General features: G+C 41.0%; 2 protein-coding genes across 4 annotated transcripts in view; one reads left to right on the plus strand and one right to left on the minus strand.

Annotated features, from left to right (window-relative positions):
• Positions 1-13,115: 13,115 nt before the first annotated feature.
• CCDC39 (coiled-coil domain 39 molecular ruler complex subunit) lies at positions 13,116-55,016 on the plus strand. Its single transcript, XM_075266701.1, has 20 exons — positions 13,116-13,281; positions 17,973-18,092; positions 19,537-19,683; positions 23,191-23,349; positions 23,598-23,690; positions 25,890-26,018; positions 33,565-33,756; positions 35,082-35,185; positions 36,661-36,793; positions 37,925-38,119; positions 41,836-42,000; positions 42,352-42,489; positions 43,948-44,156; positions 45,527-45,650; positions 46,866-47,025; positions 47,117-47,223; positions 48,467-48,607; positions 50,386-50,565; positions 52,571-52,656; positions 54,782-55,016. The coding sequence occupies exons 1-20, from the start codon at positions 13,192-13,194 to the stop codon at positions 54,936-54,938; spliced, it is 2,829 nt and encodes a 942-aa protein (XP_075122802.1). The 5' UTR covers positions 13,116-13,191; the 3' UTR covers positions 54,939-55,016.
• Positions 55,017-61,281: 6,265 nt separating this feature from the next.
• TTC14 (tetratricopeptide repeat domain 14) overlaps positions 61,282-72,089 on the minus strand; it is a 17,214-nt gene continuing 6,406 nt past the window's right edge. Inside the window, exons 3-12 of one of the 3 annotated variants that reach the window (XM_075268590.1) lie at positions 70,993-71,192; positions 70,812-70,896; positions 70,513-70,642; positions 69,446-69,598; positions 67,985-68,056; positions 67,773-67,892; positions 66,225-66,347; positions 65,232-65,349; positions 64,436-64,545; positions 61,282-62,498 (exon numbers count right to left, since the gene is read on the minus strand). In XM_075268590.1, the coding sequence (XP_075124691.1) occupies positions 61,733-62,498; positions 64,436-64,545; positions 65,232-65,349; positions 66,225-66,347; positions 67,773-67,892; positions 67,985-68,056; positions 69,446-69,598; positions 70,513-70,642; positions 70,812-70,896; positions 70,993-71,192 (1,877 nt within the window). In that variant the 3' untranslated portion in view covers positions 61,282-61,732. Of the gene's footprint in view, positions 62,499-64,435; positions 64,546-64,867; positions 65,350-66,224; positions 66,348-67,772; positions 67,893-67,984; positions 68,057-69,445; positions 69,599-70,512; positions 70,643-70,811; positions 70,897-70,992; positions 71,193-72,089 lie in introns of those variants that run through there. The other 2 variants (XR_012715336.1, XM_075268591.1) reach the window with 2 other exon arrangements.

Below are 72,089 nucleotides of genomic sequence, written 5' to 3' on the forward strand. Positions count from 1 at the left end.
ACCAGACTCATCTCTAGCAGCTCTTGATGTCTTGATGCCTATAGATGAGGAGCTGACAGTTCAAACTATAGATATATTTTTTGTAAAATGTGTTTTTCCATAGAGTAGTTATACAACAAATGCACATGGATGCCCAGTTCATAGACCAAATAGCCAGCTGAATATTTCATCTTCAGATATTTTACATTTCCTTGAGGAAACATATAACTAAGGAAGACATATTTTACTAACCTTTTATATTTCTTCATATTTGCACAGTGTTCTGGCACCATCTGCTGGATATATGTATTTACTTCTTTTGGGATGGTTTTTGCTTATGAATACTGTGATACAAGTATTTCCATCCAGAGCTACTTTAAGTCACCTTGTCTATGTTTTAGCCATCTTGTCCCCAATCTGCTTTGTTTGCACCTATATGTTGTACATAATATTATCACATTTTCAGCAAGTATTTGTTACTTTTAAGACATACAATGTTGAGTTTTCTTGACTACCAGAATCATTCGATTTATTACCCATGTACACTATTATATTCTTATATTCCTCATACCTCCCAACCGTCCCGATTTCCGTGGGACACTCACGATTTCGGTGTCCTGTCCCACGGTCCCGGTCGGCGGAAGGTATGTCCCGTCCTACGGACGCCGATGAGCTGAATACATAGGCGTTTAAAGCAGGAGCTGTCACAGCTCAGCTGCTGCTTTAACGCTGCGCTCCGGCATTTGTAGCCGCGATGTGATGACGTCACATCGCGCCCACAACTATGTGTATGAGTGAGAGCGGCGGGGGAGCGTTGGAAGGTGAGTGTGTTTCGATCGAATATACCCTGCTCATCTCTAGTAAGCAGTGGATACTCCGAGTTCAACGCTACTCTGCACTGCCACTCGCTTTTGTAACATTTAAAACGCTCCAAAAATAGCCTTTTTTTTTAGGGAAAAGGTGGTTTCCTTTAGACACGAATGGTGGTTATATTGCAAAAAAGCAATAGTTTTGTCACTGTGAGCCTAGTTGAAAAGTGATGAAGAATTGGCTTTTCAAAAAAAAAAAACACCAAAAATCATCCCTTTATATTTTGATGCCAACTCTGCGGCATCAACAGTATGGTATAGTGGAATGCGATGGGCCAGTCCACAGTACATGCCTTGGCTTAGTGGTGACTGTGGTGGGGGCTGTGGCAACATGATTGGCAGTACAGCATGGAATAATATTATGGGCCAAGCCACAGGACCTGTCTGGCTGAGTGGTGGTAGCTGTACCATATATGTTATGCATACATATTAGATTTTTATTACTGCATAATAAAATTGATATTTTATCTATATAATTGTGATGATTTTTCTTCTCTTGGCCTGTTCTTTTTCTGTGGTTGACTGTATGTTTGCTGAGGCCATGTTTATAAGAGGTGCTTCTTTTGTGTATCATCATCCTCCAGATACTGTAGTGGCTGTTGATGTTGCTTTTACACTTGTAGCTGTAGCAATGGCAGATGAGATGGAGCATTGGCTGAATAAGATGGACTAGAAGCAAGCAGAGGCCACCTAGGTGGACATGCGACTGGCACTTTCAGTGATCTTCCTAAACACCACAGTAACATTCCAAGTTTTATTCCGTTTCAGGATCCAGAGTATAATTATGGAGGCCCTGGGAAGGTGTAAAACAAAAAAAAAAACAGCCAATTATACTCCCTGACCTCTTCTGTACCTCCTTGTCTCTCTCCAGATCCTCTTCAGCGCTTCTGGTGAAATCACATAATTTATCATTTTTCAATGTACAAAAAAATTCCCACATGGGAGATTATTATGTGTTGTTGTTGTAGTGGAATCACCAGTGCTACCAACCCCACCCTTGAACTTTCCTTAAGTCTGCCCCAGGCAGGTTTTTTTTGGATATTGGGCCTGCGCATTGGCTGAAATCATTACTATCACCACTTCCACCACCTTCATCATCGGATGTCACCTTGGCACTATGACAGGTTCTATCTGCAATATAGTCATCAACAAAATAATCATCTTCCCCACTTTTTTCTGGCTTGTCATTGGAATACTGCACACCCTCTTAATTTCCACCCTTAGATTTCTCCTTAGTTTCCCTACCAAAATGACTACCAGTAATAGTGCAACACCCAATGCCACTACCTCCACCACCAAATGTCATGTTGTCCTCCTCTACTTGCAAATAATGCTTACGGTTCTTATCCAGCTCATCAAAAATAGGGGAAAAATAACTCTGATTAGGAGATTTCTCAGCAGGTGCCACATCATTACCTGGTATCTGGGTCAGTGAAGAAGAAAGTCCAGAAAGGCCCTGTGGAATAATAAGTGTTATGGAGGAGGAGGAGGTGAAACACTCAGAAGCCTACTTCAAAATCACATCGCTCTCAAGTGCAATATCCTCCTGTGACTGAGATGAGCAAGCTAAGAAACCAAAAACTTCATCTTTATTCTCAGGAAGTACAAGAATCCAGGCTTTGGCACCAAAATCAGTAGTGTTGCTGTTGCCACCTACATGCAACCCACTCTTCTTCCTCCTTTTTTTTTCCAACTACACACTGCTTAATTCTAATAGTGATTGGCAGCAGCTATTTCAAGAAAAGTAGCAAAGCACTAAAAGAGTGACCTGCTCAGTACCTATTAGACTAGAACAGTTAGCTTTTAAATGACATATTATTATTATTATTATTATTATTATTATTATTATTATTATTTTGAATAGCGCACACTGTATATATGGGCAGTAGAGATGAGTGAACAGTGAAATGTTCGAAGTTCGATTCGAGTAGCCGTTCAATACTCGACTGTTCGATAGAACTTCAAACCCCATTATAGTCTATGAGGAAAAAATACTCATTTAGGGAGAAACCAATATTCGACTCAGGAGGGTCACCAAGTCCACTATGACACCTCAGCAAATGATGACAACACCTCTGGAATGCAACTGGGACAGCAGGGGAAGCATGTCTGGGGGCATCTAACAAGCCCAAGTCACAGTTTTACCCCAACATCACAGCCTATCAACTACACACTTTCCACACTTAAAAAACCCACTATGAAAGTGGAAAAATACCTGGAAACTTTTTTTTCCTCCCCAGTTGGATGAAACCTAATGAAACCTTAACAAGCACCCATTTAAATCACATTGCCCATGACAACCACAGATGGAATAGGCAATGGGAAATCCAACAGTACACACCCTTAACTGTCATTGTGGATGTGTGTGATGTGGTAAGACCTTCCAAAATTCACTTTTCTGGCCCTTAACGTGAGCCCTTCCAAATTAAGTTAGAGGCCCATAAGCTGAGTTACCAGCAGAGATTTAGGCCCTTTAACTTAGTTGAGCCTTGAATCAGCAGTGTTTTTGGCCATTGGGGTTAGCTGAGCCTTGCACCAGCAGTGTTTTTGGCCCTTGGCATGAGTTGAGCCTCTAACCAGCAGAGTTTGGGGAAATCAGGGTGGATTCAGCCTCTAACCAGCAAAATTTGGGGAAATAAGGGTGGATTCAGCCTCTAACCAGCAGAATTAGGGTGCATTCACACTGAGTAAACGCTAGCTTATTCTGAACGTAAAACACGTTCAGAATAAGCGGCGTCTAAAGCAGCTCCATTCATTTCTATGGGAGCGGGGATACGAGCGCTCCCCATAGAAATGAATGGGCTGCTTCTTTCACTCCGTACAGTCCCATTGAAGTGAATGGGGAATGAGCAGAGCTTGCCGTATACGCCGGCACTCCCCATTCACTTCAATGGGACTGCACGGAGTGAAAGAAGCAGCCCATTCATTTCTATGGGGAGCGCTCGTGTCCCCGCTCCCATAGAAATGAATGGAGCTGCTTTAGACGCCGCTTATTCTGAACGTGTTTTACGTTCAGAATAAGCTAGCGTTTACTCAGTGTGAATTCACCCTTTGGAGAAATCAGGGTGGATTCAGCCTCTAACCAGCAGAGTTTGGGGAAATCAGGGTGGATTCAGCCTCTAACCAGAAGAGTTTGGGGAAATCAGGGTGGATTCAGCCTCTAACCAGCAGAGTTTGGGGAAATCAGGGTGGATTCAGCCTCTAACCAGCAGAGTTTGGGGAAATCAGGGTGGATTCAGCCTCTAACCAGCAGAGTTTGGGGAAATGAGGGTGGTTTGAGCCTCTAACCAGCAGAGTTTGGGGAAATCAGGGTGGTTTGAGCCTCTAACCAGCAGAGTTTGGGGAAATCAGGGTGGATTCAGCCTAGAAGGATCAGAATTGTGCAACGCAGATGGTGGAGGAATATGAGGAGGAATTGTAAAGATTGAGCACAGACATGACAAGTCATGTTGGGGTGCTTGACACTGGTGGGCACGAAAATGATGGGTCTATCCAGTCGCTGTTCATTTTGATGAAAGTCAGCCGGTCGGCACGCTCAGCTGACAGCCGGCTGCGCTTATCCACGATGATACCACCGGCTGCACTGAAAACACAGGTCCAACTTCGACACCCAATACGTGTAGGGTGCAGAGGGATCAGAGAGGACAGGGCTGTGGTCGGACAGGTATTCCCGCAAAATGCACCTATACTTTTCCCGCCTGGTGACACTAGACACATCAGTGGTGGGAGTTTGGCAAGGGGGTGCCATTAACGTGTCCCAGAGCTTAGATAGTGTACCCCTTGTGGGTGTGGACCGGACGACACTTGTTCGCCTCATGGAGGAACTGTCCTCTCTGTCGCCAACGACACTTGATGGAAACATCTCCATCATGTTCTGCACCAATTGCTTGTGGCAGTCATTAATGCGATTGGCCCTCCCCTCTACTGGAATAAAAGACGAGATGTTATTTTTATACTGGGGGTCAAGGATTGCAAATATCCAGTAGTGGTTGCTGTCCATTATTTTGACTACGCGCTTGTCACTTGAAAAGCACCTCAACATGAAGTCAGCCATGTGTGCCAGAGTGTTACTTGGCATGACTTCGCTGCCCCCACTGGAAAGGTCACTCTCCATTTCCTCCTCTTCCACCTCCTCCCTTTCGCCCCATCCACGCTGCAAGAATGGGACACATTGAACTTCCCCGGTAGCCTCCTGTGTCACAATCATATCACATCGTGACAACCTGGATGAAGTGTATATAGCCTGAGAATTAGAATGTATATCCCACTGCTTTTCTGTGGGTACACACCGTGACAACCTGGATGAAGCGTATATAGCCTGAGAATTAGAATGTATATCCCACAGTTTTTTTGTGGGTACACAACGTGACAACCTGGATGAAGCATATATTGTGTATATGGGCTGAGAATTTCAGTGTATACCCCTTAGTTTCGGGGGGGGGGGGACACTGTTGAACCCTGGATTAAGCCTATATAGGGTATATGAGCATACAATTTCAGTGTATCCCACTTAGCTTAATCCCCCCGCAGAAAGCTGGGTTGCACAGATAAAGCCTGGCTTAATTGCTGTGAATCCCACTTTAGCGTTTGTGGGTAGACACTGTGCCAAGCTTGTTTGAGCTTCTCCCTTTAGTGTAGCTCTTAAAAGAGCTGTTGTGGTTCTTCTTCTTTGCTATTCCTGCCTAGCAGAATCTAAAACCTAACTAGCCCTCAGTAGATGTCTCTCTCTAAACTAAGTGCAAGCCGCAAATGAATCGGAGATGATGCCGCCTGTTTGTTTGAATCACAGGTCACATGTCCTCGGCAGCCAATGGCTTTTTCCTAGTTTTTTCATGGCCTCCGTTGTCTTAGTTCCTGTCCCACCTCCCCTGCGCTGTTATTGGTGCAGAAAAAGCGCCAGGGAAGGTGGGAGGGGAATCGAACTTTAAGTGCATTTGCAACGCGGTGTTCGTATCGAATCGAACATTGCGAACAGCGTGATGTCCGATCGAACATGTACTCGATAGAACACTGTTTGCTCATCTCTAATGAGCAACACATTTTTTTGGTTCAGATTAGAACACTCCATCACACTTTGTAGTGGGTGAGCAAAGCAGAAAAAAACCTTAAATGACAGATTGCTATATGCTGAGAGAAGGAGATTCAAATACACAAACAGCTCAGGTGCCTTTTCTGGCTTTGCCTGGAAAAGTATATATGACAAATTGGCAAAGGCCTGTATCCAATTGTTAAGAGATCTAGCCAACTTGGGTTTTTTATCCTCTCCCATATACCTGCTCTTTGTCCACTGTAAGTTGATCCTGAGAGATCAGCGACCATATGTCCATGAATTCCCCTTCTTTTCCCTCACCTCCGCTGGCATGTGTGTGCCCAGCGGTGCCACTCCACAGAAAAATGTAATACTCCATAACCAACTTTCTGGTAGCTGCGCAACCACACCCGTTGCGGACTTAGGAGGGGAGGCTGTCTCCAGTTTCTCTAGCATTGTCCTCATCATCTCTATCACCATGTCCTTATCCTGCTGTGGCGTAGCCTCGCTTGGTGTAAACAGTGCCCTCCCCTCCAGTTTTGACAACATTGCCTTACACATATCCAACACGTCCCCGCCAGTTGAAGCCTGTGTAGACCATGCTTGTGAACAAGTTAACTCACTGGTTGGTATGACGGTTGGCTGTGCACTGTCTGAGGGTGGCTGCAGCAGTGTTAGTCCTGTTGCCGATGGTTCCGGTGTGGCCATGGGCTCTCTTCCCCGACTCTTTGAACCCACAAGGCCATGTGACCTTCTAGCTTTGTTGAATCCCTCAAGGATGAGCCAGAGAAGTGCGATCCTGACCTCTCCCTACTATAGCTGCAATGACGCCTTCTGCTTTGCCTCCGGGACCTAGCACTACGCTGACTTGCGGGGCTCCCAGCAGATGATCCACTGAGGGATCTATACTGGCTACGACAGGGGCTCCTACTGTTATGCGGGGAGGTGCTGGACCTAAGTTATAGGTAAATATAACTGCGTGGCGGGTGGGCTACCTGGGAACTGGTTAGGGGAAGGTGAAGCTATTTGTATCTGACTATCTGTTGGTAGCCGTGTGCTAACCCCTGGGCCTGCTAGGCCCTTGGTCCGCTTGGCCTTTTGGGCCTGTGTCCGTTTGGCTGCAGTGTCCGATGGCGGCGCTGTTTCCACCTAACCACCTTCCCTTTACTGATGTAGGATGCTCCATGCACAGGGGCTTTAACCCTGCTCTGTGTAGGAGGGGGGCTTGGGGATAGTCAGGGTAGTGGCCTGGCCGTCCTCACCGGACGGGCCAAGGACCCTGGACTGAATCCCCGCTCTTCTGGAGCAGCGAGTCCAGCCAGGGCCAGCATTAGGGGGGGCCAAACTGAGCAAATGTCCAGGGCCCCGGACTCCAAAGTGGCCCCAGGATCCGCATCACCACACCTTCGGTTTGTTGCTCCGAATCAGGGGAGCCCTAGTTCCGTGTATCGGCGTGCTATGCACACCAATACTGTGTACATGGAGATCTATTATGGAGCTGGGAGCTTTAGTCCCTGCTCCATAATAGATCACTACATAGAAGACGGAGCAAGGACCTTGTAGTGACATCATCACAGGTCCTTTGCTGGAGGAAACAAGCAGGGAGAGACTTCAGCCTCAGGACACAGCAGGGAGCCTGGGAAGGTGGGTAAAAGTTTTATTATTTTGACAAATTAAAGGGGTTTATTACTTAAAAGGGGGCAGATATTTACCACCAGGGATTAGTTTTAATACTTTCAGGGCAATTTATAAGGGGAGGGGCTATTTATAAAAAGAGGACTTATTGTTGATAACCTAGGGGAGCTATTATATGAGGGGGGGGGGGGGACTTCTCCTAGCTTTATTAACAATAGATCATCCTTATACCCTCCCCCCCTTTTTATACATACCGCCTTATATAATAGTTCCCTCAGTTATTATAAATTGCTTATATATATATATATATATATATATATATATATATATATATATATGAGAGACAGAGAAAAAAGAGACTATATTAATGTAGCGACTACTATTAATAAGACTAGGGTATTATGTATAAGGGTCAGTGCACACAGAGTTTTTTGGTGCTGATTTTGACTCTGAACTCTATTGTGAGGCTGATTTTTTGGCGGATTCAGCGTGATAATCAGCGCCGAAAAACTCTGTGTGCACTGACTCTAAAAAGGAACTATTCATAAATAAATCCGGGAGGTGAAGGGAATTTATATATACAGATATACAGTATATCCTACTAATATTATAAATGTGAAAGTTTGTATGTTTGGATGTTTGTTACTCAATCACACAAAAACAGCTGAACGGATTTGAATGAAATGCGGCACATAGATTGATTGTAACCTCGATTTATGTTCATATACTATATTACACTTCTCTTATCTCAGCTTCTGAGAAAGCCAGGGCTGTTATCTCTCTGTGTAAACACACACTAACCCTCTGTGGTTTGTGTACATGCATTTGCATATGATCTGATCTGCTCCAGGCACTGCAGACAACTTGACATGGGCAAACGCCTTTAATCCAAATTGGCAGTTTGTCAATTTAAAACATGCCTGGAAAAAGAAAATCTAATTTGTCACAAACAACGAGAGCTATGACGGAAGCCAGTAGTCAACAGAGTTCACCTCAACAACACGCTCATTATATGGCTTCCCAGAGAGTTGCTGAGATGCCTCAACAATCACGGGCACAGCGCGAGGAACGAGTTCAGCAGCAGGCCAGTTTGAGAGCTGTCGAAACGCCGGAGCAGGTGGATTATCAACACCAACAACAAGCTCATTATATTGCATCCCAGCGAGCTGCTGAGATGCTGGAACAATCACAGGCACGGTACAAGGAACAAGTTCAGCACAAGGACAGCATGAGAGCTGCCGAAACGCTGGAGCAGGCAAACCATCGACAGCAGCAATTGGCTAAATATAGGTGGATCATCCACTCAAACAACCCGCAGATGAAGTCGCGGGCAGAGGCTAATATATATATATATATATATATATATATATATATATATATACACACATATATTATTATTATTAATATTATTATTAAAGGGGCTATTTATAGGGAGGATCTATTATTCAGAAAGCTAGGGGAACTATTAGCCCCCCTTATTAATAATAGTTCCCCCAGCCTTATTAATAGTTACTCCCGTTTAATATACAGTCCTATGAAAAAGTTTGGGCACCCCTATTAATCTTAATCATTTTTAGTTCTAAATATTTTGGTATTTGCAACAGCCATTTCAGTTTGATATATCTAATAACTGATGGACACAGTAATATTTCAGGATTGAAATGAGGTTTATTGTACTAACAGAAAATGCGCAATATGCATTAAACCAAAATTTGACCGGTGCAAAAGTATGGGCACCTCAACAGAAAAGTGACATTAATATTTAGTACATCCTCCTTTTGCAAAGATAACAGCCTCTAGTCGCTTCCTGTAGCTTTTAATCAGCTCCTGGATCCTGGATAAAGGTATTTTGGACAAACAATTCAAGTTCAGTTAAGTTAGATGGTCGCCGAGCATGGACAGCCCGCTTCAAATCATCCCACAGATGTTCAATGATATTCAGGTCTGGGGACTGGGATGGCCATTCCAGAACATTGTAATTGTTCCTCTGCATGAATGCCTGAGGATTTGGAGCGGTGTTTTGGATCATTGTCTTGCTGAAATATCCATCCCCGGCGTAACTTCAACTTCGTCACTGATTCTTGAACATTATTCTCAAGAATCTGCTGATACTGAGTGGAATCCATGCGACCCTCAACTTTAACAAGATTCCCGATGCCGGCATTGGCCACACAGCCCCAAAGCATGATGGAACCTCCACCAAATTTTACAGTGGGTAGCATGTGTTTTTCTTGGAATGCTGTTTCTTTTTGGACGCCATGCATAACGCCTTTTTTTTATAACCAAACAACTCAATCTTTGTTTCCAAAATGAAGCTGCCTTCTCCAAATGTGCTTTTTCATACCTCAGGCAACTCTATTTGTGGCGTACGTGCAGAAACGGCTTCTTTCTCATCACTCTCCCATACAGCTTCTATTTGTGCAAAGTGCGCTGTATAGTTGACCGATGCACAGTGACACCATCTGCAGCAAGATGATGCTGCAGCTCTTTGGAGGTGGTCTGTGGATTGTCCTTGACTGTTCTCACCATTCTTCTTCTCTGCCTTTCTGATATTTTTCTTGGCCTGCCACTTCTGGGCTTAACAAGAACTGTCCCTGTGGTCTTCCATTTCCTTACTATGTTCCTCACAGTGGAAACTGACAGGTTAAATCTCTGAGACAACGTTTTGTATCCTTCCCCTGAACAACTATGTTGAACAATCTTTGTTTTCAGATCATTTGAGAGCGGGCTGTCCATGTTCGGCGACCATCAAACTTAACTGAACTTGAATTGTTTTGTAGAAAGAAATGGTCCAAAATACCTTCATCCAGGATCCAGGAACTGATTAAAAGCTACAGGAAGCGACTAGAGGCTGTTATCTTTGCAAAAGGAGGATGTACTAAATATTAATGTCACTTTTCTGTTGAGGTGCCCATATTTTTGCACCGGTCAAATTTTGGTTTAATGCATATTGTACATTTTCTGTTAGTACAATAAACCTCATTTCAATCCTGAAATATTACTGTGTCCATCAGTTATTAGATATATCAAACTGAAATGGCTGTTGCAAACACCAAAATATTTAGAACTAAAAATGATTAAGATTAATAGGGGTGCCCAAACTTTTTCATAGGACTGTATATATATATATATATATATATATATATATATATATATATATATATATAACATTTAAATTTATAAGGAGAATCTATTATTAATACAGATATATATTATATAAATATTTTTTGGAGAAACTATTATTAATAAGGGGGTTTTATATTAGTAAGGCTTGTGGAACTATTATTTATTATGGGGAACTATTATTAATAAGGGTGGGGAAATATTAATAAGGGAGCTATATATAAAGGGAGGGACTATTATTGGCAAGGCTAGGGGAACTATTATATATAAGGGGGGGCTATTTATAAGGAGGGACTATTAATAATAAACCCAGCTGGGGAATTATAGTTAATGAGGGATTATTATTAGAGATGAGCGAGTAGTACTCGATCGAGTAGGTATTCGATTGAATACTACGGTATTCGAAATACTCGTACTCAATCGAGTACCACTCGCTGTTCGAATGTAAAAGTTTGATGCAGAATCAGCATTGATTGGCCGAATGCTATACAGTCGGCCAATCAACGCTGGTTCTTCTCCTACCTTTAGAAGTCTTCTCCGTGCAGCTTCCCCGTGGCTTGTAGTGTGGGCATGCGCAGTCGGCTCTGCCCAGGCCCGATGCCTGGCAGAGTGAATGAAGAGCCGGAGGACGCTGCGGGGATGCTGCAAGGAGAAGACTGCTCGGAGGATCCTGCCCGACCCTCACTCGTGGACTTGGTAAGTATAATTTGATCGAACGTTGCCTACCCCTGAAACGAGCATTTTCTCCCCATAGACTATAATAGGGTTCGATATTCGATTTGAGTAGTCGAATATTGAGGGGCTACTCGAAACGAATATCAAACCTCGGACATTTTACTGTTCACTCATCTCTAATTATTATTAATGAGGCTGAGGAAATGATTATTTATAAGGGGGGCTATTTGTAAGAAGGATCTATTACTTATAAGGGGAAACTATTCCTGATAGAGGATGGAAGTATTATTTATAAGAACAAACTATTATTAGTAAGGTGGAACTATTATTTCTAAGCAGGGGCTATTATTTATAAGGAGGCGCTATAATAACTCATAAGCTGATACAAAGGTGATTTCTATTGCATATGGGCAAAAAAGCGTTTTGTTATTACTGGGGACAGAAAAAGGTTTTACTACATCACTATTTTAAAAGGAGTTTTGTAGCCGCAAACTGATTTTTGATACTGATGATCTATCCACAGGACAGGACCTAAGTATGTGATTTTTCAGGGTCTGTCTATTCTAGTGGCCTCCATGTGCTGACAGTTTATAGTGGACAGGATGCAGCACTGTTACTATTCAAGTAATAGGACTAGCACAGCAGCGCCATCCTCTGTATAGTGGTGGTTATGGGTAATTGCAGCACCGCTTCTATTACTTGAATAGTAGTGGTGCAGCATCCTGTCCACAAGCAGTGTCTGGTACCTGGAAGCTGCTAGAACAGCTGACCTGTGTGAGGTTCGGTTGTTGAACCCTGATAGATTATATACTGACATACCAATGACCTTTCCTGTGGATAGATTATATACTGACATACCGATGACCTGTCCTGTGGATAGATTATATACTGACATACCGATGATCTGTCCTGTGGGTAGAATATATACTGACATGTATATGTATACGTGTATATGTGATGTGTTTTGTTTGGTAATTGTATAGTGGTAATAATTCTCCCCAGTATAGTTTTTGCATTCCTGAACTTTTGAGACTATAGCCATGCCGCTGGAAGTGCAGCCCTGACTTCTGAAATGACTGAATATGATGGTGTTGGTATGTCAGATTATGGGGGCCTCACTTTGTCTAAAACTGACCCTGAGTCCAGCCATGCTATCCCTTTCTGACTTCCTTTATGTAGCAGCTGCTCTAAGAGCTGGTGGTGCTGCAGCTCCTGTGATTGCTCCATAGCCTGGGGTTTGGAAGGCGGCAGGGCGAGGGTTAAGCAGGGAGAAAGTGAAAGCAACTTGCTTGGATCCAAGAGGACTTCCCCGCCCAGCCAGTGCTGCACTGGATAAACCTGAATGGGAAACCAGCAGAGGGGAAGGGGGGGAGGGACTCCCATACACATACGGCCGCTCAATATCCAGCTAGTTTATGCAGCCTTTCGGCTTGTAATTTTATTGTGTTGGACAGTGATACAGAGATGTGGCCGACTCCATTGTCCTCCATATGTAGTTATTCTCCCCTGTAGAATATTCCCATACACATGGTGCCTAGCGCAGCCTGTGTCTATGGAGACTGTGTAACTTTATGGCTGAGATTAATAACAGTAATATTTTCGTGCTATAATAGTATCGGTGCTAGGCGTATGTCCCCTGTGGAGATATACTCGGACACGTCCATGTCCCCCACACAGCGGTGTCCTGCTGCCAATGATAGTCTGTTGGTACAAGCCTCCCTCTCTGAGGTAGAAGGTGACAACCTCCAGCTTCCTGGAGACCGGGCTGGTTGCTAGGGGCGCCGAATACAACACACTGTAGCCCGGAGAAGAGGCCTGAGCTCCGGATCACAGGCACGTCCTTGTCTTCTTCTCACCGTGCTGTATAAGCTGCGCCGCAGAATGAGCCGGGAGGTGCTGGCAGAACTGCACTGGGCCGAGGGCTTCGCCATCCCTGTGGCCAATGCTGAGAATAAAGCTCTGGAAGAGGAGGTGAGAACCCCGAGTATACACCATGGTGTTATCTCTCCGCTCCCCATTGTCTGTAATGTAGTGTGTGTCTTGTCAGGGAGTTGTTCACCTGCTGGCAATGCTGAGAGTTGTAGTTCAGCAGCAGGAAATGCAACCAAATCAATTGTCACATTAGTGTAAATAAGATCTGTATTGCTAGAAGCGACCTATCATCTATAGGTATCTATTGAACATGAATCATGCCCATTGACTTAAAGGGGCGCTATCAGCAAAATGATGCTGTATGAGCCCCACATATGCGTGAATAGCCTTTAAAAAGGCTATTCAGGCACTGCTAATCTAATTTTAAACCCCCCGCCCGTTTTAAAATAAAACTATAAAAACATATATGTAAATCATACCTGAACGCTGGGCGGTCGTGCACGATCCAACGTCATCTTCGGTCCCTCCTTCCTCTTCTTTTTTATTTCTAGCGACGTCCTCCTATCCTGGCTCTTCTCCACCTTCTTCTTTTCTTCCAGATATGAAGACGTTCGCGAGCATACTGCGCATGCTGGCGTAGTTCTAAGGATATTTAGAACTACCAACAATAATGGTGGCGGCGCGTGCGCTGTAGCAGGGCATGGTGTGTGCACACCATGCCCTGCGAGTGTCAGCCGTAACATACGGCTGACAATGCCCTGTAACACCCGCGGTCGGAACCGGGTCCAATCGCGGGTGTTAACTCCTGAGATGCCGGCTGTCAAACATGACCGCCGACATTTCAGAGGTTTCGGTATATTATGGTGCCGATCGGCACCCGCCACGACAGTTTTGGTAATGGGCAGCCTGGGGTCTGATCAGTGACCCCGGGTCTGCTCCATGCCACCCCCTCCATGTACCTGGTTGATCCTGCCAAAGGATGACACAGGCTGACAGCTTCCTCTACACTAAAATACACGTGTAACACGTGTATTGCTGCGTACATCTAGTGAAGCAGAGATCAGCAGATCACTGCCTCAATCCCCCATGGGGACAGAAAAAAGTTATAAAAAAAGTAAAAATAAAAAAGTTTAAATAAGTTTAAAATAAATTAGAAATAAATAAAGCCCCAAAAATCCCATTTTCCCATATAAAATGTTTTATTATGTAAAATAAAGAAAAATAGAAAAAAACTTTACATATTTGGTATCGCCGCGTCCGTAATAACCTGAACAATAAAATTAAAACATTATTTAACCCAAACGGCGAACATCATTAAAAAAAAAAACGTAGAAAACTGCATAAAATAATGATTATTCACCACCTTTCCCTTACAAAATGTTCAATAAAAAGTAATCAAAGGGTCAGATGAAAACCAAAATAGACAAATAGCAACTCATTAAAAAGTAATATAAATGAGGTATTGCTTTAATCATACAGACCCGCAGAATAAAGGTAACATGTTACTTATGCTGTACGCTGCACGGGGAAAAAAAATGCTAAAAAGCAATGCCAGAATTGATGTTTCCTTTTACATCCCACCCAGAAAGAGTTAATAAAATGTAGTCAATAAGTTACAGGCACCCCAAAATGGTGGCATTGAAAAGTACATCTAATACCGCAAACACCAAGCCCTCATATGGCCACATTGCCATAAAATAAAAATTAAAATGTAGCTTGTACAATGTGAAGACAAAAACCCCCAAAGTTGCCAAATCATTAGGACGTAAGTACCTGTGACTAGAAGTAAATCTATAAGTTGTGCGAGCGTTTTCAGGGGACACCCCATATTTAGAGCTTATGACAGATAATACAGCAGTGCTGATCCCCCAGAATGCCCCTCTTCCTCATCCGTGTCATAGGAGCTAGTGGGAAAATAGAATGGGATTTAGTGTACCCAATTTACTCCGCACAGCTTACACATTCACTTCTGGGTTACTAATGCTCACTACATCACTTGATAAATTCTTCGAGGGGTGCGGTTTTCAAAATGGAGTCACTTTCTAGAGGTTTCCACTGTTTTGACACCTCAAGGGCTTTGTAAATGCGACATGGTTCCTGAAACTGATCACAGCCAGACCTGCTCTCTAAAAGCTCCTTGGCGCACTTTGCCTTCTGCGTCTCGCTGTGCGTCCATATATTAGTTTACACTCACAAGTGGGGTACTATGGTAGTCCGGAGAACTTGCATAACAGGTTGTGGGATGCGTTTTCTCCTTTAACCCCTTGTGAATGTGCAAATTCTAGGGCTAAACGAAAATATTAGTAAAATAAAATCAAATGTGTAAATTTCACCTCCATTTTGTCTTAATTCCTGTTAAGCACTTATAAGGTTGTTGTTTTGGCTTATTTATGGGATACAGTTTTGAAAATGGGGTGATTTATGGGGGGGGTTAATACAAGGGTCTTTCAAAACCCCTTCATAACTGGATTAGTCCCTTAAAAAATGGGTTTTGGAAATTTCTTGAAAATTTTGAATATTGTTGTTTCACTTGGAAACCTTCTAATGTCCGTAAAAAATAAAAGGGTGACTAAAGTTTGATGCCGACATAAAGCAGAGATCTGGGACATGAGATTTATGATATAATTTTGGCGGCCTGACTATCTGTATGCAATGCACATCATTTCAAACTTTATAAAATGCATATTTCTCAAAATTTCCAGCAAATTTCCTATTTTTTCATAATTAAACACAAAACATATCAACCAAAATTTACTACTAACATGAAGTACAATGTGTTACGAAAAAACAAGTAAGTTAAAACAAGTAAGTTAAAGCATTCCAAAGTTATAGCCACATAAAGTGACACATGTCAGTTTTGAAAAATCGAGCTTGGTCAGGAAGTCAAAAAGTGCCATCGGCGGAAAGGGGTTAAATGGCACCTTTATCAAGTAACAACTTGTGTATGAAATATAAAGTTATGGTTTTTAGAAAGCAGGGAGTGAAAAAAGATGCAAAAACATAAAATGTCTTAGTTATTAGTCTGAATGGGTTAATATGGCCCCCATAAAGACGGATCCCTTTGCCATACATCACTTTTCTTAGCCAGTAAAGGGTTACTATGGCTACCAAGAAGACTCATGAGATCTTTCTGCCTCCCACTTCACCTCGCTTTGTTTTGATGTGCTGAATAGTGCTATAGAGATGTGGCCTGCTCCATTGTCCTCGATATGTAGTTATTCTACAAATGGAGAAAATATCATACAGAAGACACCATGTGCTAATGCCCATGGTCAGTGCCCACACCAATCATGGGCATTAACCCTTCTGGCGCCCCGGTCATAGCTGGCCGAGGCGCCATTTTCCCCACGGCACATGGGCGCCGCTATTTTGTCAGTGATCGCTGGCACTTGGAGCAAGCTCCAGGGCTGACGTTACGTTGGCATGACAGCCAGGAGCCTTGTGAAGGCTCCCCGGCCTGTCTGCAGTGATTTTCTTTTGCAGACTGCTCTATCTAGCCTGCAGAAGAAATGACCCTAGGGGATCTAATAAATTAAAAAAAAAAAGTTAAAGCTAGTAAAAAGAATATAAAAGAAAAAAAAAGTATAAAAAATTCAAATCACCCCCCTTTCCCTAGAACACAAATCTATAAAAATATTTTTCCTATACGGTAAACGCTATAGCAGGAAAAAAAGTCAAACGTGCCAAACCGCCATTTTTTCACTGTTTTGCCTCTGATAAAAATTTGAATAAGAAATGATCAAAGCAATAGCAATTCCCCAAAATGGTATAACTGAAAAGTACACCCGGCCCCATAAAAAAGACGCCCTATGCATCCCCGTACATGGAAGTATAAAAAAGTTACGGGTGTCAGAATATGGTGACTTTTAGAAACAAACTAATTTGGCACAATTTTGGATTTTTGTTAAGGGGTTAAAATTTAAATAAAACCATATAAATTAGGTATCCCCAGAATCGTGCCAAAACATAGAACACAGGTGACTTGTCATTTTGGCTGCACAGTGAATGCTGTAAAAACTAATCCCGTAAGAAAATCGCACAAATGCACTTTTTCCTCAAATCCACCCCATTCTGAATTTTTTTTCCAGCTTCCCAGTACATTGTACAGAATAAATAATGGTGGCATTATGAAGAAAAATTTGTCCTGCAAATACTGTTACACTTACAGAATGACTGAGGTAAACAGAGTACTCTCTGTCTGCATCCTTCTCCATTCACTGCAATCTTAAAAAACAAGATGGACACTTGCTTCCAACAGAAGATAAAGTCATACCTCCGACAGGGCTGCTGTAAAGTGGCAGAAATGATAATAAATATAGTGCATACTCTGGCCCCGCTCACCTTGGAAAAAGTGGCAAGACCAGCACAAGACCATAAGTCTATAAGTGGTGGATCTACCTTCTGCAGGAAGTCTTGTAACTGAATGGGGTTGATTATTTTGATCAAGTTTTTTGCATCTAAAAAATATCCAGGGAGAAATTAGGTAAGGGCTATACGGAGGTTAATATCTCTTATCATTGGAAAAATCCTCTAACAAGGACATATCTGCCCATTGATATTGAGGGCCTTCTTTATTATATCAATATACCTTCTAACAGCTCTGCATTTGAGCTCAAACAATGTACTGGTCTTCAGTAACACACAGCAATATATATTGTACAACAATATTCCCTCCTTATGTTTTCCTTTAAGAGAGGCATGGAGAAATGTTATATATAAGGTGCATACAGTAGTCACAGCTAAGTCCCCCTTTTTCTTCTTTGTTAGTTACAATTATATATTTATTTTAGTTACAAAGAAAACAAAAGGAGAAGATGAATTTGTCAAACCTGATAAAAGAAATGGAAGATCGAATTCAAGCAATGGCTGACCACCTTAGAAATGTCAGACAAGAGCTGAACTATACACAGGTAATGGAGCATGTCATATTCAACAAACAAATAGGGGCCAAACACATGGCAGAAAATTAAGAAGAAATCAAGGCGGACATATGCTTTGGATTCCTCTTCATTTTTTGTCTCCACACATGAAAAGCATGAAAAGGAATGCTAGTGCAGAGAACTGGCATTCCGTCGCCACTGATAGATGAATGGGCCTGATCATTGTGGAGTCCTGAGCCTTGAACTCTGTGGCTAAATCAGGATGCTTATTTTTTTTCAGTGTCCTGCTGCGATCTCTGCCTCCAATCGAATGTTATGGAAGGCAGAATCTATGCAGAATGTGACGCTGATTTGGGGGCAATGTGGAACATAGCTGTTTTGAGTATGGAGCCACCCTCAGTGCTCCAGGCTGCATATTGTGAAACATGTCGACGGCCACACAGTATTATTCCCCATAGTGGCCCCTGCACACATTATGATGCCCCATAGCGTCCCCTGCATGCAGTATTGTGCCCCATTGTGGACCACCTATGAACAATTGTTATACCCTGGTGTCTTTGCTGACCCCAAAGTATAATAATCGGAGGGGAAAATACAAACATAAAAAACACTGTTACTTACCTCTCCCTGGCTCAGGCGCACTCACCGGTGATGTTGGCCATCTTCAATGATAGAAGAGATGTCACTTGAGCTGGGCCTTGTGTCACGACGCATAAGGATGCAGGCCCGGCCCATGTGATGTCTGTGGTGTCACCAACTAGGCTTGAAGCCTTCTGGAGCGCAGGAGAAGTAACAGTGTTCTTTATGTTCCCTCACCTCTCCTAGCCCTCTGATCATTATACTCGGGGGATCTGAAAAGACCCCCCTTCCCCAAGTATAATGATAGTGTTTGTGGGGTTTGCGCGCCTGTGGCCTCACTTACCAGTCCTGGCTACTGCTCACAGCCTCAGCTTAAGAAGAAGTGCTGGCGTACATGAGCAGGAGCCAGAATCAGTAAGTAAATAGGGCCCGTTACCTGCTGGAGTTACTCCAGCAGGTAACAGACTATTACAAAAATAAATAAAACAATCTGCAGTGGCTGCGGCTGCTCCCAGGCCCCCTAATATGCTAGGCCCTGTGCCAGCCGCTACTGCTGCTACCCCAGTATTTATGCCCCTGAGCCAGAATGATCTGTGATACTAGTTAATAAGAGCGGTTTCAAGGTGACATATTATAATAAAATAATTTCTTTATTACAAATACTTTACAGAAAATACAGATTCTATAATTTTCCATACAATTTAATACACTTTCCATATGAATAACTCGTGGACAATTAACCAATCTCCATCATCTCACGGACAGCATTGGCTGTACTACTGAAAAAACATTGACACAAACTCTTCTCTTCTTTCCAGTGTTTTTTTTTTCTTGCAGAATGTTTTGTATGTGTCTAATAACACAAGCGGGGTCTTTAATGTAACTCTTCTTACAGTCTCTTTGTAGGGCCAGAGAGAAAGAAATCGAAAGTGAAGAACACTTTAGGACTCTCGCTGAAAGGGAAATGGGGCGTCTTAAGCAAGAAATACATCGTCTTGAAAATGAGCTGGTGTCCTTGAGAGAAAAGAAAAATAGTCAAGAAGTAAGGCTGATGTGTATTTTTCATTTTTCTTCCCACATACCGTAATTATATATTCAAGGTAAATACAGAGGTAAAGGGGATTTATTTAGACATTCTATTTAGTTTGCATTACTATGTAAAGGACACCATTGTAATAGTAACATAATGTGTATTTGAACTGAATGGTTTCAGAATTTATGGCTTTCAATAACTGAATGATAATATGTGAAGATGAAATTGGAAATTATTTGGAGTTCATAATAATATATATACGCTTCTTATATGAAAATTGACTGAATTTGTTGATGTGTGAAAATGACGTTCCTTTTATCCAAAACAAATCCTAGCATTTCTGCAACATGGTGTCTTAGCCTAAAAGGGTGTTCCCATCACCAGGATTATATTTAAAGTTGCAGCTTTAGGCTGAAGCCCCATGTTGCTAAGTCTCAACTTTTTTCCCACTGTGGAAACGCCACAACAAAAAAAAATGCTTCATTTTATATTACCTGCAAATTGAATGGCTGATCCCATCCACACATTGCAGAAAAAAATCCTCAGCGAAAATATTGTGTTTTAAAAAATGCCTACAATTGACAATTATACGATTATATTATATTTGGAAACACTGGCGTTTTCACTATAGGTATAATATGGGCAGAAAGTCTGTAGAGGGAGACTCGTTGAAAACACACTGAAAAATCCTGCAGAAAAAAATGCATTTTTTTGCTGCATTTCGCTAAATGGGGCCGTAGCCTAAAGAGATTTTCCCATGAACATAACCATATTTAATTTTGTAAACAATTTTGTAAAGAGTTTTAAACATTTTCTCTAACTATCGTCTTATGTCTTGATGATTTGCCAATGGATCTGACCAGGAATATAGTAACTTTCTATGGTCTGGGAGTTGTCAGAAACCCAGCAATGATTGTGCACAGGTTATCAGGCAGGGCTTTTACATGGATGTGAAGACAACTTTCTAATAATGGATTTTCTAACATGTCCTTGTCCATTGAAAGTTCCTGAATTCGTATCCATTTTCAACCAATACAGACAAAACACTGTCACTGGTTAGAGAAAATCTTTAAGACTTTGCAAAACTTTTAATAACTGGCTTTTGCATAAATATTTAACTTTTAATTATCTCCAAATTTGAATATTGTTATGTTGATGGGAAAACCCCTTTAAGCGAACTAAGTACTAAGTGTTCTGCCCAATACATTGCTTTATCTGGCTCTGTTTGTCAGTTACTGCTGAATATTTGTCTTCATTGTTTACATCTTGTTGCCATGGTTTTAGACCACCTCTGATGTCTAGCAGCAGTGGTCAGGCTGGTGATGTCAGTCCTTGTTTCTCTTTACTTTGATTGTAGCCTTTTGTCAGCTCTGCAAAAGTGCTCTCTAAAATATGAAGTCCACACAACTCTTTATTTTTGCTTACTTAACCACCAAAATAGAAAGCAAAAAGTGGCAGTATTGAAGAGGTTATTAGATTAATTGTACCGATGGCGGTAGAAATCGGACACTTCAGTTCTCTAGAAGACTTTTTTTCAATGACAATCTGCCCTAGCAACCTAACAGAGTGGCATCCACATCTTCCCTTCATGTTGACTAGATGGTCATTGAAAAGTGTAGTGAAGTGTATCAAAACATCAGTACCATCTGTACAATGAATCTGCTAACCTCTTCAGTACTGCCACTTTTGCTGTCTGATATGCCACTAATAAAAGATTAATTAAGCAAGAGTAAAGAGTGCTGAGGGCTTTGTGTTACTGGACAATTGGATTACTCTATCCATGAGCACCTTCATGAGAGATCCAGAGGAGTACATGACAATTTTTGTAACTTCAAAGTGCTCTCAACTGCTGAGCCCTGGTAAGAGATAGAACAGTGCTTGATCAGTGCCTATGTTATCTCTGTATGTAAATCCAGAGATAACAGCATCGAGTTTAGTCCAAGGAACATGCTTCTGGTGTGAACGGTCTGCCCATCAAGTTGTCACTGAAATCAGGAAGTGGTGGGGAGATGAGACATTAGAGCTGGTGAAACCTTGAGATAAGAAAATTCCTCTAATTTTTCTACGTACATGTGTACACTAAGCCCTGCTCCCTCTGGCGGTTTCCAGACAAAGATAGCAGATCAGCATGGGATAAACCAGTTTGTTCTCTGCAGCATTTCTACAAGGGAAACTATGTTTACTAGGGTTGAGCTGAGTATACAATAAAGAGTCGACAGACAAGTCCACTTACCGCTGCCGCTCCTCGTCTGTTCTCTTCTCGCCTCTTCTTGGTCCGTGCACGCCCCTAGCTCCCAGGTTATTGTTACAGACCTAGGAAGAAGGCGGGGCTTGTGGCTTAGGAGAGTGTGGGCGGGTACTGTACCCGCCCACACGCTCCTAAGCCACAACAAGCCTCGTCTACTCCCAGCATCAGTAACACTAGCCTGGGAGGTGGGGGCACATACGGTGCTCTGAAGACATGCGCAGTAGAAAGAAGAGGAGTGAGAACAGCGCAGATCGGTAGTGGCAGCTGGTAAGTAGACAACAGGGGGGACTTAGGTAGCCGGGGTATTTTTTAATTACTACACAGCATGGATTCTATCAATTAAAGCTTTCAATTGTTAGATTCCATGCTGTATAGTGAATAGGATCGTTTTTAAAATCCAATCTCCGATTAGTAAAAAAATCCCATTGACTTGCTTTGGGATTGGAATTGGGATCGAGATCGGGTTCGAATGAAAAATGATCGGAAATTGGATTTCAAAATCGATCCTGAAAAGTCAAGATCGGCTCAACCCTAATGTTTACCTGTATAAATACATTTTTAGGTTTAGTGTTCTTTTAGAAACAATGGCACATTTTGTATTAATTTTTCATTTTGGGTTCTCCTTTTTTCTGTGTCTTTACCAGTACAAGTACATGTTCTATAATTTTTTTTTACCAGACATTTAGAGTGTATGATAATCAAGCATCTATCATGTCCTGCGGCATTAAATCAACATATTAAGCCTATAATGACAGCATGCCATGATTTTACAGCAGCCATTAAGTGGCTTTAATTTCTAGAAGAGTGGCTGCATTGATAATCATGGAGCCGCAGGTCAAAGTGTTTGCTGTCTTTGACAGCCAGGCACCCAGTAGGGAAGGCAGAAACATTTTTTTTTTTACTGTTTCTACCTTCATGATTTACATGTGTACATTGCTCAATAGCATTGTTGGCTCCAGCGAACATGAGATTGCTGTAACACGAAAGAGATCCTGGTTCTAACTACATCCAGGAAATCACTGATTGTGATAATTGTTGTCAGGGCTGTACCTGCCATGGTAGCTAAAGTTTCATGTGAAAAGAATAGCAAGAACATGTACAAAATAATAGTCCTATAACGAGTAAAGAGTAAAAACAGGACAGAAAAACAAAAGAACAAGAAGTCGAAAATAAGTCCTAAAATACATTCAGTATCACAGAGTTAGATAGATGTAAGCAAAAGCTTGGTATTGCTAAAAATTGTTCATCCATTTGTTTGTTTTATTCAGAATAACATATTCAAGGCTACACAAAAACTGGAGAACTTGAAGTGCCAATTAAACTGGGACCAGCAAGCTCTAGAAGCATGGCTAGAGGAATCTGCTCGTAAAGATGAAGACACTGTCGCCATTCAGAAGTATGCACAGAAGGATGAAGGAAAAATTAAAGTAAGTTGATTTATATGATTTAAAGGTGTTTTCCCATCTTAGAAACTAATGGCTTATCATTTGTATATGGCATCACGTTATAACTGATGGAGGGCTCAGCAATCAGACCCCTGATCATGGTTTAGAGCTGCAACTCCTTTGTAGTTTTAACCCCACACAGCAGCAGTCCTGGCTTAGTCCCCATTCTCTTTATATTTATAAATTCTCTATATATATATCTATATTGTCATTTGTATTTTTTCCTATAGGATCTGTCACTGCAGATTGAGCGGTTGACTGTGGAGTCCAACCATAAACGCAAACATTTGGACAATGAATTGACAGAGACTATCACTACACAGGTATTTATTTGCACCAGTATCTCCCAATATTTTCGTGTTCCCAATGCGTGTAGACTTACATTGCCATTTGGCCAGGGTATCAAAGTACAACCTATGGTAGCTTACCATAGCTTATACCTGGTTCCTTGGCCAATTGGCATTGGCAAAAATGTATTGTTTGTTTTTGTGACCCTGTGATCACCATGACAATTTGTCTTGGCACTGGATGATTTTTTTTTTATTTTGTCCTATCAAAATGAGATTGAGGAAGAGAGAGAATCCATAACACAGTATACACTCACCGGCCACTTTATTTGGTACACCATGCTAGTAACGGGTTGGACCCCCTTTTGCCTTCAGAACTGCCTCAATTCTTCGTGGCATAGATTCAACAAGGTGCTGGAAGCATTCCTCAGAGATTTTGGTCCATATTGACATGATGGCATCACACAGTTGCCGCAGATTTGTCGGCTGCACATCCATGATGCGAATCTCCCGTTCCACCACATCCCAAAGATGCTCTATTGGATTGAGATCTGGTGACTGTGGAGGCCATTGGAGTACAGTGAACTCATTGTCATGTTCAAGAAACCAGTCTGAGATGATTCCAGCTTTATGACATGGCGCATTATCCTGCTGAAAGTAGCCACCAGATGTTGGGTACATTGTGGTCATAAAGGGATGGACATGGTCAGCAACAATACTCAGGTAGGCTTTGGCGTTGTAACGATGCTCAATTGGTACCAAGGGGCCCAAAGAGTGCCAAGAAAATATTCCCCACACCATGACACCACCACCACCAGCCGGAACCGTTGATACAAGGCAGGATGGATCCATGCTTTCATGTTGTTGACGCCAAATTCTGACCCTACCATCCGAATGTCGCAGAAATCGAGACTCATCAGACCAGGCAACGTTTTTCCAATCTTCAATTGTCCAATTTCGATGAGCTTGTGCAAATTTTAGCCTCAGTTTCCTGTTCTTAGCTGAAAGGAGTGACACCCAGTGTGGTCTTCTGCTGCTGTAGCCCATCTGCCTCAAAGTTTGACGTACTGTGCGTTCAGAGATGCTCTTCTGGCTACCTTGGTTGTAACGGGTGGCTATTTGAGTCACTGTTGCCTTTCTATCAGCTCGAACCAGTCTGGCCATTCTCCTCTGACCTCTGGCATCAACAACGTATTTCCGCCCACAGAACTGCCACTCACTGGATGTTTTTTCTTTTTCGGACCATTCTCTGTAAACCCTAGAGATGGTTGTGTGTGAAAATCCCAGTAGATCAGCAGTTTCTGAAATACTCAGACCAGCCCTTCTGGCACCAACAACCATGCCACGTTCAAAGGCACTCAAATCACCTTTCTTCCCCATACTGATGCTCGGTTTGAACTGCAGGAGATTGTCTTGACCATGTCTACATGCCTAAATGCACTGAGTTGCCGCCATGCGATTGGCTGATTACAAATTAAGTGTTAACGAGCAGTTGGACAGGTGTACCTAATAAAGTGGCCGGTGAGTGTAGACCTACTTAAACTAATTTGTTCATAGCCCCTTCCTTTGTGATTCACTAGTCATGCAGTACTCACTTTTCTGCATGCTCAGTTTGATGGCATAGTACTATCATCTGGTTCCAGATATAACGACAGATCAACAGTAACGGAAAGGAAAACGTAATTTTTTTCTGTAAAATTCCTGGAGCAAGCATGCTTATAAATCTAAAATGGAAGTTGTCCTCTTATATTGCTAAATGTTCATATGTTAGACAGTGTACACATTTGTGGCTCTACTCTCTTGCTCTACTTCTCTTTTCTTGCACAAGAGAAATAAGTGATGCATTGTTGAGGTAAACATAGATTGAAGCAACCACTTTAAAAAAGAATATGTAAAAATGCGAAAATGTGTGTTGTTTTTTTTTTCTGCCCAATTATCATTATGCAAGACCTACAAATAAAAAGATATTCACTCCAATTTGGGAAACATATTTGGCTATACTGAGAAAGAAAACTACGATCCTCTTTTTTTAAAATACAAGATTTTCCTCTTCTCCACCGTGCTACCAATGGATATCACTGATAAGCTGAGCTTATCCACAGCCATGAAAGTCTAATGATAGTTTCATAGACCAAATATCAGACTACATATTCCATTTACATATGGCATTTACTGACGTGTGCACTTCTTATAGCATTAGAAATGATTTTATGTCTGTAACAATTTGTCATTCAGATCGAACTAGACAAAGCAGCTGACGATTTCCGCAAAGCCCACTCAGAGAGACAACAGCTAATCCAACAGTGGGAAAACACTATTGATCAGATGCAAAAAAGGGATAGAGAAATTGATCAGTATACATTGGTAAGTAGAGAGACTTCTCTTCAGTAGTAACACTTGCTCTCTCAATTAGAATGACTGTGAAATTGACAATATTGAATTATATGAAGGATATGGTGTAAAATTATAGAGTGAGCATTACTTACCTATTGAGTCCCTGCCACTGCAGCTTGGTCTCTTCACTACTCCCTGCTGGACTGTAGCGGTGACATATCACACTTGTTATGTCAGTCCAGGTAGCTGCAACGGGGCTAAGGGATAGCAGTAGGGAATCTCGCCCTGCACTACTCTCACTAGCTATCCCGGTCCCTGCCTCACGGGTGTGGGTCGGCTGTACTCAGGCTAAGCCTGACCCCGACAGCTCCTCTCTCACTGATTCCGTAGGCCTAGAGGGAAGTGGGAGAAGGAATGCCCTATAAGACCTCTAGGGACTGGAGACTAAAGGGGGTCACCCCTAACGAACAAGTGAAGCTGCTACTGACAGGGACTGACAAGGGTGTGTGCTGACTAACAACATAAGCAGCACACAGGAAAAATGTGGGAAAGGATTCCCCCAAACCAATATGGGAAGGAACCTTACACTAGGAAACAAACACAGGGAAACTGAGTAGAAATCAAAGGATAAGGCAATTCACTCACACAGTCAATTATACACTGAGGGAGGATTGGTGAACACAGAAGGGAAAACACACAAACCAACTCGTTCACCCAAACCTCCCAAAAATCAACCACGGAACTTCCTCTATCCCAGATAACCACCTACTCCTCCTGCTAAGGCCTAGCTCTGTAAAAGCGACACTCAGCACAGAACCATGGGAGGCATGGGTTTAAATACAGAGTAGAGACCACTCCTCCCAGGTGCAAATGGGAGGACAGACTAATCAACCAGGAGATAAAGCTGCCTACCATCAGTGCGCACGTGCAAGTCAGAAGGTGTGCACCAATACTCACGACAGGACAACCCCGCAGCGCCAGGATGCCACCCCAGACACTGCGCAGCCAAAAACTCCCCAGGTAAGAAAAATAGAAAGTAAAGAACCTAAATACTCCTAACAGGATCCTCCCCTCAAGGAGAAGACTCCGGATTCTCTAGGAGCATCCTTCTTCGGGAACTCCTTGTGGAATCTCTCCACGAGTCTGGGAGCTGACACATCCGACTCCAGGACCCAAGAATTATCCTCAGGACCGTATCCCTTCCATGCCACCAGATACCGTAGCTTCCCCCGAACATATTTGCTATCCAGAACTCGGGATATCTCATACTCCCCGGACTCAGAAACTGGTGGAACCTTAACTGGAGACGTTCCCTTCTTGGCCTTCTTTAACAAGGAGACATGGAAGACCCGGTTTATCTTCCACCTTTTAGGTAGTTGCAGCTGCGCCGCCACTTCATTTACCATCTTGATGATCTTAAAAGGACCCACAAACCTGGGACCCAGCTTCTTGCTAGGAACCTTCAACCTGATATTCTTGGTGGACAACCAAACCATCTCACCAGGGAAGAACTGCAACTCTCCTCTCTTCCGATCCGCCTGGACCTTAGCCTGGTGCGACGCCCGCACCAGATTCTCTCGGATACGGGACCATACCCCTTGCAGCTTTTTAGAAAATAGCTCCTCCTCCGGAACTGGGGAAGAAATGGAAGAAAATACTCCGAAAACAGGATGTCTACCACCGGAGCAAAAAAAAGGTGTGGTACCTGTGGCATTGGAATCATGGTTGTTTAGGGAAAATTCTGCCAGGGGGAGAAAGGCAGCCCAATTATTCTGGTTCTCTCGAACAAAACATCTCAAAAACTGTTCCACATCCTGATTCTTCCTCTCTGTTTGTCCGTTAGACTCTGGGTGAAACCCGGAGGAAAACGACAGTGTAACTCCCAACCTGCTGCAAAAAGCCCGCCAGAATTTAGCCACAAATTGCGGTCCCCTGTCCGAAACGATCTCCTCAGGAAGACCATGCAACCTTACAATTTCTTTAATAAACGCCTCAGATAGTGTCTTGGCACATGGCAGCCTGGAAAACGGTATCAAATGGCACATTTTCGTGAAGCGGTCAACGACTACCCAAATGACCGTGAAACCCTTAGACACCGGAAGGCCTGTGATGAAATCCATAGACAGATGAGTCCAAGGTGCCTTAGGAGGTTCCAATGGATGTAGAAGACCGTGGGGACGGGTATGCGACGCCTTGGCTCTTGCACAGACCGAACAATTTTGAACAAACTGCAAGACCTCCTTACTCCACCCTGGCCACCAAAAATTCCTAGACACCAATCTCATGGTCTCTGAAACACCCGGGTGACCGGCAAGAACCGACTCGTGACACTCCCTCAGGAGACTTTGTCGGAGAGTAGTTGGGACAAAAAGCTTGTTTCTAGGTATCTTGGAAGGTGCAGCGTGTTGCGCTTCGATCAAGGCCTTCTCCAATTTCGCGCCCAATACTGCTACCACCACTCCATCGCCAAGAATAGTGGCAGGCGCCTCTCGTTCCTCCTCAGTCGACATATACCGGGATAAAGCATCAGCCTTAACATTCTTTGAACCCGGCACATAAGTCACGTTAAAATGGAACCGCGCAAAAAATAGAGCCCATCTGGCCTGCCGTGCATTTAATCTCTTCGCCCTCCCAAGATAAATCAAATTCTTGTGGTCAGTAAATACCTGGACTGGCCTTCTGGCCCCCTCCAGGAAATGACGCCAATGTTCGAACGCTAGTTTTATTGCTAGTAGTTCCCTATCTCCGATGTCATAATTCCGTTCAGAGGCAGAGAATTTCTTAGAAAAGAAGGCACAGGGATGCATACCCTCCTCGAACTCCTGAGAAAGTACTGCTCCCACCCCCACCGAGGAGGCATCCACCTCCACTCGGAAGGCCAACCTCTCATCCGGCTGTCTCAAAATGGGAGCGGACGAGAATCGCTTCTTCAGTTCTTCAAACGCAGCTAGCGCCTCTGGCGACCACTTAGCACAGTCAGCCCCCTTCTTAGTCAAGTCCGAGATAGGTTTCACAACCTCAGAAAATCCCTTGATAAACTGGCGATAATAGTTGGAGAACCCCAAGAACCGTTGGACCGCCTTTAGGTTCTCGGGTCGCGGCCACTCCAAGACTGCCCTGACCTTCTCAGGGTCCATCTCGAACCCCTTGTCCGATAGGATATAGCCAAGGAAACATAATTTATTGACCGCGAACACACATTTCTCCAGCTTAGCACTTAATTGGTTAACCCTCAGGAGATCTAAAACCTCTCTCACTCTCTCCCAATGAGTCTCCAAATCCGGGGTGTAAATGAGTATATCGTCCAGATAGACCACAACCCCCCTCCCTATGACGGCACTTAGTACATCATTAATAAAATTCTGAAAAAACGCAGGCGCATTGGTTAGACCGAAAGGCATCACAAGATTCTCAAAGTGTCCTAGGGGTGTGTTAAACGCTGTTTTCCACTCATCCCCCTTCTTGATTCTCAGCAAGTTATACGCCCCACGTAAATCTATTTTACTAAACCAGCGGGCTCCCGTAATCTGGCTGAATAGATCCGAGATCAACGGAATGGGATAGGGGTTCCGCACCGTGATTTTGTTAATCTCCCTAAAATCCAAACAAGGGCGCAACCCTCCATCTTTCTTCTTTACAAAGAAAAACCCCACTGCTACTGGGGACTTAGATGGGCGAATATGCCCCACCTCTAGACTCCCCTCAATATACTCTTTGAGCGCCTCCCTCTCCGGAATAGTGAGATTGTACAACCTTGTCTTGGGTAACACTGCATTAGGTATAAATTTAATCGAGAAATCATAGGTGCGATGTGGTGGTAATGTCTTGGCTGCCCTTTCCTCAAAGACCTCCCTGAACTCACATATTTCTTGAGGCAAATTGTCTATAGACAAAGACATAACGGATATGGGCAGACATCGACCATTACACCCCTGCCCCCAAGAAACTACTGACTCGGTCTCCCAGTTGATAATAGGGTTATGCTGCTTCAGCCAGGGCCACCCCAAATCTACTTGTGCTGGTAACTTAGACAACAAGAACAAGTCAATCTCTTCCCTGTGGCCACCCACAATAAACTCCAAACCCTCCACCTGTTTGGAGATGACAGCTTGCTGTAGAGGGGTCTTATCAATAGCCCACACCGGTATCTGAGACTCCAAGACCAAAGGACTCACCCTTAATTGCTCACAAAACTCTGAGTCAATAAGGTTGACTGCCGAACCACAATCAACCAAAATCCGGCACTTCTGCCCATTTACCCATCCTTCAAGGGTCAACCCGGCAGTCTGAGTACAGGAAATATGCACACCTCCCTCCTTAGTAGGTTTTCTCCCTTTACCCTCAATAGACCTGGGGTTATTACTCTCCTTGGCGAACCATTCTCTGGAGGGGCATACCCTTGCTACATGTCCCATCCCTCCACACACAAAACAGCGTACTGTGCGGGACCCTTCACTCTTGGGTCTTGCACTTCGCACAGTGGCCCCAATCTGCATGGGTTGGTCCCCCGGGTCCTCTCTAAAAACAGAGAATTGAGGAGGGCTAAGCCCCCCAGGACTCTTGTCTCCACGCTCCCGGAGGCGCCGTCCAACTCTAATTGCCAGCTGCATGGCCTCATCTAGATCTCCCGGAACAGGGTGAGAAACTAGATGGTCTTTAACCTGGTCCGAGAGCCCTGTCTCAAACTGACTAAGTAGAGCGGGGTCATTCCAGTGTACTTCTGCTGCCCACCTACGAAACTCTGTGCAATATTTCTCTATAGCGTGATCCCCTTGCACCAAAAGTCGTAGGTTATACTCAGCCGTGCGTACCCTGTCTGGGTCGTCATACAGTAACCCCATTGTGGAGAAAAACGCCTCTACAGTTAGTAAGCAAGCTGAGTCGGCTGGTAACGAATGTGCCCAGATGAGGGGATCATCTCTCAATAAAGTAATAATAATCCCAACTCTCTGTACCTCAGAACCGGAGGAAAACGGCCGTAGCCGGAAATACAAAAGACAGTCCTTTTGAAATCGGAAAAAATCTGACCTCTTACCTCGGAAGGGTTCAGGTAAGCTGACTTTTGGCTCCAGAGGCCGACCCACAGGGGCGCTACTCACCTGCCTCTGTATGCCCTCCACCTGAGAGGCTGTGTGCTGAGCCAACTGCTGTACTTGAGATACGCCAGAAGCTTGGATGGCATCCATTCGTAGCTTGATCCCCTCCATCTCAGTGGAAATCTGCTGCACCGCCTGGTACAACTGTTTCAGGTCCGTCATAATGCAAACGAACTTTTTTTTTTTTTTTTTTTTTACCGGCTGAGTGTACTGTTATGTCAGTCCAGGTAGCTGCAACGGGGCTAAGGGATAGCAGTAGGGAATCTCGCCCTGCACTACTCCCACTAGCTATCCCGGTCCCTGCCTCACGGGTGTGGGTCGGCTGTACTCAGGCTAAGCCTGACCCCGACAGCTCCTCTCTCACTGATTCCGTAGGCCTAGAGGGAAGTGGGAGAAGGAATGCCCTATAAGACCTCTAGGGACTGGAGACTAAAGGGGGTCACCCCTAACGAACAAGTGAAGCTGCTACTGACAGGGACTGACAAGGGTGTGCGCTGACTAACAACATAAGCAGCACACAGGAAAAATGTGGGAAAGGATTCCCCCAAACCAATATGGGAAGGAACCTTACACTAGGAAACAAACACAGGGAAACTGAGTAGAAATCAAAGGATAAGGCAATTCACTCACACAGTCAATTATACACTGAGGGAGGATTGGTGAACACAGAAGGGAAAACACACAAACCAACTCGTTCACCCAAACCTCCCAAAAATCAACCACGGAACTTCCTCTATCCCAGATAACCACCTACTCCTCCTGCTAAGGCCTAGCTCTGTAAAAGCGACACTCAGCACAGAACCATGGGAGGCATGGGTTTAAATACAGAGTAGAGACCACTCCTCCCAGGTGCAAATGGGAGGACAGACTAATCAACCAGGAGATAAAGCTGCCTACCATCAGTGCGCACGTGCAAGTCAGAAGGTGTGCACCAATACCCACGACAGGACAGCCCCGCAGCGCCAGGATGCCACCCCAGACACTGCGCAGCCAAAAACTCCCCAGGTAAGAAAAATAGAAAGTAAAGAACCTAAATACTCCTAACAACACTGACAACACATTACCTCCGCAACCTTTCACTTTTCAGGGTCATTTTAAGGGGTTTGCTTACAAAAGAAACTTATCTCCTATTCTCACGGGCTAACCCTTTTAACTACCTAATATACATCATATGGGTTCAGCTTCAGATAATGCAATACATATAAAATAGTCCCACTTTACTATATTCTCTGTGGAGGTACAGATAAAATTACTTATTTGACTGAGAGGGTAATCTTCTGCATTGGATTTAACAAGATTTAGAATTGGACACATTGTATTCATTGTGTAAGAATGAAAAGGCTTTTCTGTACAATATTTATGATTGCTCAGTTTTACATGTCTTGTGCATTTTCCATAAAACATATTTTGCTAGAAGTCCTGGAATATGCCATCTATTTTTGAATTACTGCAAAGTAACACAGGAATGGTATCCTTGAAACTCTTACATGTCTGAGAGTTGCTAATTTTTGGCTTCTAACACTAAAATTATTTATAATTCACAATTGACTAACATCTGGACCTGGTGTTTTTCAGCAGAAAGTCTGCAACCAACCTAATGGATGCTTTAATTGACTTTCCTTTCTATTTTTCTTGTTTTACTTTACTAATGTATACGAAACTTTAACAAGTTTTTATGTATGCAACGCAGATTTTGAACAAAAAATAAAAATGAATGAGAAGTATAGATTAGACTTTGTCCTCTGGGGGTTTGCAATGATGTTGAGAAACGGGTAATTGTGGCTGCAGAATAATGGGAATCTTGCAATTTAGCTTTACACATATCTTTCTCTAAAAGACAGTTTGATTTTCTATTAATTGACTAAAAGGAGAAAGATCCACATCACTCAACGTATTTAAGCGCAGTTATAAATCTTCATTCTAGAATTTCCATTTCATTTCATTCAGGTATCAAGTACAGGGATTGCCATACAGGCAATTGTATCCCATAAGTGTACCTGTGGTAAGTTGCTACTTTGTCATTTGTAATGCACTTTACTCATTAAGATTCAAATCACAGGGAGCATAGTGGAGTTAGTGGCTGCCATACAGACGCTCATCCTAAACACCCGCGAGGGTTGGTCAGATTCAACCCCAAGATCTCAGCTCTGCAAGGCAGCAGTGCTAACCACTGAGCCACTGTGATGCTTTTAGATAAGGTTGGTGTTGAGGATCTTTCTACGTTTTTTGAGCACTTACACTGTGTTTCTGTTAGCGCTGAGCACCAAATGACTGAGCAGCAGCCACTGAAGCCAGTAGTTTGGAGCCTCCATGTACTGGATTGTTATATGTAGTGCCAAACCTTTTATCTTGGCTTTGAATGTATTATTTTCTGTTTAAACTTTGTCTTCACTCATGAAGACCAGTATTATTGTTACTCAAGGATTACATATTACACAACGTTCAGTATGATACATGAGACCTTCTGTTTTGTATATTAGCAACTGGCCCAAGTGAAACAGGAATTACGAGACAGAGAAAATATTATAAAAGAGAAAATCCAATTTTTGAACAGCGAAATAGAGAATAACAAAGAATATGAAAAGAAGATTTCCATAGTAGAAAGAAAGGCTGCCAAACTGAGGCAGGACTATCAGGAGCAGGAGAATGTTCGAAGCCAACTACAAGATGAGGTAAGATCGAAAAGAAATATTCTCATTACTAAGTGTTTTGAAACTCATCACAAGTGCGATCCTATGAAATGCATACATTTTAATGGTAGAAAACAAGTGTGCAAAAACAAATGGAATTGTGTTCACGCTGGTCCAGCCACTAACTCGTTTCAGAACAGGGAACAAAAATCTCCCATTGTCCCACTGATCGGTGGTTTTTTGAGAAGTCAAGCCTCTAGCAATCTGCAAATACACATTTGAAATACACCAATTGGCCCCAATATCAAATAATGTTGTCTTAAAACAATGACACTATGACACCTGTCAAGACATGAGATATGTTAGTGCCTAACAAAAAGAATTCAAGGAAGGACAGCTAATGAACTGGTAACAGGAGGGCACCCAAAGTTCATTGATACACATGAGGAGTAGTCCAATCTGATCCAGGCTCACAGAATAACTACTGTAGCAACAATTTCCTAGAAAGTTAATGGTGGTTAGAACACAGATATTTCTGCATATATCTTGATAGTACCCAATAGGCAGGTGATTTTAAAGGGATTCTACTATTAAAATCACAAACAGCTCAAACAGCACTGGGGGCGTCCCCAATGCTTCGAGAGAAATCTCCAGTGCCGCCTCCATCTTCTTCTGGAGCTGGGTTCAAACTTCTCGGCCTCAGGCAGAACCGACTGCGCATGCCCGCAGCCACAAGAAAAATGGACGTTTACACAGTAAGTAATCGGCCATTTTCTTGTGGCCTGTGGGCATGCGCAGTTTGAACCCAGCTCCGGAAGAAGACGTGCAAAGAGGCCGTTCCTGAAGAAGATGGAGGTGGCGCTGGAGATTTCTCTCACAGCATTGTGGACACCCAATACAGATGAAAACCAGGATTTCTACCGAATGGCGACGTGGAGAAGACATCTAAAGGTAGGAGAAGAATAGCCTTACGTGTGCTGGCTACCTCCATTCATTTCTGCGTGATATTCGAAATGGCTGTTTCAAATAGTGTTCGCTCATCTCTAGTAGAATCCCTTTAAAGGGATTTAAATGTGTGTTTACATAGAGAAATAACAGACCAAGCTTTATCAGCAAACTGCTATTAGTTGAGCTGATTGTTCTGCTGGCTGACGTTACTTGTTCTATATCACAGGTGTGTGGTTATGGAAACGTATTCAATTTACATAAGCTACCAATATAGATAGGATCCTTGAGATGAGAATACCCCTTTAAGGCTTTGGACAAGGAGATTATATTGCAGTTTGTTATATTAGTCTACTTCGCCTTATGATTACTGTATTTTTCACATAACACATTATGTTTATGATGTTTATCTTTATACTTAGCTGGATACACTTAAAGGAACTGTTGATAGGACGGCTACTGAATTAGAAGTTATGCGGGTACAAGTTAACAACCTTAAGAAGGAGGTCCGAAAAAAGGATGAAAGGTATTGTGTACATGAGTTCTTTTAGAGAAGCAAACAGTGTATAATAAGAATATTTTTTTAATATCTTTATGTAGCGCCATCAAATTTCACTGTATAGGTCAGAGTGTATATGTATAGACAAAATGAGACATTACAGGGTAATAAATATTTAAAGGGATCCTATCATTGGATGCCCTTTTTTTCTCCCTAACATGTAGGAATAGCCTTAAGAAAGGCTATTCTTCTTCTCGCTGGAGAGTTCTCTTGCAGCATTGGGGTATCCATTGTTTTGGTCTGTCAGAGACTGACAGACCTAATTGAGAGTTAAAAGGGTTATTCCGATCTTAAAAAATTATCCCCTGTCTATAATCTAAGGCAGGGGTGCCCAATACGTTGATCGCGATCTACCGGTCGATCGCAATGGACAAATGGGTCGATCGCGGGATGCAGCCAGGGATCCCCGGTGTCTGGTTGTTCACAGTGCAGGCTGAGAGTTGACTGCCGCAACCGCAGCCTGTCAGTGTCCAGAGATAACTCTCAGCCTGCGCTGTGAAAAAGCAGACACCGGGGATCCCTGGGCGGCCACAGAATGCCGCTGTCTCCTGCATTCACTCTCTGTGCCGACCCCGCCCACAAGCTGGCCCCGCCCACAGACACGCCCCGCCCGTGCTAGGAACTTGAATTGGTGGAGGTTGGGAAAGTGTTAAATATTTTAGTAAGTTGAGAAGCAAGGCCCAGGGAGAAGGATTGGACAAGGTGTGATAGAATAGGGTACTAATGATAGTAGAGGGATGAGAGAGAGACACTGGAAGACTTTTTCTGTAATTGGATAAGAATATTTAACATGTAGTTGGTAAACAAACAGATAAATATGCAATTATTATTTCTTATCACAAAACAATTTCATTAAAATGTGAAAGCCTCTATTATATTTATCTTTTATAGAATCTTTAATACTTCCTCATCAATAATTATTTAGCTAATATTTTCTTTAGGGGACCAAATATTTTCAGACTATTTTTTAGGAAAGTGTTCTACATGACATTGCCTTGGAAAGATTAGTCTAAGCCTCATTCACATCTGCGTTGGTAATCCGTTCGAGGGAGTCCGCATGGGGACCCCCTCGAACGGACTACTGAACACATTTGCAAGCAGTGTGCAGTGAAAGCACACAGATCTCCATAGACTATAATGGGGTCCATGTGCTTGCTGCAAGATCTCTGCAGGGACCATGCAAAAGCAAAGTACTTCACAATCTACTTTCCTGTCCACATGACTCGTGCGGAGATCTCGCCGCAAGCACATGGACCCCATTATAGTCTTTCACTGCACAATGCTTGCAAATATGTTTGGTAGTCCGTTCGAGGGGTCCCCATACGGACTCCCTGAACAGATTAGCAAGCGCAGATGTGAACCAAGGATAAGTCAGTCTATTACTTTGTAGTGAATGGAGTTTAGCTGTCAATAGTTGCATAATATTCAAATGATATTTTTAGACTAAGTCGGGCAAAAGAATATAATGAAGGTTTGGCTGAAAAATTGAAGCTTGTGTCAAACTCCGCTCTGAGCATGGAAGAAAGGGCTCAACGTATAGAGGAAATGTTGAAGGAGCAGGAGAAAACAGTAAAGGTAAATTTCCACTAACTGCCTATATATGCTGCACTCAACATATACATGGAATTTATAGACCTGACTTTTATGAAAAAAACGCCCGGGTCAGTGCCTCCCATTTATTCCTTCTATTACTGTTGTTGTTACATGTCTTTATAAGGGACGTAGCGCACCACCATTAAGGGCTCTGGACATATGCCGACATCCTGGTTTCTCTTTCCAAAATCATACTCTTTTTGAGACTACTGTCATTCATGATAGATTTCAGTAGTGCTACCTTTTCTTTTTTTCTAACTTGGTGTTAATACAAGAGGAACTTGTATTAACACCACCTTTTGGAAGGCAGATCCCTACAGATCAATGCCTGGTTTTCTGAAACCAATCAGGTTGCATATTCTTACTTTATCACTCTCATAATATGAAGCTACACTAGAGGAAAAACATTTTAGACATCACTATAGGAAATGGCTCTTTACAGTTGTTGTAGTCAAATTATGGAAAGACCTACCCCAAGAGGTACAATGGCAAGTAGTACTTTTATCCTAATCTCTCATGTATGTAAAGGCAGCATGGTTAAATTGAATATATTAAGAAATTGCTATATATGCAAGTCTCTTAAATGCAAGGAGACTTGCCTTTAGTATCCTAAACTGAACGTTTTACGAAATGTAAATTTGTAGAAATAGATGATGTACTGCTAATTGTTCTAAAAATTAGATTTTCAGTAATATTCAGAAAACACAAAGAGCTCCCTATCCAGAAAGTGTGCCCCCTTGTGTTTAGTTAATGTAAATTTACATAAAAGCTAGCACCAGGACTGTTAGACTGTGCTGGACTGGTTCCCAGAGCATTTAGAGAACGGATACAATAAGCATCCCATCAGGGTGGTGCAGGCTGCTCATACACAGACTGTTTTACTTCATGTGTCAAACTGGAATAGCATATGTGGGGCCAGTTAAGTTTTGATTTTTTTCAGGTACATCATGACATAAAAGTGGGATAGACATTCATACACTAAAATAAGATATAAAATATAGTCGATAAAATGACACTAGTGCCTTAAAGCCGAGCTGGAATGAATAAAACTGAAATATCTTTTTCCAATATTGTGTAGAACTACCATCATAATATTGTCATTTATCTCCACAGGATCTGGAAGCCCAGCTAAAACAGATAAGAGAGCAACATTTCAAGAAATCACAGGAGCTGCATGAGCACAAGACAAAAGAAAAGCACATGATATCAGAAATTAATGGAAGCCAAGTCTCGCTGAGAAACCTTAATAGTCAACTGCAAAAACTTGACCTGCATGCTTTAAAGCAACAGGGGATCATTTACAATCAGGTACAAACGCATGCTGGTTTTCAACCATTAAATCCCTTAAATACCATTGCCGTGATTAAGGAAAGCTAACCACATGCAGGACATTTTTTATAATTGAAATATTTTCAAATATAGAATGAGAGCTAGGAAAAAGCTTTGCAAGAAAATAACCAAGCATCATAGTGACAAGAAAGGGTCAGTATAATCAGAATTAAAAATGGTGTTTTAGATGTATTAGTGTAATAACTGTGCGGTGATAATACGATAGATAGATAGATAGAGGGATAGAGGGATAGATAGGAGATAGATAGATAAATAGATAGATAGGAGATAGATAGATAGATAGATAATTAGATAGATATTTGCACACATACATTGTATTTAGTAAATTATATGGTAAAATAAACCTGTCAGCTCTGCTAGTCTAAGTAAAGATGTTTCAGAATTGTTATTGGTAACATGAAGATGTACTTAAAGAGATTTCAGGACGTGTTTTCTTTAAAATTTTATGATAAAATGTGGTTATAAAAAGCAGATGCACTACTGGAACAATACTTAGGGATTTCTATGTGATTGGTTGGGGTTAAACTGCTGTGAGTCCCCCTTCCTAATCACGAGCACCAAACTAGTTTCCTTTGATTGAATGTAGAAGCCGTTGGTCATGTCCACTGATGCTCGAAGCAGCTCTACAGCTTATGGCACATGACTTTGGCAGTCCCATAGGTCTGAAGCAGCAGCAAACACAAATTTCGAGAGCGGGGAATTGGGCAAAAAAAAACCCTTAGCATAGGTTATTAATATCACTTATGTGGAAGTCTGATACATAGCATCCCCACCAGTCAGCAGTTCACAGCAGCAGCAGGGTAAGAGCTACTTCTGCTTTACAGGCCAGGGATGTCAGGTTCATTGGTCATTTCCAGTTTTTAGTTGAGCCCTAATGAAGTGAGAAGATTGTGGCTGAGTTGTAATACCAGACACAGCCACAATACAATGTATGGTACTGTTGGTGCTGTGCCTGGTAAGCAGTAAAGAGGATCTGAAAGATTCAACTGATCAATGAAGGCTGCCGAACATCAAACCCCCATCTTTGTGATATTGATTATGAATCAATTAGTCATCACTGTAATACTTCTGGAAACTCCCTTTAAAAGAAGATCTTCTGCCTACTCACTTGGACGCTAAATGCTGTTACATTTTTTTTTTCTGCTCTTGGTGTCTATTCATTGTTCCATCTCCAGAGGCTGACCAAGACAAATATTATGTTAATAGTAATCTTGCAACGTCTGCCCTTGAAGTAATCTTGACCTCAGGTACTTTCTGGACTACAAAATATCCTTATTGACTAAGATTTTTCCTTAACCCATAAGAACACTTTGCACGTGTGCTTTTTGTGCAGGTTTTAGTCCTTCAAGACTTTTATTTTTGTTACCTGCCACTTTAAAATAGGTATCTTCTGAAGTGTAGTCCAAACTACCTTGGAAAAAGCCATCAGGATTGCCAGTTGGCAGTAAATTTGTGGGTTACAATTCATGTCACAGTGGGGGAAAATTTATGGACCGGTGTTATCAATGCCAGTGTCCATAACCTCATTTCCCCAAAGCTGATAGTAAATGTGACAGAGTCATGAGACCACCCCATGCATGACCTTGTCATGCTTCCTTTTTAGGAAAATGTTGTGAGCAGAGTCAAAAAAACATCAGTAACAGAAATTTATGCCACAACTGGCATTTAAGAAGTTATAAAACAGACTTTAAGCTTACACTAGAAATCTGGCATAAAATATAAAATCTGGCCCAATATATCCATGGTTTCTTTAGACCATGGGATGTTTTTTCATATCCATATATAATAGACTAATGTGGTTTTTTGAGCCAGATAACCGATATTGTTCTGTGGTATCAGAACTATGGAATGATCCTTGAGGAACTACAGCAGATACTTCACTTAACAGTATTCTTTATGGGCACTGAGCTGCTCGCTATGGTACCAATTTTTGAGGACAAAGAGATTTTTTTTTTGCCAGCAATAACAAGGTTTAACAAAGAACAGTAGATCAATCATTCAGGACATTTATAATACTAAACTAGTTTAACATTAACTGTCTTTAATTCTTCCAGGAGTAACTGTGAAATAGCAAACAAATAGCTAAGAAAAGGCCAAGTGAACATAATCTAGGAAATCTAGAGTCACAGGGCTGCAAATCCAGGTTATGATGCAGCTTAAAAGATCCCTGACTCAGAAAAGAGAAAACTGAGCTGTCTATGGCTAACATCTTATCAGCTAGTCAGATGTACATAGACTCTCCTTACAAATTCTGTGAGCAGTGAATTGCTGCAGATTCCTCTCTGTGCTGTCTACAGGCAGAGAAACCTGTGTGTAAACATGTAGAGGCTGTGAAGAGAGACCTGTCCCTCCCCGCTACATTCACTGTGTTCACATGTTGTGTTTGCTGGTTTCTAGGGATAAAACATTCCCAATATCAGTGAACAGTAGCAAGGGGATGTACACATAGCTAAATTTCAAGTGGATTCTGCTGCAAAATCATCTCAAAATTCCGCCTGAAATCTGTGTCCTACTCATTTCAGAGGCAGAAACTTTTTTTTTTTTTGCTTTAGCTGTTTTTTTTTCAAATAAGCTACATGCTCGATCTTCAGGTGGATTCCACATGAGAACTCCCGTTTTAGTAAATGTAAATCAGAAAATTCCACCCCAGATTCTGCTGCAGAATTTGATCTATCAGTAAAATTCTACCAGTTGCAAACACGCAGCATATTACAATACCTGCAAAGTGTATTGTACAATTCTGTTTATTTCCATCCACATATTCCAGAAAAAAATGTGCAGAGGAAATGCTGAGATTTCAAAAACCATTGCTTATCATTTATACCTACGAAGACACTGGCGGTTTACATATAGGTATAATAGGGACAGTAAGTCCGCAGAGCAAAACTCTGCGGATTTTCTGTGAAAAGTGCTGCGCAAAAAACACGATTGATTTTTACTGCGGTCTTTTCACAGTTAGTGATCATTTGAAAGGATGGACCCATCAGGATAAACACTTATCTGGATAAAACCCATCTTTTACTGAAACTGTACATTGATGTGCAAGTTCTATGCAGTGCCTATGGGGCCCTGATTTGGTACCCACCGAAAAGATCACACTCTGAAATGTCAGTAAGTCCTAAGAGGGTACATGGAAAATGGTTTGTTCTAAGTTTATTTTAAACATTAGTCAGACACCCTCCATCCAGTTGACTGTACCAGAAGCAGTTACGCTGGGTTCACACCAGTGCACGATCGGCAGTGTCTGGCCGTGAGCGCCGGTGAGCGTTTTCTGCTCTCTGCTGCAAAACCATTTTTTTTTTAACTGGACACAAAGTTCTGCATGTCCGACTTTGTGTCCAGTTAAAAAAAACGGTTTTGCCGCGGAGAGCACAAAACGCTCACCAGCGCTCACAGCCGGACAGTTTCCAAACCCATTCAAATGAATGGATTTGAAAGCTGACTACGGGATTCTGTCTCCTGTCCAGTTTCAGGCAGGAAATGGAAACCTGTATAAACGGAGACCCGAGGCGCAGATGTGAACAAGCCCCTATTGGTGCTTGAACTGACCGCACTTTACCTTTCTACAGTGGTCTAAGTATGCACTCTTTGGCAAATAAGTGTACACATTCATGCAGAGACACTTCAAGTTATATCTGACCATATTATTATGTCTGTGTATGTTTGTATTGCAGGATTTTCAGATACAACAACTGGAGCGCAGACTAGCAAGGCTGAAAGGTGAAGTCAACACAGATGAAAAACATGCACTGGAAACGAAAGCATCTGATCTTACTAAAACGTTTGATGACCGCAAAGCTGCACTTAATATCCTCAATACTCAACACAAGAAACTTCAGGTAAGTAAATAGGCACTTTGTTGGCCACATTGGTTTTTTATTTATGGCCTATCCTCAAGATAGTCCATAAATGTCTGATCGGCGAGGAGCCCACAACCAGCCCACATATGAATTGGCTGTTCAGGGTCACTTTCGATACCTGTACTATGCACATCACGAAGCTGGAAGCCGGCCGGAAGTTTCCTACATATGCTTATATGCTTGCACTATTAATATATGCAAAATTTGCTGAAATGCTAGTAACTATTTAAAGGGAGTGCATAGTTTACTAGTTTCATTATGTCTTACTGTATGCTGCATTTGTCTTTTTTACCTCTATCTTATAACAAACTTTCATTTCTTCATTAAAAGGGAGATGTTCGTAACATCAAACGGGAGCTTGAAAAAACTGGCCAAGAGAAAGAGAACCTGATCAGTAAAATGGAAGAACTGAAACTCTTCAATAATATGTCAGATAAAGCATTAAAAAAGCTTAGGACATCCAAACAGGTAACCCATTGGCACAAAACCAGTCATGTCTTTCACATGCACTATAGACAGACAGATCTGTCTTTTTTCTTATTTTTGTGTACCATCATAGAAACTACTGGAATATTGCCTTACAGTGTCTTGCTTTGGGCCTTTAGGCTTCTTAATGGCATGTTTCTAGGTCTTTCACCCATGCTGAGAGGAATTTACATAATACTTCTTGACTGCTAGAGCCATCATTGTTAATAATTGATTTACATAATAATCCTTATTCAGTCAAAGGTACTAACTGTGTTTTTCCTAACTGTACATGAAAATACTGTGTAAGTAGAAATGTTTCTTTGTACAGTTGGTCCTGCGGAGAAACAATTATAGAAATAGACGGAGATTAATAATTCACTAATTACACTATTTTGCTGCTAGGAATTAAATTTCGGTGCTTGCATTGGCAAAGTAAGTGTAAATCTTAAGATTTACACATTTTTGTATACTTGTTCTTCAAGTATAAACTGGTCTAGTGATACATTGGGGCATAATGTGTGTTGGATTATTAATAAGGGGTGGTGGTTCCATCAAATAGGGTTGTATTGATAAAGACAAATTTTGTCATCCCGAAAAAAACAAAGAGAAATTCATGAAAATTGCATATGCTAGCCTTGATGATGACAAGGATTTGCCCCTACTTCGTGAAGAAACATTAACCCATAAATCAAAAAAATCTCAGCCCTCCGAGCTGGACTGTAAAATATAAGTAATCTGTTGGGCCACAGGAGGCCACATCATCCTGCTAAACTCCGGCCCCATCCATCTTTTTAGAAAAGTGGTAGGTGCTGCTTAAAGAGGACCTTTCATCAGATCGGGCACATGCAGTATTATATACTGCTGGAGAGCTGACAGTGCGCTGAATTCAGCGCACTATCGGCTTTCCCGATCTGTTCCCGGTGTGAAGCGCTATCAGTCCCGGTACCGTAGGGTTTTACAGTCAGAAGGGCGTTTCTGACACTTAGCCAGGGACGTCCTTCTGCCCAGCAGCACCTATCGCGCTGTACTGTGGAGCGGGGAGGAACGCCCCCCTCCCGCTCCTGATAATACTCGTCTATGGACGAGCCGTGTGAGCAGAGGGAGGGGGCGTTCCTCCCCGCTCACACTGTACAGTGCGATAGGCGCTGCTGGGCAGAAAGGCGTCCCTGGCTAAGTGTCAGAAACGCCCTTCTGACTGTAAAGCGCTACGGTACCGGAACCGATAGCGCTTTACACCGGGCACAGATCGGGAAAGCCGATAGTGCGCTGAATTCAGCGCACTGTCAGCTTTCCAGCAGTATATAAGACTGCATGTGCCCGATCTGATGAAAGGTCCTTTTTAAAAAGGAAAGTCTAGCAAAAATGGTCTTGAGAATTAACACCAGTGTTATAAGAACCCTGAAGAATTCCCGAGACAGATTTTTTTTTCCTTTCATTTGTATGTCATATATTTTGTAGGATTTAATGGTTGAAGACAACATTCTGAAACTGGAAATCAAGCAACTGAGAGACATACTACACAACAAAGTGGATGATGTGTTCTCTTTGGAAAAACGCAAGTTGCAAATGCAGGCAGCTATGAAAGAGCGGACTCAGGAGATTGCTATACACAAAGAGATGCTAAAATCCCAGATACGGTTTGCAGATCAGGAGAGACAGACTATAAGGTACCTGTATTTTTTTTTTTTTTTATGCAGATGTGTTGAAATGTCTTTTTATCCTGCAAAATTGTTTATTTTGTTGAAATTTTACTAAAGAGAATGTGACATTTGAGCTAAAGTGTTATTCACTGGTGTGTATGGTCAACCAGCATTCAAGATATAGAGAAACCTGCTAACTTAAATACTTTATACCCATAAGCGCAAACTGGCTATTCCAAGGAAGGATTAGGTATATTGAAATTTTAACACCTGATCCTTTTGTTTTCTATGCGGATAAGTCACCCCCAAAGATGAGGTTTTGCATTTGTATTTGTAAGAGCATTTTATTCTATTGACCTCTTTGAAAACACATGCACATTCATCAAGTGTGCTTGTATATGGGGAGTTGAAAGGAATAGAACCGAACAGGCATTCGTCCGACAATTATTGAAGGTATATGGACACATTAAGGGTTGGTTCACATCTCCGTTGGTATACCGTCTGGGGGAGTTCGCATGGGGACCCCTCGAAGGGAATACCAAACGCAATTACAAATGCTGTGCAGTAAAACCACGCAGATCCCCATAGACTATAATGGGCTCCGTGTGCTTGCCGCCAGATCTCCACAGGGAACATGTGGACAGGAAAGTACTTCACAATCTACTTTCCTGTCCACATGATTCGAGCAGGCAGTGTGCGGCAAGCACACGGACCCCATTATAGTCTATGGGGATCTTTGTGCTTTCACTGCACACCGCTTGCAATTGCGTCCCCCCCCTCCTGAACGGATTACCAAACGCAGATGTGAACGAGGGGTGAGGCCCCACATAGTGGGCCGCAGCAAATAAGTGCTGCCGGAAAAACCATGGCGGAAACCATTGCAGTTTTTCCCATGCTCACATTACAGAAAAATACACTCAATGGACATGCTGCTATTTCCAAAACCGTTGCAGTTTTGGAAATCACGGCATGTCAATTATACCTACAGAATAAAATGGCAGTTTCCTTTAGGTATAATGGAAGCAGAAAGTTCGCAGAGGTTTCCGCTGTAAATGCCATTAGGCCAGGGTGCCACGTGGCGACTGAAACGCCACAGAAAAAAACAACATTTTACAAAGTGTGAAGAAATATGCACAGCAAACACGCAGCAATTTTCAAAACCATTGCATTTTTGGAAATTGTAGCATATCAATTATACCTACAGAAACGCTGGCGGTTTTCCTATAGGTATAATTGAAGCAGAAAGTCTTTGAAGTGCTGTTTTTAGGCCTTAGCCTAAGAGGCATTTTCCTGACAGATGCTTTATAAGTTAAATTTATGTGACTATTATGTATTATCATGTATCATTTTAATTTTGAATAACATTTGTAATGGATAACTCTGGCCTTTCTATATAGTCAGGAACTTCATGAGAGACTTGCAAAAGTTGATAAAATGAGAAAAAGATTTGAAATAATTACTGTTGCAATGATGCCGCCAGAAGGTGAAGAGGAGAAGTCACAAGCATATTATATCATAAAGGTAATAATAAGCTGTAATACAACCGCTCCTGCAACAAAATGATGTAAACAAGACTTCAGCTGTCAGTGTTTTTTAATGAGCCGCAAAAGGCCTTTCATAAAATAGGACATATACTGTTTTTGTCAGTTTTCATGGGTCACTCATTAGGATTCATGGCGCACGGCTACAAAAAGCTGTGAAAAATGGCCATTTTTACTTCGTTTGCAACGTGGTTGTGTGAATAAGGCTTTACAATCATTACAAATATTAAGTAGACCTCAAAGGAAAACCTTACTATACAGAGTAGTCCATATATGGCCTTCAGGAAAGGAAACTAGACATGTGCATATACACACCGCTAAGTATGTTCACTTGCTTCCATATCTCCTAATAGACTGTAAAGGAGTGACAGTGCATATGTAGCTACCTCTCTGCTACAAATTGGGGCAAGCAGGACACTGAATATACTGTACAGCCCTGCAAGTGGAAGCAAGGGCCACACATAAAGGCTGTTCAAAATACTAGGTTGACCATGGCAAATGTACAGTATAATGATGACTGGAATCAGGCCATACTTACCTGATACAAAGTGAAGAACTACTTCAGTACAGGATGCAGCCAGGCCCAATTGTGTATGATGGAGGCCTCTGTCATATACAATTGGGTCTGATATTATCCTGTCTTGAATGTGTACTTCATTCTGTATCAGATAAGTATAATATTTGCCAACTTGCTTGTGAGAATAAAGTCCCATTTATCAATATAATTGTATATTAAAAATGCTATGTTAAAAAACTGCAGTCTCTGCTTCACTAGCCCATATTACTCATTTCTCTGACCTAATTTCTTTTAAAATTTTCTAAAATCTTTATGTAATATCTTTCCACATAGGGATGTTATATACAATAATATAAGTGTTCCAGTCTGTTGTGGTGTATAGGTACAATATTAATAGAAGTCAGGTTTTAGTATGGCATTCTATTGTTAAATGGAATTTTATTGCCACAGGTAAGTTGGTATAGACTGTACTGTATTGTGTTGAATTTCCTCTAACAATATAAGTAGGGTGTTATTGGAGTGTGTGTTCCATTAGTATGGCTTGTTACCTGTGATATGTTTTAATTTTGATGTACTTGTCCATGAACTGGTACACGGTCCCCAGGTTGTAACTACAGCCATGTCATCTGTCAGGTTTTCTAATCCTTCACAATTCCTTTAATACTATGTCTGTTTAAGGCTGCACAAGAAAAGGAAGAACTTCAGCGAGTTGGTGATGAACTGGATGCTAAAATTCGCAAGACTGAAAAGGAGATCAATGCTTTAGAGAACACACTTCAAGTTTTAAATGGCTGTAACAACTCTTATAGAAAATCATTTAACAAAGTAACTGAAACTAGTAAGTTTTACACTTCACTACGTGAGACATGTTCTTATTGTATTACTCGCATTATTGTCTGTAAGATAAATGCTGATAAACTAAATCTTAGGTGAAGAGTATGAAGAAAAAGTTCAGCTGGAGGAGCAAAAGAAAGCAGCTGAAGAAAAGTACAGGTACAAGAGGAGACAGATAAAGGAGATTCAGGAAGATATGCAGGTAAAATTTATATTAAATACATTAAATATGTTATTCTGAAATTATCTTTCAATGTAAAGGGGAGAAGTAGTGAAGTATATGGAATCCAATGTAAGAGAGTAAGATGAAGCAGAGGTTTATGAGGGTATATATCTGCATGGGACATATTTTGCAGAACAATCCACCATGGATTTTGTTGCCAATTCATGCCATAATCTACATGAGATACATGAGATGGATGAAATCATTGCAAACATCTGCAGCATAAATTAACTTAAAATTGGCACCTCAGGATATTTTCTATTGCTTATATTTTGGAAATACTGTAAATGCTGCGGATTTTCGGCCAGAAACTCTGCAGGGGAAAATCCACAGGGTTTAAGACCTATGACCTATTTATTATTATTATTTATTTATTATTAAATATTGTTAAATTACATTGTAACATCAATATTCAGGCACATAAATAGAGCTATAATGAAACTGTCTGGAACTTTGTGCCCCATACACCTAAGTATCTGACAGCGCTGCTCTTAGCTTCTCCAACCTGCCCTTCATGTGTCCCAGAAGTGCATTATTGTGTAAAAAAAACAAACTTTTAATCTATATGCAAACTAGCTTTATCCAGTCATATGGGTCATAAATATAAGCCAAGGCCCCTGAACTGTCCCCTATGATTTGATTGACATCATAGAGTACTGGGAACATCATTTCAAGCCTTGCTAGAATTTTGCACATGCGCTGTAGTGCTTTGGTGCGTGTAACTAGTTAGCGGTGCAGTAGACCAGAGTGTACTCTTGTCCCAGCCTTTGACGCATTTGCAGCACTCATAGGGGATGGATTGTGGGTGTGGAGGGCTTGAATTCTGTCACTGACTAAGACTTATTTGCATAAATATTAAAAGTTATGAGAACAATGAGTTATGAAACTATGAGCCATAAGAAGGGCAGCATTGGAGAAGCCAGGCTAGGGTGCTACAAAGCTCCCAACAGGTTGCCTGCTTAACTTTTCTTAACATCTTAGACTTCCCAGTAAAAAGTAGGACAGACTTATTTTTCAAGTGGTCACATATAAGAAGACACAATATATTAATATTGAAGTTTGATAAATGATGTCTGTGGGCATTACCTATTAGCACTGTATCCAGCTGTACAGAGACACTTACTGATAAAATGCCATCTTAATGTTAAAAGACTAACCCGACTTTGAAAACCATGACAACAGGCTCTATATGATCTTTAAAGAAACTGTTACTTTATTCCAGATTATGAAAAACACCTTTGATAGCATGATGAAAGAGGAATCGTTGTACCAGGAGAAGGTGAATGAAATGCTTCCCTCCATTACACAGCTTAACAAAGAGACGGAGGATCAAAAGAAGAAATTGGAGAGAGTCATGAAACAGGTTAATGTCCACAATTGTGCAGGAGAAACATGTTTTATACTTTGTAAAGAACAGAGATGTGATTTCTTATAAGGATCGGTTTTGTTTCAAGTGATTTTCTGTTCACAAAGGCCCAAGCCTGTAATCATTTCACTTAGTAATTTTTGCAGCAATCTTTAGAAAAGTAAAACATACACATGTCTATTAATTTTTGGAGTTAATATAAAAGGATTACTTGATACTATATTGACAAACTACCTTCAAGAGTGTAATTTCTGCAAAATATTAATTGAAGGGATTTCATCCGATCCCCTCATGCACATACACATTCAGTTGAGTGTCTGTGTGCCCTGCATGGAGGAGAGAAGGCGAAGTCGCTACCAGGCATCATTGGAGGCGGCTTTTCTCCGTAGGACAAATGGATTAGGCAGTTGAAATCCAGCTCCCCGATCTCTGTCTTCTTGATATCTGCTGTCAGCGGACAGTCAAAAGGCCCCCTCATCATACTCATTAAATAGTGAAAATATAGCCCAAAATAATCTTCTTACTTGCTTAAAGTTTTTTGTTTAAAGGGGCCCTATCATTGGGAAATCGTAATTTTTTTTAAAGAAAGTGATGTGCCTGAATAGCCTTTAAAAAGGCTGTTCAGGTGCTACTACTAGATTTTGATAAGATCCCCTCATATTTTTACATATCAGTAAAACCGATATGCAAATGAACCTCTCCTTGCACCCTGGGCATTCCCCAAGTGATCATGCACGTCCGTGTGTCATACCTTCGTAACGCCCCCTATGTTGCTTGTGCTCTGTGATGCCCTCCTCCGTAGCTGTAACCGCCTCCATTGTCTGTAGTCTCGATCCTGTGCTTTGAAATCTCAGGCATGCGCAGCAATGCTCTGTTCTGAGCGCCATTTTATTGTAGCTACCTAAAGAACAGCATACTGAGCAGTTTTATAGTTAGCTACAATAAAATGGCATTCAAGCAAGCACAGTAGCGCTCAGAACAGAGCGTTACTGCGCATGCCTGAGATTTCAACGCGCAGGATCAAGACCACAGACAATGAAGGCGGTTACAGCTACGAAGGAGGAGAGCATCACGGAGCACAAGCAAAGGAGGGGGCGATACAAAGATATGATGCAGGGGGATGCATGATGGCTTGGGGAACGCCCAGGGTGCACTGAGAGGTTCATTTGCATATCTGTTTTACCGATATGTAAAAAAAAACAAAACAGGACGGTCTTTTCAAAATCTAGTAGCAGCCGCTGAATAGACTTTTTAAAGGCTATTCAGGCACATCACTTTCTAAAATCAAGATTTCCCAATAATAGAGCCCTTTTAAAGTAATTACAGGTACCGTATATTAAATTCTAAAATGAAATACACATTTTAGCTATTTTTTCCTTTCTAAAAGTAAAACAAATATAAAAATACTTCTTTTGTTTTGATATCATATTAACACCTGACCACTGCCGGACAAGGAAACAAAAATATAGCTAAATATTTGGCTATGAGAACAATAAAAAAATGTTTATTCCAGAAGGTGAAATTTTGCTGTAGACATTCATGGTCTTGAAAGGCTTAGCGTAATTTAGTTTTTGCTGTTGCAACAAAATTATTTTTCTAGAATAATTATTAGGTGTTGAAATCCCAGCAAGAATAACAAAGAAAACCTTTTCCACAGGAATAGAAAAGATTCCAAGCTATAGTGACAAATAACATGTATGTCATGAGAATAAAGCTCCACATGATGGCTGTTCCAACCCATTTACAGTATTGTTGACATTTCTTATCTCTATTAGTGTTCTAAGCTGGTAAAAGAAATCCGTTCTGCAAAGAAAAGCAAAGGAGAAACCCAAGATGAACGTGATATTAATGTTCGTGAGCTTCGGGACTTCAACAAATCCATTAATAAGATGTTGGCCCGAGCAATGGATGAACACCCAGAAATCACTGTACCTTTACAGATGTACTTTCAGCAGGTAGATCTGTGATACCTATGATCTGTATCACACAAATACATTCCATATAATTATTGTATGAGATAAATAAAAATAGATTTTTTTTTCAGTAGCAGAAAATACATAGTGTTGGCATGTGACCAAGGACAATAGGTGGTATTTATTAAGAAAGGCATTTCTTACACCAATCTTTATTCATTCCCCCACTGGCTCAAGATGTGTCTGAATTATGAAGTGGCTACGACCTCTTAATCATTGTCTTGTGAAAGCACCAAAATTGAAATCTACTATAACCAAGTTATAGAAAATCTGTCTGGCCAAAGTGTCTCCACACAGGCCCACCATGATCCCAGGCCTGCTCCATCAATTTTTCTAAAAAAAAAAAAAAAAAGTGGCTAGCAGGTTAGAGAATGGAGAAAGTGGTGAATTTTTGGCACAAACTGATGTGATGTGCGCCAGTATCCCCTAATACAGTGGTTCTTAACCAGGGTTTGATCGAACCCTAGGTCCTATGCACGGTTCATTTTGTGTACCAGTAAAAACATATCCCTGTGTCTTGAATTTGGAAATAAATCATATTTTATTTATCACTAAAGAAGGGTTCGGTGAATGTGCATATGAAACTGGTGGGTTCAGTACCTCAAACAAGGTTAAGAACCACTGCCCTAATATCTGCCTGCATGTTGTATGTTGTCTTATTTTTCTGAGACTTCAGTTTCTTTCCAATTCATCAGTTTCTTCCTATACTTCAAAAACTTAGGCTAATTTGCTTCCCATAGAATACGCGCTAGTGTGCATGTTTGTGAAAGGGAATTAGATTGTAAGCCCCATTGGAGACAGGGACCAGTGACAGAAACATATTCCGTGTACTTTCACTGCTGTTGTTCGAACGGTTACCCCAAGTTACAGGGTTGACTCAACAAGACAACTAGTGTGTATACCCAGACTTCTATTAGTCAGAAAATGTACTCCTGTGGTCCCGGCCTTTCACTGTCTGTGCAATGCTACATCTCTTTTTCTACGGCATGAAGCCCCTTTGTCAGTACCCTTTGCAGTGCATCTCACAACCATTGTATTAAACAAATAATTAACCTGCCAGAATTTTTCTGTATTTATCCTGCTACAGAAAACATTTGACTTCAGAAAACATTTTGCTGAATTTCCATGACAACACTTGTACATTGATATAACATTTGAGGATATTTAATCAGGTTTTTTTCATACTTACGGTAAACTAGACCATGTGTAACCGCTTGTGTTTTGACTTTCCCCTACCAATAGAAAGTTATTTATGCCACCTTCCACGTCCCATTGTATGTGATCGGAGTTTATACCATTTTGGAGAATGTCTTATGTTTTGGTTGCTTTTTATTCAAATTGTTATTGGAGGTGAAATGGCAAAAAAAAAAAACGGAGATTCATCTGGCTTTGGCGACTTCAATTAAAGGGAGTCTGTCACCAATGTGGAACATATTAAATCAGCAAGATAGATGGATCAACTTCACTGCAACTATTTTTTTTCCCCATGAAGTCGTGCTCCATTTATAAGAGTCATTTATTTCAGAATTTGCAAATTAGAGCACCAAGGGCGGCTCTGTTGCTTCAAACTGCTACACTCCACACTGTCACTCAAATAAGGGAGGAGGAAGGAGGGTGTATTAGAGAAATGTGGGGTGTAGTCTTTTGGAGCAACAGAGCTGTCCTTGGTGTTGCGATTTGCTTGGTTTTCATATTGTGAAATAAATTAAAATCTCGGCAATGGGGGAAAAAAGTTACAATCAGGTAATTCTGAACTATTTGTGTTGTTGGTTTTATATGCTTCATCCTGGTGACAACCTCCCTTTAATACTTATAGGCTATGTATAAATGTAAATTAAAGGGGTTGTCAGGGACCTAAACTACTACAAACTGCTACACTTGCTTCTAGAAGGAAAGAAGTCCTCTGTATGTAGGAGACTGTGTTGCCACATGTAAATCTTATAATGTATGGCTCTTTAAATACATTTACATCTGTAATGCTTTTCAGTTTGGTTTACAAATACCAACCGGGACTTCAACACCAGGAAGCTCGAGATCAGGTGGTTCTTCACGAAGTTCAATCTCATCTGTAAGGTAGGTAAATAGTTAATCAGAGGCTACTTGATAAGGTAAACCTTTCTAGTACTACTGAAGACTATACCGTCAGAACAACTTAACCCCATAAACAGTCACGTTCAAATTGAAAATATCCTCCTGAAAATCTCACTTTCTTTATTTCAAATCTCGAATTTATGGCTCAAAATAAATATTACTGACACATAACTCTGGTTCCTTCTGTACATTTTAACCCTTTGGTGTAACATATTTTAGCCTTATACCAGTAACATTCTATCCCTCTCTGCATTCCCGCTTTCAGAATGTTTTATTAAACTTTATTTCAGAGTAACTCTACAAGACCTTGTATTTTGTGGGTACTTATGACATTTTTTAAATCAGTTTTTATTTCTCTTTATTTTTGAACTGTAAAACATAACAAAAACCATTATAAATATGGTATCGCTGTAATCGGAATGACCCCCCCGGACAAAGCTGCCATGTCCTTTTTATTGCTGTAAAAATTAAATGCCAAGTGAAAGCCATAAAAACAAGATGCAAAAAATGATGAAAGAATTATGTGTTATTTCAGATGGTTCCCCAAAAAATGTTAATAAAAACTTATCAAAACATTACATGTACCCCTACATTGTCACAAATGAAAGTACAACTCATCATGCATAAAATAGGCCCTCACATAGCTATCACGACAGAAAAGAAAGTTACAAATTTTGGAAGACGGGGAGGAAAATATGAAAAAAAGTCACTGAGTATTAACATACAAACTACCCTGTGTGCTTAAGGGGTTAAGGGCTGTTTCACAAAGCCATGTTCAGGCCAAGAAAAATGATTCTTGTAAGGGCTGGATTTTCTTGCACAGACAAGGGTAGGCTGGTCTTAACTCAACTGAGCTTGTCAGTTCGTTTAGCCTAATGGTCTTCAGATGAGTAAATGCAGCTGATACGTGAACTGTTTCTCTCATGGCTCTTAGGCCGGGGCCCCACGGGTTGTGGCATGTTACAGTAATTGCAAAGTGGATGGGAGTCATGCGAATCCCATGTTCACTTTGCGGTAAAAACCGCAGCGCGAATGCACTTAATTTTCCAAAACCGGCGCAGTTTTGGAAATCGCAGCATGTCAATTATATCTACAAAAACGCCAACGGCTTGCCTGTAAATGTAATGGTAACAGAAATTCCGCGGAGGAAAACTCTGTGAACTTTCTGTTTAAAGCTCTCCGGGAAGAACTGTGATGCGTTCCCACTGCGGTTTTTCCCGCAGCGCTTTAGCACTGCGGATTGTCCTATGGGGCCTTAGCCTGGAATTACACATGCAATTTTTGATACACTGTTTTAAGCTAACCCAAAGGTGAGGACCGCTATCACTCTTTCCTTTACACTTTTCCTACTTTTTGGATTCTGGCTTTGACTTCTCCATAGGATAGCTCATCAATACCAGATTGGCGGATCTGATCCAAGTGAATGGAACTGAGGTTGCAGCACTTTACCCGGGTGATACAAAGTTTATGTATAATTGTATAGTTCTAGTACAATGTGGCTTTGGCAAACAACTTTGATTTTGAAGAACTAATAGGTCCTCAATATTTAAAGGTGTATTCCCACAAATATAACCATACTTAAAATTATAGACAAATAACTGTTAAACATTTTTGCAAATAGAAATCATTCAAACTTTTGCAGAGTTTTAAAGGTTTTCTCTAATCATACATGTAGTCTTCTTGCCTGATAACCTGTCAGAAACCCAGCCATGATATACTCGTGGACAAGTGTTAAATGCCATTTAATTAACACCCATCTACAGCAGGTGGTGAATGCCTGATGGCAGAGGATCATCCTGAGCAGGTAGATGTAGCCTCTTACAGTGAATGGTCTAATTTCCCTGGTTCATGTGGTCTTTGTAAAAAAAAAAATAGGTTGTGTCTGCAGACCTTCATTTCTTGGTTTATTTCAGAGTTGTCTATTAGGCTCCTCTCTGTCCAGGCAGTACAGTGTTCATTGTTCTGTCATACTTTATAGAGGCCAGAGGATGCCATATTATCAAAATGTTCACATTTAAAGTACGTTATATTGTGTTAAAACAACAGATAGGGTTTATTCATTTATGTTAACGTATGCATTAAAGTACCATATTTGTTTTATACTTAGATCAACTTCTTCAAGAGCTTCAACAAGCTTGCTTCCATCCTCAAGAGTAAATGTAGTTGAACTTGGCCTTCCTACAACTTCCCCTCCATCCACTGCATCATCGGCTCGCAGCTCTAAGCCATCAAGTAGAGGGAGCAGTCAAAGAAGCTCTAAGTAGCAGTGACATGAGAAGTATAGACCATTGTTTTCAGATTGATTTATCTTATTGGTTTTAATGTGTACTATTGTGTAAACAAACAATAAATGAGGGGTTTGTAATTCAGGCTTTTTAAAGCATTATTTATAGTCTTTTCCTACGTTTTGTAATCATTCTGGAGTGCAAAGATAGACAGATATCACATGGCCTTAAGGCACAGTGCAGGGAGTCAGATCCAGTGAGCAGAATACTAGCATTGCTCTCTGCAGTATAAAACCTGGCACGTGCTGGATTTGATCCAATCGGATTTGAACCGCCGGAAGAAGACTATGATGAAGCCGGGGAAGAGCCAGAACGGAGGGCGTCGCCGAAAGAAGAGGAAGGCATGCCAGAAGATGACGTCGGATCGTGCAGGACCCCCTAGCGTGCACGCTAAGGTATGATTTACATGTTTTTATAGTTTTATTTTAAAACAGTACAGTGGCTAGAGGAACTAAGTGTCTCTGCAAAGATGAGAAGTACTTTGTATATTAGACCAGAGCTTTTTCTTTGCCAGACTCACCGTTCCTCCAGATAGCTGTGAATTGAGGTAGTGTAATATTAAAGGAGCTCTACCAGCAAAATTATGCTGTATGAGCCCCACATATGCCTGAATAGCATTTGAAAAAGGCAGTTCAGGCACCACTAATGTTATTTTAATCAAAAATAGAATCCGACCTCTCTCCGATATAAAATTTAACTTTTATTTAATTCCACATCATAAAATAACAAAAAATGATGTAAATGAAAACAGACAGTACCAAAAAATTCCCCCTAAAAAAATGCAGACGCGTTTCGGAACATCAGTTCCTTCCTCAGAGCGTACATAGACTGAAATGACCTGTCTATTTAAGGAGTCTCATAGTATTGAGACATCCGATGATAATGCGAGACACCTGAAATTGGTGAATTTATTTTCTACATAAACCTTCCCTTTCTTATTTAAATAAACTATTAGATTTACAGATTTATATCTCCAACGTGGATTATATCTGGTCATACAAAGTGAAACATAAATATAATCAAATCATATAACATAGATAACCTAATATCAGCCAGATGAATCGACCAAGTAATATATCCGCTAATAGCACTAGCAAGCAACCACATAGGGCATAAAAGAGCATAGACCTTTCAAAATAAGGGTGATCAAGGTGGAAAAAATAATCCTATTAGAATAGCTATTCGATCTCTATTCACACCTTGCGTTATTCTAGAAGCGTTTTTCAATAGATTTAGAATACATTTTAAAAAACACCTCATTACACCGTTATTTACCTATCAATATATCCAACTAAGTGGGCTTGCAGCACAGAATATAACTACATATAACTTCAACTGGCTTACTCTCATCAAAAACAACAGATTACCTACCAAATATCATAAAATATTGCAGAGGCTGCCGAATGTACTTCTAAATGACCAGATGAATCCAGACGGCTCCGTTCATGCACACATAAGGGTCCACCCATGACCCAAGGTAACTCCGGTCACGTGACCCCCATGAGCCAATGGGTATCCACACTACACAAAACTCCTCCCCCCATTCCCAAAAAATGTTCTAATTATATTAGAGAAGGGATTCATGTCCACAGTTAGAGGTCACCTGACCATGGTGAACCAATAGGGACGTTAGAATATGTTCCAGCAAGATACAGGAATTCTATTCCCGCCTATGTTGACCGGCTTCTACCTCTGACATATATATCATCTCACGGCGGAAAATCTTTACAACAGCCAAAGGTAAGTGTATATAGGTATAACATACACACTATAGATGGATAAAGGGCACACCACCCCCCATTTTAAAATAAAACTATAAAAGCATATATATATACACCATACATTAGCGCGCACGCTGGGCGGTCATGCAAGATTCGACGTTATCTTCTGGCACGCCTTCCTCTTCTTTCGGTGATGTCCTCCGGTCCTGGCTCTTCCTCGGCTTTGTCGTCTTCTTCCGGCGGTTCAAATCCGGCGCGTGGGCACTGCCATTGAGAAAAATGGCGCAGGAGCGTGCGCAGTAGCTCCGGAGGGAGCTACTGCGCACATGCCGGATTTGATCCAATCAGATTTGAACCGCCAGAAGACGACGACGATGAAGCCGGGAAAGAGGCAGGATCGGAAGGCGTCGTCGACAGAAGAGGAAGGCGTGCCAGAAGATAACATCCGAACGTGCACGACCACCCAGCGTGCACGCTAAGGTATGATTTATATATATGTTTTTATAGTTTATTTTACAACAGATGGGGGGTTTAAAATAAGATTAGCGGTGCCTGAATAGCCTTTTTAAAGGCTAGTCACGTATATGTGGGGCTCATACAGCATAATTTTCTGATAGAGCCCCTTTAATAAGAAACTCCAACTTTGCTCAACGTTGGTAGTCAGCACAATGTACAATGAGATATCATTATTCAGTAAAGTTTTGACAAGTTATTTGCACTTGGAAGAAGAAAAAGAAAGCATTCAGCAAATTGGCTGGTATGAGATTTAACCCCATATTGTATTTCAACCTATTGATAGGGCATGAGAGATCTCTGTTAATAATATGCATATTCTTATGGAACTACCACACCCAGGTTGGTGTACTTAGAGATGACAGAAGTAAACCTAAAAGGTTAGAGGCACACATGGGAGACATACAATAATCTCCACTACATGGGAACAAAGTGAGGGTTGGAAAGGCTGATACAGCAATGTCGGAACTAGAACTGAAAGGAACACAATTCATGCAACTTTGCAGCAAATTGAGATTACTAGCAAACACTGCACAAAAATTTAAATTTGAAACTAAAGTGCATGTTCAAGCAATATCTTTCTGCAAACAAATTGTGCTTTTAAAAAAAAACCTAGATGTACAGGTGTTAAACATCAAAATCCTAGAAATGTGCCAACCAGTTTTGTGCATGCAAATTAAAATTAAGTGTTCTGACAGAGCATCTACCCAGTCCCCACTGCTGTATTGGGCGGCTGGAATGTTGATGACCACGTGTGAGGTTCTCTAAAGAGGTGACCCTGTGTCACTTGGTGGATTGGGTTAGTATTTCTTCAATACACCTCGCTCCCCAAGAATGGGAGGAAAGGGGGCTGGACACAGCACTGTGGCTGAGACGCCTCAGTGGACAGGTAAATTACCTGTCCGACATCTTCGGGTGCTCGCAGGGTCACCCCTTCAGTAACCTTGTACAAAAATGTGGGGTTTACCTATACAAAGGCTGCAGCCACCTACACCTAGGGACTGGGTGACTAAGGGTGGGTTTGCCATTGGATGACCATTGTGATCTGATAGTGTCCATTAATGGGGAGAAAAAAAAAATGGACACCTATCATAACATACATTTAACGGGCACTAACTGATGTTAAAGGGGTTTTCTGAGCAAAAAAAATATTTGTAAAAAAGATCTGTTAGTGCTATCAATGGGTTAATAAGTGCACACAAATACCTTTAGCAGTGTTTTGAATGATTTCTGGCTTTCTCTGGAAGCTCCTGGTATCCTCTGCATTTGTTTACATGGATAGCCTAAAGCTTCCATGATGCATTGCAGTTCATGCAGATCCCCCCTCACGTCCTCCTTCACCCCCCCCCCCCCATTTCCCTAGCTATCCTGAGGACTACTAGCATTCCCCCCAACCGTCTCCCCACCTCATCATACTTTCATGCCGCTGTCCCCCCTCTTCTGCCCACACCTGGAAACCGGAGCTGGCGCCTGCGCAATAGAACACGGGCAGAAGCAAAGAGAAGCAGCCATGCATGCACAATAGGACGCTGTTCAAGAGAGAAGAGTACTGGTGACCTCCCGTCTCCCGAAATAGCAAAACAGAATGTCACCAGGAAACAGAAAATGTGACTGGGGCGGTCACAGGCATATGGATAACTACAGTCCTATGAAAAAGTTTGGGCACCCCTATTAATCTTAATCATTTTTAGTTCTAAATATTTTGGTATTTGCAACAGCCATTTCAGTTTGATATATCTAATAACTGATGGACACAGTAATATTTCAGGATTGAAATGAGGTTTATTGTACTAACAGAAAATGCGCAATATGCATTAAACCAAAATTTGACCGGTGCAAAAGTATGGGCACCTCAACAGAAAAGTGACATTAATATTTAGTACATCCTCCTTTTGCAAAGATAACAGCCTCTAGTCGCTTCCTGTAGCTTTTAATCAGTTCCTGGATAAAGGTATTTTGGACAAACAATTCAAGTTCAGTTAAGTTTGATGGTCGCCGAGCATGGACAGCCCGCTTCAAATCATCCCACAGATGTTCAATGATATTCAGGTCTGGGGACTGGGATGGCCATTCCAGAACATTGTAATTGTTCCTCTGCATGAATGCCTGAGGATTTGGAGCAGTGTTTTGGATCATTGTCTTGCTGAAATATCCATCCCCGGCGTAACTTCAACTTCGTCACTGATTCTTGAACATTATTCTCAAGAATCTGCTGATACTGAGTGGAATCCATGCGACCCTCAACTTTAACAAGATTCCCGATGCCGGCATTGGCCACACAGCCCCAAAGCATGAAGGAACCTCCACCAAATTTTACAGTGGGTAGCATGTGTTTTTCTTGGAATGCTGTTTCTTTTTGGACGCCATGCATAACGCCTTTTTTTATAACCAAACAACTCAATTTTTGTTTCCAAAATGAAGCTGCCTTGTCCAAATGTGCTTTTTCATACCTCAGGCAACTCTATTTGTGGCGTACGTGCAGAAACGGCTTCTTTCTCATCACTCTCCCTGACAGCTTCTCCTTGTGCAAAGTGCGCTGTATTGTTACCGATGCACAGTGACACCATCTGCAGCAAGATGATGCTGCAGCTCTTTGGAGGTGGTCTGTGGATTGTCCTTGACTGTTCTCACCATTCTTCTTCTCTGCCTTTCTGATATTTTTCTTGGCCTGCCACTTCTGGGCTTAACAAGAACTGTCCCTGTGGTCTTCCATTTCCTTACTATGTTCCTCACAGTGGAAACTGACAGGTTAAATCTCTGAGACAACATTTTGTATCCTTCCCCTGAACAACTATGTTGAACAATCTTTGTTTTCAGATCATTTGAGAGCGGGCTGTCCATGTTCGGCGACCATCAAACTTAACTGAACTTGAATTGTTTTGTAGAAAGAAATGGTCCAAAATACCTTCATCCAGGAACTGATTAAAAGCTACAGGAAGCAACTAGAGGCTGTTATCTTTGCAAAAGGAGGATGTACTAAATATTAATGTCACTTTTCTGTTGAGGTGCCCATATTTTTGCACCGGTCAAATTTTGGTTTAATGCATATTGCGCATTTTCTGTTAAAAACATAAACCTCATTTCAATCCTGAAATATTACTGTGTCCATCAGTTATTAGATATATCAAACTGAAATGGCTGTTGCAAACACCAAAATATTTAGAACTAAAAATGATCAAGATTAATAGGGGTGCCCAAACTTTTTCATAGGACTGTATTAGAGATGAGCGAGTACTATTTGAAATTGCCATTTTGAATAGCACGCTCCCATAGGAATGAATGGATTTAGCCGGCACACAGCGTGCCGGCTGTGTCCATTCATTCCTATGGGAGCGTGCTATTCGAAACGGCAGTTTTGAATAGTACTCGCTCATCTCTAGTAACTATACATTTTTCTTAAAGGGAGTAAATTAGATGGTAGGTGGGGGTTTAGCTTAGTGTTAAAGTTTTAGTTTATGCTGGACAACCCCTTTAATAGTTTCAGTTTTTATACTGTCTGTTTTTTTGGTTTCTGCTTTGTCAGCATACGCAGGAAAATAAATAAATAAATACCAGACAGTATAATGGACACCCGTCTGTTACCTCTAAAATTTAATGTTTAAAAAAAAAAAAAAAAAAAAAGCTGGTCATAAAAGTTATTTTTCACAGACACGAAAGTCCTGCATGCAGTATTTTCTGCCTGTAAAAAATAACGGACATGTGACGGATTTGGTGTAAACGGACACCAAATAAAATCTCATTGAAATGAATTTTTTTTTTTTTTTTTTTTAAGATTTGTGATGGTTCTGCTATTGTCCGTTGCTAAAATCTTGTAATGGACAATAGCAACGGACATTACTGACGGTCACTAGCAGTAGTGTGGATGACCCCTAAGAGATTATTAGAATCTGTGCAGTGGCTTTCCAGGACATAAAGACTGACTATAGTATAGATAGCCACTGCACAGATTCTTATAATTGGGGATGCAGAATCCTGTCCCCACATGCCTCTCTGTTTTACCCATTTAGTAGGTAGTATCTCCCTCTTCTATAAACAGTGGACAAGCTTGCTTGGCAACATGTGGAGAAGAAAAATAAAGACAACCAAAATTCATATTATACTTTGGAGTTTATTAAAACAGGTGACAAACAATACTGCACTACTGGTGATGCACATTTGATACACATGTAATGTGCACAGATGTACACAAAAGGCAGCTATCATAGTGTAGTAGTGTTTGAATGACGGCCAAAACCTCGGCAGCTCACTTCTAGATTGCCTTTCAACCAATTTTTCTTCTGCGCACAAAAAGCGCCTTTGTGTGCAGAAGTATAACAAAAACAAAACATTACAAATATAGCAGAATCATAGTATAGGCCAAGTCTTTGGAGAAGTAGAGGGGAGAAAAAAATAGAAAAAAAAAAAAAAAAAAAAGTACCCACTTCCATAATCTGGGAAACGTAACTATAACACACCATCTGAATGATTACATTATGAACCCAGAAAATAGAATTTCTCTTTCAGAATAAAGACTCATTTAATAAAGGAAGAACATTTTATTTACATTTTTGCTTGACCTTTTTCTTTCTCAAATTCAGCAATTTGATTGAGAATATTTAACAAATTGCCAGGTAGCGCCTTACTGGAGGCTGTATTACCGTTCTGGCCTTCTTTATGAGATGTATTTGCAGTTCCTTGCAGAGAGTGTTCTTGTGATCTACTACTACCTCCACTAGACCTTCTTTCGCGGTTTCCATAGTCAGACATAGAATACTTACTTTGATAGGAATCAGACTTTCGGCTGAATGTTTTTTTGGTGTCTTTGTAACAATCCTCGGCATCATCTCTGTATTTCGCCTCTACTCTTCTGCTGTAAGAGTCTGTAGAATCTCGTCTACCAGATCTATACTTACTGGCTGATGATGCACTTTTTGATGTGCCACCGCTGGCGTGCGTTTTTGCACTACTGTAGGAATCCCTTGAATCTTCAGACCTACCTCCAGCAGGATCTATGATCTCCAAAGACGAAGAAGACAGGGACCGATTCCTTCTTTTGAAATCCAGGGATTTTCTGTGTTGTTTATCTTGAGATATTCTGTGATCATCTTGTTTTAGAAAAGAGGCTGAAGTGTCTGCAGGCGGGGTGAGCAGGTCATCTTCACGAGTCGGCACGCTGGATGAATGCTTCCTTGAGCGGCTTGATGAAACGGAATGCTTTCTACTCCTCTTCCTTTTCTTGTGTTTTTTATGGCTAGTAGAAGCTGAGGAGCTCTCTGAAGACGAAGTACTTGATGAGGAAGATGAAGATCTTCTGTGTTTCTTCTTTCTATTGTCATAAATAATAATTGGTAAAAGCATCCGAGTAAACAATTTATAAGACCCAGGTGCAGGTCAGACTTGACATTAGCACTACAAGTAACAAGTACAAGCAAGAACTTAAGTAATTTAATAAAATCAATTCAGTGATGTAATTTAGTATACACAGGTTGTTTGGGGACTGCTTGGGCACTTGAAGAGATAAGTTGGTTTAATTTTGCAATAAGAGTCCCTAAATTAATTTCTCATTGTCGTCAGGGATTGTTTACATTCAACATCGATGTGTGTAGCTCTAAGGACATCACTTCTTGAAATCTCATCATCCACATCCAGAGATCTCCACTCACAAATTAATTATGAAAGATTATGTTACAGAACTTTGTACACACCACAGTTGACAAAGTCCCTTTAATGCTTAAAAACTGCACTTTAAAGTAGTTGTCTTTTCAGAGACAATGGTGGTGTTTTTTACGGAAGGCATCAGTAAAATAACAGGTCTGTCTCCCTTTTATGTCCTTAGGCACACACGGTTTTATATACTGCTAAAAAGCCAACAGTGCGATGAATTCAGAGCACTGTCGCCTTTCCCATTATGTACCCTGGGGCTGGAGATATCGGTGCAGTTATAAAAGCACCGATCTCTGGCCACTGTAAGAAGGGCGTTCCTGACAGTCTAACTGGACTGTGAAAAACGCCTCCCCTGACTTTACTCGTCCATAGATTAGTACTAGGGGGTGTTCTTCAAAGCTTAGCATCATTGCTGGTGGTAAGGAATGCCCCCTCTGACAGTACAGGGTCATGGATGAGTACAGTGAGGGGGGACGTTCCTCATAGCACAGCTAGACTGTCAGGAACACCCTTCTGACACGTCCCTGACTATATGAAAGGTCCTCTTTAATACAGCTGACTCTCCTGGGTGAAGACTTGGCCAGCCAGGCTTTTCTCTTACAGGTGAAATGTAGTATTAACCCACATCAGTGATCGGCAAACAGTGAGGAGTGCCTCACTGGTGAGAAGCAGGTAATGGCACAAAGCTGGGACTCTAAGGTAAAAAAAATGTACTGAAAATGGCAGCCTTGCTTTATCAGTGCATTTTCTGTGGCTAGAAAGATGGAGGAATCGGTGAGGACATCACCAAGAGTCCACATTTCCTTTACCCAGGAGCAGTTCATTTGGAGTCTGTGGGCTGAATGCTCTAATATGGAGGCAGAAGCATCTTAAGACTGCTACTAGAGGTAGGAGGATCTTTTGTCATCTCTCTGTTGTGGGGATGCTCCTGACAGGAAGTGTGGATTTAAGGAATGATTTGTTGGAAGTTGGGAAGATGGTATTTGTGGAGAATGCTGCCAATAGGCTAGAGGTGGAATGGGGGAGCAAATATCTGCCATTAGGAGAGGGACGGTTGAGAGCAATGATGCTACACTATGGCGTTTGGCACTTCTTAGGTATTTTGTCCTGCACTGTGATATTTGTTTGTCACCTCTGGGGTGAGATTTACTGCTGCACTTTGTGTTGCACTATGGTGTCTGGCTCTTTTGGAATGTATTTACTGCTTAATGCCGGTATTTGGTGCTACTGGGGAGGTATTTTATACTACAGAGTGGTAACTGGTGTTGATACAGGTATTATAAGCAATGTACTGAGGTATTTAGTTGATCTTTTTTTGGTACGCCACAGCAGTATATGTTTGCTTGTGAGGCCTGGCTTCACAACAAACTGGTGACGCCAGAGTCAAAAAAATTGAAGCAGCACTAATCTAGATGAATAGCTACCCATGTAATAGAAGGATGACTCAAGCCCACCATAACAGGAGCCACTTGTACAGAGCTCTTCTATTTTCATAGTCATACAGGTAAGGGGTCCCTCTTTTAAGATAGGCCTTCTAAACATACATATGGTATAGCACTGGTTCATCTGGATCCCTCAGAAAAGGTTGAATATTTGTACCTTTTCTCTTCTTTTAGGAGTTTACGTAATTTCTCTGCACTGGTTTCTACTTTCTTTTCTTTAGCTTTGTCTTCCTTTTCTTCATGTTTCTCTCTTTTTTCCAAAGATTTCTTTTTATCAAGTTATCAAAGAGATATTGTTATAAAATACACATTTTATAGGTAATATTCAACAGTCCCACCACCCACAGTGAAAATAAGCCATATGTATAGTTGTAGAAGATACAAAGTATGTGAAAAAGGATAAAAGGTGGAGAAGGGATGTCCATATTACACCCAATATGCGTTATTTGCCAATTTTGGTATAATTTTGCATTAATTCACCAAGTAAGGGATTACAGTTAAGGCATTATTAGCCATAAGAACAAAAATGTAAAAGACCAAATTGTAGGCAATAAAAATGAGAAGGTATTGAGAATATGTTCATACAAACCAGTAGACCCGGGTCCGTTTTAGGTGGTAGTTTAGAAATCACAGTCCATTTTCAAAAATGGGAAGAGAAATAATGGATATTCACAGCCACAGCACCAAGAGTTCAAGGCAGGAAGAAACACAAAGAGATGCATCAATCAGTATTACAGGAAGCAATTTACAAATAGGGTAAAAAAATACAATTAAAAAAAAACAAACAACTGTACTTAAGTTGATATACAAGTGATCTGACAGAAGAAAGATCACCTTGTATTAAAGTCACTACAGTAGCCCAAAAATATTAATACATGGGATATCAAACATAGAAATTGAATAAGGCTTATTTGAGCTGGCTCAATGCATATTAAGAGAAAATAAAAAATCACCTGTATACATTGGCGCACTTTGTTCAGTGCCTCCTCAGCCTCTGTGAAGGATTTGTCTATGGTCAAAGCTTTATTGTAGTAACTCTCTGCATTCAGCAGTTTATCCTCTTCCTCCAGCCTGCAATGTAGTCACCATGTTAATTTTAACAGAACAAACTCAAATAGAACAAAGTAAAGCATTCATTATAATGCGGAAGGCAAAACGTTCAATCTGAAAACGGATACGCTTATGAGCTGGCTCTTATGTTTGAGGTCTGAACAATACCGGTATTTTATAGGAAAGAAGTATCATTTGCAGATGGTAAACATTGTAGGAGAATTATTACACTTAAAGAGAACCTTTTATCACTTGCAGCACATGTGGTTTTATATACTGCTAGAAAGCCGACAGTGCAATGAATTCAGACTCTCAAAATCTCCACCATGCAGATGTTTGAGGGGGTCATGGTGGTTGGGCAAGGGTAGCAACCTCTTCATTGCTTACACCACTCCGTGTATCTGCACACCATTTAAGTGAATGTAAAAAGTTGCAATAATCAGTAGCACCAATACCCTTCAAATGACTGATCCAAGGAATGCCAGGAGTGCAACTTCCTACTTATCTAATAATAATGGCGTCTCCAAATGAAAGGCAAATCAATATTCTGGTTTTGGGTAACCCATTTAAAAATGACCTTCCACCACACTCACTTATTTGGTTCCTTTAATAGTTGCTGCTCCATTAAAAAAAAAAAAAATAGTCCAAGCATGTTGCTCATCGTGTCTATTAAACGATGCAAACAGCAGGATCTGGTGCAGCCGATGAAAAGCCTCTTTAAGGCTAAGGCCCCACGTGGTGTCCCGCAGCAAAAAAACAGTTCCCACAGTATGTCCGCACCACATATTTTATAGCAAAGTGCTGCGATTGTAAAATACCACTTTTTTTTTCCATGGCATTTCCGCCACGTGGGACCTTGAACTAAGACAAAGCAAACACCTTTAAAGCATACTCACTGTCCACCTCTCTCCACAAGTGTTTGGCAAAGGTATTTTCTTGCATTCTTATGCGTTGGGCAGTTTTCTAAGGCAATTTCAAAATCATCAATTGCTTTATTTAAGCTTCCTTTCGTGGCATATCTAAGAAAAATGTGAACAGAGCACAATAAGATCCATACATACTTTATAAGCTTAAGATATAGTCATAATCCTAGTCATAGAAAATAATATTTTGGATCTCAGCTGCTCTCTCGCTGTGATTAGGAGCAGCGTTTCAGAGTTTAAAAAAATTAAAATAAAAACAAACAAAAAAACAAACAAACACCATAGTAAATCTTGACAGGACATTTAGGAGAGAAAGTGAGTCCTGCTTACCCCTCTTCACACAGTGATTGAAAGCTTTCCCTGCAGAAATATGTGTACACAAAAGACTGTCAGTGTGTAGGGTAAGTAGGACTTTCACTGTCTCTCCTAGGAATCCTGCCAAGATTAAGGGTGGGTTCACACCTGTGCCTGGTCTCCGCTTTGCAGGTTTCAGTCTTCTGCCCGACAAACTGGACAGGAGACGGAAATTGGCAGTCAGTTTTCAAACCTATGCACTTGAATGTGTTTGGAAAGAGACTGCCCATGACCGTCTTCTGCCTCTCCGTGGCGAAATAGTTTTTTTAACCGGTAAAAAAGTCGGACATGCAGGACTTTGTGTCCGGTAAAAAAAGACCAAAAAAAACCAAAACGGTTTCGCTGGAGACCAGAAGACACTCACGGGCCGGACACTGACTGCCGGGTTTCCGTCTCCTGTCCAGTTTCTCAGGCAGAAACCCACAAACCGGAGACTGGGCGCAGGTGTGAACACTCTCTTACTCTACTTTTTACTCAAAAATTCCTGCTCCAAATAAATCTATGTATCACAGAGATTAGCTTGTCTCCTTCTGTCATCCCGTTCTCAGAAAGGGCATCGAATCAGCTGAGAAGTTCACTTTAAGCCTCTTTAACATTAAGTTATTTGATTTTTTTTTTTCTTCAGGCAATCACATTAACCTGAAAAAGGGCTCCATACAGACACAGTGTCCTCTAGAAGCAAGAAAAATAACTAAGTCTCTGTTCACACCAGTATTTCAGGGTTCAGGAGAAGTTTCTATCACAAATCCCAACACATTTGTGTGCTACTTTTGTGTACTGGAACTGAACAGATGAATTCTAAGTCAATAGGGTCTCATTTATGTCCATTGTGTGATGGATCCACTAAAACTTGAATTCCATTTATCTGCTCATATGACAGAAATAAAGGAAATTCACGATGCAGCCTAAAACACAGCCTCTGAATTGAGCCACAAACTGTTTCCTCAAAAGCAGCACCACTGTAGTTTTTAGTCTCAGAAATACTATTTTGGCTTTTTACAGAGTCTGCTATGCTGTGTGCACAAGGCCTCAAATGTCACATCTGAAGTAGCAGTAGTATAAATGAGCATTATATAGTGATACTAATCAGATTCTAGAGCAGTAATAGACAGTAGATGGATCATAATCTGCTCCACAAATTGCACGTTGATATTATAAAATACTCACAAGGCACCTCGTGCTACTAAAGCTTCAACATTTTTGGGATCAATTTCCAAAGCTTTATTGTATTCATTCATAGCATCAACATGACGACCCAGCTTAAAGTAATCAACGCCGACCTTTACACTGTAAAAATAAAAACAATAGTTGTTTCAATACATATTAGGTATTTCATCATCACAATGACAAAAGGTGATTCAAAGCACAGATAAACTCACCACTTTAACGCCCATGATGACGACTGCTTTCTTCTTAAAGAAGGAGCATAATCTTGATCACAAAAGTTCTCCCTGCGAAAATATTTTTTTTTTTTTAAATTTTAGTTTTGCTGAGTGGAATTAGAGAAATAAATACATTAACAATTTACGCTACATTCACAACAATGGAGTCTCCATCAGCAATTGGTGGACCCCCCCGATGGACCCATGTAAACCTAGCATAGACTCTGGTTTCTGACTGCAGGCCCTTGATATACATATGTACTAGAAGAGATTCAACAATACAAGTGCAGGTGCTGCGATAGTGGACATACTGCAGTTTAAAAATGTGCAGTGTTTAACTGCACTGTGTGAATAACATTTAAAGTGTAACTCCCACTTTTTTTTCCCCCGCTATTGTGTTTGGTCATCATTTCTGGAATATACTTTTTATTATAAAATAGGCTGTAAAATTCTTCTTAGCAAATCTCTAGCTGTTAGAAAAGTTTGTACACATAAATACACATGTATTGTAAAATATACATAACCAAAGCATTTGGAGGTGATGGTCACTTGAAATGGCTGTATGTTTGGTTTTATACCACCTAGAAAAATAAGTGTTCTGGTATCATAAGAAAGCTTGCATACGATTCTAAACTTTAAGAAGCTGTAACAGAATCTGAGATATCACTAGATAAAAGCACAGTCAGAAATGTGATTTTTACATGCAGCATGAACTGCTGCATATTAAGTAGAACCAACACTTATTTAGTGATCTCTCAGATTCTGTTAGAGCTTCTCAAAGCTTGGCATCACATGGAAGCATTCTTATGATACCAGGACCATTTTTCTAGGTGGTGCAAAACCAAAGATACAGCCATTTGAAGAGGCCATCCTCCTTTAGTAAATGCTTCAGCTGTATGTACTACATTGAATATATGTGTACAGTCTCCAGGCAAAACTGGAAATAGGGTGGATTAAAGAAAAATTGCATTGGCACCATTTGCTGACATTTTATTTTCATGGCACTTATCGAGCGGTAAAAATGACATGTTCCTTATATTTTTTTCTGGGTCGGCACAACAGTGTTAACAAATTTATATAGTTCATTATATTTTAATAATGCAAAAAATATGTACAAAAGTAAGGAAAGTTTGTTTTTTTTGCAGCGCATTTCGGAGAATGTCTAATGTTTAATCACTTTTTATAAAAAAAAATTTTGGCGAGGCTTGCAAGCAGGACTTTTCTCTCCGACAATTTCAGTATTTAAAATAAATACTCGTTGGAAACCCAGTGGACCCCATTATAAGGTATAGGGTCTGCGGGTAACCGCCTTTTGAACAGATAAGGATTCCGTTTTTTTGGGACATGAAGTATGAAAACATGAATGCTAGTGTGAACCTAGTGTCAGTCACACTACAAGTCAATATGCAGCTACACCAGAATTGTTTCAAACCTTTTAGTTTTGCTATTAAGTATTACCTCTGAAGGCCTCGTATTAATGATGGCGGCTTAGACTCATCAATTCCAAGAGTACTCAAGAGGAATTCGACAGTAGATGGGTTAGAAAACGCTACAGACTGGCGCAGGACCTTTTCGTAAGTATCATTGCTGTTGGAGAAGGCAGTACTGTGTCTTGACAGAAACAAAATGATGCAAAAATTAACGTGCATTTACCATTACAATGAAAAAGTTGTGCAAATTATTCATAGCATCTGCTGACGTTATTTATTTGGTGGGCTTTCCATCCATGCTGTTTTATGGGAAAAAAGACATACAATGAAAAAGAGATTAACACTTGACTTCTCCTTCCCATCAGCTATAGGGGACAGCAGCTTGGGAAAATAAATCAAATAAGGGAGAACTTAAAGGGGCTCTGACTTATAGTTTAAGAATTAATAGTGCTTCAAATAGGGCAGTCAACAGAAGGCTGGACTTGTCATCACATAGGAGAGGCGAGTAAAGGTTTTTGTGTTATTTGATCCATCAGCAGCACTATTAATTCTCAAAGGGTTTATCTAACATTTAACATACGAATATATTAATCCGTTAATGGACACTGGTTTATCATGCCATCAGATGAGGACTTACTGGTCCACAATGAGAAACTAAAACATACCTTTAAATTTTTTTATTTTTTTTTTAAGCAGATCTACTGAAGTTAAATTTATATAAATACAGGTGCCAAAAAGCACAAAAATATCTATTAAAGCAGAATCAGTATACGAAATTAACATGTATGTGTCTGCTATATTCATAGGAATAACGCTGCCCAAACAAGAGACAGAAGGCCCCTTAGTTATAATATGTTGTCCTAACTATGAGGCATGTTTAAGTAGATCTGCTTTCAGTGTGTTCACAATAGAGTCTTGGCCATCAGCTTTCAAAGAGATGCAACTCCTGAGGGAGCTCATTGAAGTTAGAGGGGTGTCTTAGGGACACATTCCATGAACACCAGAAGTTAAAAACTAAAGTTATTTTCAGAGACAAAGTTTTTATTAAAATAAATAAATACATAAAATTGCAAGAAAGAAGTTTCCTAAACATACTTGTAGTATTCTGGCATATCTTCAGAGCTGATGACTCCAAGTTTTAAATGAGACAGATGACTTGGGAGTGAAGACTTATGCAAGGATAGAGTGATCTTTTCATGGTAACGGTCAATGTCCTTTACAGCAGCTACAAGAGATTGAATTACCTCAAATGAAATCTGACAATTATATTTACAAGACAACACAAACAATACAACTGACTCTCCGATAATATCTATTAGATGCCATAACCACATAATGCTGCTGTCTGTGTGTTATCCCCTATATGAATACTAAAGTACAAGTGGTGAAATTACCTTGAATCAAATCTCCAATCTGATAATATGATAAAGGATCACCATGGTTACTTTGAGAAGGCACATCTCTAAGAGGGCACAATGCCTGATTAAGAAAAAAAAAAAAATATTATGAAGTCTTTTACTGATGGCTGCACCTTGGTCAAGTGACCAATATGGAGACAGCATCATACATACTTACACTTATTTCTAATGGTTCGAGATCTCTCAGAATGCCACTGCCCATTGAGATCAGCACCATGAAAAATCCAAAGTCACGAATAGAAGTTATTCTTCCAATGACAACATCCCCACGCTCAACATCTCTAAAGAGCAGTTCTCTTTTCTGACCACTGGAGACTTCCATGAATTGCTCCAAAGGTGGCATGACTGCATAACAACCTACAGGATAAAAGATCCAAAATGTTAGCTGTAGATTTCAGATGACATAATGTAGATTACTGTATATCAAGTCCTAAAACTGTCAAAACTACCACAATCCGTTCAGTAATTCATTTGACATCACAGTTTATACATAACCTTATACAGAGTTATTGCAATTTTAATGAATAGATTGTAAGCCTAAAATTAAATAAAGGTGATCTTTTTTTATTTTAAAGGGAGTCTGCCACCAGAATCCAACATGGCAACCTCGTCCCAGACAGACATTGATTTAGGTGACCCTAACATATCTATCTGCAGTGCTTGGTTAATATGCTGGGTTCTAGTGACACTATAGTTGCGACAGTCTGTTGTGTAGGTTATCTTCTCATACAGGTAGTGTCCCCTTCTGATAACCAGTCCACAATAAGTAAATCATGGCTGGATTTCTGACAGTTCCCAGATCATAGACAGTTGTGTGCTCATGACCATATCCAAAATACTGTCACCACTAAGATTGTTAGAGAGAATATTTAAAACTATGCAAATTTTTGATTTTTTAAAAAAATCTTTTTATTGTCTACAAATCTAAGTTTGGATATGTTCATGAGAAAACCCCTTGAATGACCAAACCAATTTTCATGTACCAGAACAATCTAAACATTAGTGGCAATTGTAGGTACTGCAGCGCAAGATTTCAAAGGGACAGCATTGTAGCACCTACACTAACAACCTACGCTTTGTACAGCGAGTGAGCAGTGCAGTTTGTAGTATGTAAACATTACCAAGGGCAAACTATCTCAGTACAGGTGATCTGCAGGGCTTCCAGGTCTCGGAACCCCACAGGTCTAATATTGATGGCTTAACCTGAGGAAAGGCCATCTATACTAGAAACAAGATAAACCCAAGTTAAGAATG

Source organism: Leptodactylus fuscus, chromosome 3 (genome assembly GCF_031893055.1).
Source record: "Leptodactylus fuscus isolate aLepFus1 chromosome 3, aLepFus1.hap2, whole genome shotgun sequence".
NCBI lineage: Eukaryota > Metazoa > Chordata > Amphibia > Anura > Leptodactylidae > Leptodactylus > Leptodactylus fuscus.

What these genes read in the sequence shown, in the direction of transcription:
- CCDC39 (XM_075266701.1), top strand. Translation starts at nt 13,192, where the DNA reads ATGAGCCGGGAGGTGCTGGCAGAACTGCACTGGGCCGAGGGCTTCGCC. An exon ending in TAACAAAGTAACTGAAACTA is followed by an intron (nt 47,026 to 47,116) that starts GTAAGTTTTACA and finishes ACTAAATCTTAG; the next exon opens with GTGAAGAGTATGAAGAAAAA. An exon ending in AGATTCAGGAAGATATGCAG is followed by an intron (nt 47,224 to 48,466) that starts GTAAAATTTATA and finishes ACTTTATTCCAG; the next exon opens with ATTATGAAAAACACCTTTGA.